Raw genomic sequence first — 72089 nt, 5'->3', positions numbered from 1 at the left:
GTATTACATGTGCTGATCGGTGTATTACATGTGCTGATCGGTGTATTACACGCCATGTGCTGATCGGTGTATTACAAGAGCTGATCGGGGTATTACATGTGCTGATCGGTGTATTACACGCCATGTGCTGATCGGTGTATTACACGCCATGTGCTGATCGGTGTATTACATGTGCTGATCGGTGTATTACATGTGCTGATCTGTGTATTACATGTGCTGATCGGTGTATTACATGTGCTGATCGGTGTATTACATGTGCTGATCGGTGTATTACATGTGCTGATCGGTGTATTACATGTGCTGATCGGTGTATTACACGCCATGTGCTGATCGGTGTATTACATGTGCTGATCGGTGTATTACATGTGCTGATCGGTGTATTACATGTGCTGATCGGTGTATTACATGTGCTGATCGGTGTATTACATGTGCTGATCGGTGTATTACACGTCATGTGCTGATCGGTGTATTACATGTGCTGATCGGTGTATTACACGCCATGTGCTGATCGGTGTATTACATGTGCTGATCGGTGTATTACATGTGCTGATCGGTGTATTACATGTGCTGATCGGTGTATTACATGTGCTGATCAGTGTATTACATGTCATGTGCTGATCGGTGTATTACATGTGCTGATCGGTGTATTACATGTCATGTGCTGATCGGTGTATTACACGTCATGTGCTGATCGGTGTATTACATGTGCTGATCAGTGTATTACATGTGCTGATCGGTGTATTACACGTCATGTGCTGATCGGTGTATTACATGTGCTGATCGGTGTATTACACGTGCTGATCGGTTATTACATGTGCTGATCGGTGTATTACATGTGCTGATCAGTGTATTACATGTGCTGATCGGTGTATTACACGCCATGTGCTGATCGGTGTATTACATGTGCTGATCGGTGTATTACACGTCATGTGCTGATCGGTGTATTACATGTGCTGATCGGTGTATTACATGTGCTGATCGGTGTATTACATGTGCTGATCGGTGTATTACATGTGCTGATCGGTGTATTACATGTGCTGATCGGTGTATTACATGTGCTGATCGGTGTATTACATGTGCTGATCGGTGTATTACATGTGCTGATCGGTGTATTACATGTGCTGATCGGTGTATTACATGTGCTGATCGGTGTATTACACGTCATGTGCTGATCGGTGTATTACATGTGCTGATCGGTGTATTACATGTGCTGATCGGTGTATTACATGTGCTGATCGGTGTATTACATGTGCTGATCGGTGTATTACATGTGCTGATCGGTGTATTACATGTGCTGATCGGTGTATTACATGTGCTGATCGGTGTATTACATGTGCTGATCGGTGTATTACATGTGCTGATCGGTGTATTACATGTGCTGATCGGTGTTTTACACGTCATGTGCTGATCGGTGTATTACATGTGCTGATCGGTGTATTACACGTCATGTACTGATCGGTGTATTACACGTGCTGATCGGTGTATTACACGCCATGTGCTGATCGGTGTATTACACGCCATGTGCTGATCGGTGTATTACATGTGCTGATCGGTGTATTACATGTGCTGATCGGTGTATTACATGTGCTGATCGGTGTATTACATGTGCTGATCGGTGTATTACATGTGCTGATCGGTGTATTACATGTGCTGATCGGTGTATTACATGTGCTGATCGGTGTATTACATGTGCTGGTATATACTGGGGGTATATACTCTGTTACACCGGGTATAGTCTGGGCTGGGGGTATATACTCTGTTACACCGGGTATAGTCTGGACTGGGGGTATATACTCTGTTACACTGGGGTATAGTCTGGGCTGGGGGTATATACTCTGTTACACCGGGTATAGTCTGGGCTGGGGGTATATACACCGGGTATAGTCTGGGCTGGGGGTATATACTCTGTTACACCGGGTATAGTCTGGGCTGGGGGTATATACTCTGTTACACCCGGTATAGTCTGGGCTGGGGGTATATACACTGGGTATAGTCTGGGCTGGGGGTATATACTCTGTTACACCGGGTATAGTCTGGGCTGGGGGTATATACTCTGTTACACCGGGTATAGTCTGGGCTGGGGGTATATACTGTGTTACACCGGGTATAGTCTGGGCTGGGGGTATATACATCGGGTATAGTCTGGGCTGGGGGTATATACACCAGGTATAGTCTGGGCTGGTGGTATATACTCTGTTACACCGGGTATAGTCTGGGCTGGGGGTATATACACCGGGTATAGTCTGGGCTGGGGGTATATACTCTGTTACACCGGGTATAGTCTGGGCTGGGGGTATATACTCTGTTACACCGGGTATAGTCTGGGTGGGGGTATATACTCTGTTACACCGGGTATAGTCTGGGCTGGGGGTATATACTCTGTTACACCGGGTATAGTCTGGGCTGGGGGTATATACTCTGTTACACCGGGTATAGTCTGGGCTGGGGGTATATACACCGGGTATAGTCTGGGCTGGGGGTATATACTCTGTTACACCGGTTATAGTCTGGGCTGGGGGTATATACACTTTTACACCGGGTTTAGTCTGGGTGGGGGTATATACATCGGGTATAGTCTTGGCTGGGGGTATATACTCTGTTACACCGGGTTTAGTCTGGGCTGGGGGTATATACTCTGTTACACCGGGTATAGTCTGGGTGGGGGTATATACACCGGGTATAGTCTGGGCTGGGGGTATATACTCTGTTACACCGGGTATAGTCTGGGCTGGGGGTATATACACCGGGTATAGTCTGGGCTGGGGGTATATACACCGGGTATAGTCTGGGCTGGGGGTATATACACTGGGTATAGTCTGGGCTGGGGGTATATACTCTGTTACACCAGGTATAGTCTGGGCTGGGGGTATATACACCGGGTATAGTCTGGGCTGGGCTGGGGGTATATACTCTGTTACACCGGGTATAGTCTGGGCTGGGGGTATATACTCTGTTACACCGGGTATAGTCTGGGCTGGGGGTATATACACCGGGTATAGTCTGGGCTGGGGGTATATACACCGGGTATAGTCTGGGCTGGGGGTATATACTCTGTTACACCGGGTATAGTCTGGGCTGGGGGTATATACACCGGGTATAGTCTGGGCTGGGGGTATATACACCAGGTATAGTCTGGGCTGGGGGTATATACTCTGTTACACCGGGTATAGTCTGGGCTGGGGGTATATACACTGGGTATAGTCTGGGCTGGGGGTATATACTCTGTTACACTGGGTATAGTCTGGGCTGGGGGTATATACTCTGTTACACTGGGTATAGTCTGGGCTGGGGGTATATACTCTGTTACACCGGGTATAGTCTGGGCTGGGGGTATATACTCTGTTACACCGGGTATAGTCTGGGTGGGGGTATATACTCTGTTACACCGGGTATAGTCTGGGCTGGGGGTATATACTCTGTTACACCGGGTATAGTCTGGACTGGGGGTATATACTCTGTTACACCGGGTATAGTCTGGACTGGGGGTATATACTCTGTTACACCGGGTATAGTCTGGGCTGGGGGTATATACTCTGTTACACCGGGTATAGTCTGGGCTGGGGGTATATACACCGAGTATAGTCTGGGCTGGGGGAATATACTCTGTTACAGCGGGTATAGTCTGGGCTGGGGGTATATACTCTGTTACCCCGGGTATAGTCTGGGCTGGGGGTATATACTGTTACACCGGGTATAGTCTGGGCTGGGGGTATATACTGTTACTCCGGGTATAGTCTGGGCTGGGGGTATATACTGTTACTCCGGGTATAGTCTGGGCTGGGGGTATATACTGTTACACCGGGTATAGTCTGGGCTGGGGGTATATACTCTGTTACACCGGGTATAGTCTGGGCTGGGGGTATATACACTGGGTATAGTCTGGGCTGGGGATATATACTCTGTTACACCAGGTATAGTCTGGGCTGGGGGTATATACACCGGGTATAGTCTGGGCTGGGGGTATATACACCGGGTATAGTCTGGGCTAGGGGTATATACACCGGGTATAGTCTGGGCTGGGGGTATATACTCTGTTACACCGGGTAAAGTCTGGGCTGGGGGTATATACACCGGGTATAGTCTGGGCTGGGGGTATATACATCGGGTATTGTCTGGGCTGGGGGTATATACTCTGTTACACCGGGTATAGTCTGGGCTGGGGGTATATACTCTGTTACACCGGGTATAGTCTGGGCTGGGGGTATATACACCGGGTATAGTCTGGGCTGGGGGTATATACACCGGGTATAGTCTGGGCTGGGGGTATATACTCTGTTACACCGGGTATAGTCTGGGCTGGGGGTATATACTCTGTTACACCGGGTATAGTCTGGGCTGGGGGTATATACTCTGTTACACCGGGTATAGTCTGGGCTGGGGGTATATACACCAGGTATAGTCTGGGCTGGGGGTATATACACTGTTACACCGGGTATAGTCTGGGCTGGGGGTATATACACCGGGTATATAGTCTGGGCTGGGGGTATATACACTGGGTATAGTCTGGGCTGGGGGTATATACACCGGGTATAGTCTGGGCTGGGGGTATATACTCTGTTACACCAGGTATAGTCTGGGCTGGGGGTATATACTCTGTTACACCGGGTATAGTCTGGGCGGGGGGTATATACTCTGTTACACCGGGTATAGTCTGGGCTGGGGGTATATACTCTGTTACACCAGGTATAGTCCGGGCTGGGGGTATATACTCTGTTACACCGGGTATAGTCTGGGCTGGGGGTATATACTCTGTTACACCGGGTATAGTCTGGGCTGGGGGTATATACACCGGGTATAGTCTGGGGGTATATACTGTGGCCTGTTACACCAGGACACTGCAGCCCCAGAATACAGGAAAATCCGGTGGGTTTATGGGGGTCCGGGGGGCTTCCCTGTTCCTGTCCCTTAGTGTGATTGTGCGGCACAGTTTACAGACAGGGGTCCTTAGGTGTCCTCAGGGGTCCTCAGGTGTCCTCAGGGGTCCTCACATGGTCCTCAGGTGTACTCAGGGGTTCTCAGGTGTCCTTAGGGGTCCTCAGGGGTCCTCAGGTGTCCTCAGGGGTCCTCAGGGGTCCTCAGGTGTCCTCAGGTGTACTCAGGGGTTCTCAGGTGTACTCAGGGGTCCTCAGGTGTCCTCAGGTGTCCTCAGGTGTCCTCACATGGTCCTCGGGTGTCAGGTGTCCTCAGGGGTTCTCAGGTGTCCTCAGGTGTCCTCAGGGGTCCTCAGGGGTCCTCAGGTGTCCTCAGGGGTCCTCAGGTGTACTCAGGTGTACTCAGGTGTCCTCACATGGTCCTCGGGTGTCAGGTGTCCTCAGGGGTTCTCAGGTGTCCTCAGGTGTCCTCAGGGGTTCTCAGGTGTCCTCAGGGGTCCTCAGGGGTCCTCAGGTGTACTCAGGTGTACTCAGGTGTCCTCAGGGGTCCTCAGGTGTCCTCAGGTGTCCTCAGGTGTCCTCAGGTGTCCTCAGGGGTCCTCAGGTGTCTTTAGGGGTCCTCAGGTGTCCTCAGGGGTTCTCAGGGGTCCTCAGGGGTCCTCAGGTGTCCTCAGGGGTTCTCAGGGGTCCTCAGGGGTCCTCAGGTGTCCTCAGGTGTCCTCAGGGGTCCTCACATGTTCCTCAGGTGTCCTCAGGGGTCCTTAGGTGTACTCAGGGGTCCTCAGGTGTCCTCAGGTGTCCTCAGGTGTCCTCATGGGTCCTCAGGGGTTCTCAGGTGTCCTCAGATGTCCTCAGGGGTTCTCAGGTGTCCTCAGGGGTCCTCAGGTGTACTCAGGTGTCCTTAGGGGTTCTCTGGTGTCCTCAGGTGTACTCAGGGGTCCTCAGGGGTTCTCAGGTGTCCTCAGGTGTACTCAGGGGTCGTCAGGGGTCCTCAGGGGCTCTCAGGGGTCCTCAGGGGTCCTCACATGGTCCTCAGGGGTCATCAGGTGTCCTCAGGGGTTCTCAGGTGTCCTCAGGGGTCGTCAGGGGTCCTCAGGGGTTCTCAGGGGTCCTCAGGGGTCCTCAGGTGTCCTCAGGTGTCCTCAGGGGTCCTCAGGTGTTCTCAGGTGTCCTCAGGGGTCCTCAGGTGTCCTCAGGGGTTCTCAGGTGTCCTCAGGGGTCCTCAGGTGTCCTCAGGGGTCCTCAGGGGTTCTCAGGTGTCCTCAGGTGTCCTCAGGTGTACTCAGGGGTCCTCAGGTGTCCTCAGGGGTTCTCAGGTGTCCTCAGGTGTCCTCAGGGGTTCTCAGGTGTCCTCAGGTGTCCTCAGGGGTTCTCAGGTGTCCTCAGGTGTCCTCAGGGGTCCTCAGGTGTCCTCAGGGGTCCTCAGGTGTCCTCAGGTGTCCTCAGGGGTCCTCAGGGGTTCTCAGGTGTCCTCAGGTGTCCTCAGGGGTCCTCAGGTGTCCTCAGGTGTCCTCAGGGGTCCTCAGGTGTCCTCAGGGGTCCTCAGGGGTCCTCAGGGGTCCTCAGGTGTCCTTAGGTGTCCTTAGGGGTCCTCAGGTGTCCTCAGGTGTCCTCAGGGGTCCTTAGGGGTCCTTAGGTGTCCTCAGGGGTCCTCAGGGGTCCTCAGGGGTCCTCAGGGGTCCTCAGGTGTCCTCAGGTGTACTCAGGGGTCCTCAGGTGTCCTCAGGGGTCCTCAGGGGTCCTCAGGTGTCCTCAGGTGTACTCAGGTGTCCTCAGGGGTTCTCAGGTGTCCTCAGGTGTCCTCAGGGGTCCTTAGGGGTCCTTAGGTGTCCTCAGGTGTCCTCAGGGGTCCTCAGGTGTCCTCAGGGGTTCTCAGGTGTCCTCAGGTGTCCTCAGGGGTCCTCAGGTGTCCTCAGGTGTCCTCAGGGGTCCTCAGGGGTCCTCAGGTGTCCTCAGGGGTCCTCAGGGGTTCTTAGGGGTCCTCAGGGTCCTCAGGTGTCCTCAGGTGTCCTCAGGGGTCCTCAGGGGTCCTCAGGTGTCCTCAGGGGTCCTCAGGGGTTCTTAGGGGTCCTCAGGGGTCCTCAGGTGTCCTTAGGTGTCCTTAGGGGTCCTCAGGTGTCCTCAGGTGTCCTCAGGTGTCCTCAGGGGTCCTTAGGGGTCCTTAGGTGTCCTCAGGTGTCCTCAGGGGTCCTCAGGTGTCCTCAGGGGTCCTCAGGGGTCCTCAGGGGTCCTCCGGTGTCCTCAGGGGTTCTCAGGTGTCCTCAGGTGTCCTCAGGTGTCCTCAGGGGTCCTCAGGTGTACTCAGGGGTCCTCAGGGGTCCTCAGGTGTCCTCAGGGGTCCTCAGGGGTCCTCAGGTGTCCTCAGGGGTCCTCAGGTGTCCTCAGGTGTACTCAGGGGTCCTCAGGGGTCCTCAGGTGTCCTCAGGGGTCCTCAGGTGTCCTCCGGGGTCCTCAGGTGTCCTCAGGTGTCCTCAGGGGTTCTCAGGTGTCCTCAGGTGTCCTCAGGGGTCCTCAGGTGTTCTCAGGTGTCCTCAGGTGTCCTCAGGTGTCCTCAGGGGTCCTCAGGTGTTCTCAGGTGTCCTCAGGGGTCCTCAGGTGTACTCAGGTGTCCTTAGGTGTCCTCAGGTGTCCTCAGGTGTACTCAGGTGTCCTCAGGGGTCCTCAGGTGTCCTCAGGTGTCCTCAGGTGTCCTCAGGGGTCCTCAGGTGTCCTCAGGTGTCCTCAGGTGTCCTCAGGGGTCCTCAGGTGTACTCAGGTGTCCTCAGGTGTCCTCAGGTGTACTCAGGTGTCCTCAGGGGTCCTTAGGTGTCCTCAGGTGTTCTCAGGTGTCCTCAGGGGTCCTCAGGGGTCCTCAGGTGTCCTCAGGTGTCCTCAGGTGTCCTCAGGGGTCCTCAGGGGTCCTTAGGTGTCCTCAGGTGTCCTCAGGGGTCCTCAGGTGTCCTCAGGGGTCCTCAGGTGTCCTCAGGGGTCCTCAGGTGTCCTCAGGTGTCCTCAGGTGTCCTCAGGGGTCCTCAGGTGTTCTCAGGTGTCCTCAGGGGTCCTCAGGTGTACTCAGGTGTCCTTAGGTGTCCTCAGGTGTCCTCAGGTGTCCTCAGGTGTACTCAGGTGTCCTCAGGGGTCCTTAGGTGTCCTCAGGTGTTCTCAGGTGTCCTCAGGGGTCCTCAGGTGTCCTTAGGGGTACTCAGGTGTCCTCAGGGGTCCTCAGGTGTCCTCAGGTGTCCTCAGGTGTCCTCAGGTGTACTCAGGGGTCCTCAGGGGTCCTCAGGGGTCCTCAGGTGTCCTCAGGGGTCCTCACACAGTCACTGCCCCCGTCGTCCGCTGCCGGTGCTGCCCCTGAGATTAGGACGCTGCTTTGGCCCAGGAGCTTACACTCTATACACATTGTACGTTGTATATGCGGCTGATCTCGGCCGTTGCTGTGTGTTGCAGTTGCTATGGCCGTGAAGGTTGGTGTGAACACTCCCAGTGTCCAGGTGACGAGAGGTGGAAGCGTCCTGCTCCCCTGCTCATTCCGAACAACGGCCGCCATCAACCGCCTCAACATTATCTGGACGGTGTCCCCCCTGCTGCGGCCAAACCAACCCCTGCAGGTAAGACCACCCCAGGTGGGGGGAGATGGGAGGGGGAGGGGGCAGCGAGGTGAGATGGGAGGGGGAGGGGGCAGCTAGGTGAGATGGGAGGGGGAGGGGGCAGCGAGGTGAGATGGGGGAGGGGGCAGCGAGGTGAGATGGGAGGGGGAGGGGGCAGCGAGTTGAGATGGGAGGGGGAGGGGGCAGCGAGGTGAGATAGGGGAGGGGGCAGCGAGGTGAGATGGGAGGGGGAGGGGGCAGCGAGGTGAGATGGGAGGGGGGAGGGGGCAGCGAGGTGAGATGGGAGGGGGAGGGGGCAGCGAGGGGAGATGGGGGGAGGGGGAGGGGGGCAGCGAGGTGAGATGGGAGGGGGAGGGGGCAGCGAGGTGAGATGGGGGAGGGGTCAGCGAGGTGAGATGGGTGGGGGAGGGGGCAGCGAGGTGAGATGGGTGGGGGAGGGGGCAGCGAGGTGAGATAGGGGAGGGGGGAAGACGAGGTGAGATGGGAGGGGGGGGGGCAGCGAGGTGAGATGGGAGGGGGGAGGGGGCAGCGAGGTGAGATGGGAGGGGGGGGGGGGCAGCGAGGTGAGATGGGGGAGGGGGAGGGGGCAGCGAGTGTGAGATGGGAGGGGCAGCGAGGTGAGATGGGAGGGGGAGGGGGCAGCGAGGTGAGATAAGGGGAGGGGGCAGCGAGGTGAGATGGGGGGAGGGAGGCAGCGAGGTGAGATGGGAGGGGTGGGGGAGGGGGCAGCGAGGTGAGATGGGAGGGGGCGAGGGGGCAGCGAGGTGAGATTGGGGGAGGGGGCAGCGAGGTGAGATGGGGAGGGGGTAGGGGGCTGAGGCGAGGTGAGATGGGGGGAAGGGGGCAGCGAGGTGAGATAGGGGGAAGGGGGCAGCGAGGTGAGATGGGGGAGGGGGGATGGGGGCAGCGAGGTGAGATGGTGGGGGAGGGGGCAGACGAGGTGAGATGGGAGGGTGGGGGAGGGGGCAGCGAGGTGAGAAGTGGGGAGGGTGGGAGGAGGGGGCAGCGAGGTGAGATGGGAGGGGGAGGGGGCAGGAGGTGAGATGGGGGACGGGTCAGCGGAGCTGTGAGATGGGTGGAGGGGGGAGAGTGGGGCAGCGAGGTGAGATGGGGGAGGGGGGGGGGAGGAGGTGAGCTGGGGTGGGATGGGGCAGGCGAGGTGAGATGGGGAGGGGGAGGGGGGCAGCGAGGTGAGATGGGAGGGGAAGGGGGCGCGAGGTGAGATGGGACGGGGGAAGGGTGGCAGCGAGGTGAGATGGGGAGGGGGACGGGGGCAGCGTAGGTGGAGATGGGAGGGGGCAGCGAGGTGAGATAGGGGAGGGGGCAGGCGGTGAGATGGGGGAGGGGCAGCGAGGTGAGATGGGAGGGTGGGGGAGGGGGCAGCGAGGTGAGATGGGAGGGGAGGGGGCAGCGAGGTGAGATGGGGGGTGGGCAGCGAGGTGAGATGGGGGAGGGGGGAGGGGGCAGCGAGGTGAGATGGGGGAGGGGGCAGCGAGGTGAGATGGGGAGGAGGGGCAGCGAGGTGAGATGGGGAGGGGAGGGGGCAGCGAGGTGAGATGGGGGAGGGGGCCAGCGAGGTGAGATGGGAGGGTGGGGGGAGGGGGCAGCGAGGTGAGATGGGGGAGGGGGAGGGGGCAGCGAGGTGAGATGGGGAGGGGGGAGGGGGCAGCGAGGGTGAGCGGGAGGGTGGGGGAGGGGGCAGCGAGGTGAGATGGGGGAGGGGGGGAGGGGGCAGCGAGGTGAGATGGGGGAGGGGGGAGGGGGGCAGCGAGGTGAGATGGGGGAGGGGTCAGCGAGGTGAGATGGAGGGGGGAGTGGTCAGCGAGGTGAGATGGGAGAGAGGGGAGGGGTCAGCGAGGTGAGATGGGGGAGGGGTCAGCGAGGTGAGATGGGAGGGGGAGGGGGCAGCGAGGTGAGATGGGAGGGAGGGGGAGGGGGTCAGCGAGGTGAGATGGGGGAGGGGTCAGCGAGGTGAGATGGGAGGGGGAGGGTCAGCGAGGTGAGATGGGAGGGAGGGGGGAGGGGTCAGCGAGGTGAGAGGGGGGGGGGAGGGGGCAGCGAGGTGAGATGGGAGGGAGGGGGAGGGGTCAGCGAGGTGAGATGGGGGAGGGGTCAGCGAGGTGAGATGGGGGAGGGGGAGGGGGCAGCGAGGTGAGATGGGAGGGGGAGGGGGCAGCGAGGTGAGATGGGGGAGGGGTCAGCGAGGTGAGATGGGGGAGGGGTCAGCGAGGTGAGATGGGGAGGGGGAGGGGGCAGCGAGGTGAGATGGGAGGGAGGGGGAGGGGTCAGCGAGGTGAGATGGGGGAGGGGGAGGGGGCAGCGAGGTGAGATGGGAGGGGGAGGGGGGCAGCGAGGTGAGATGGGAGGGTGGGGGGGATGGGAGGGGGGGGGGCAGCGAGGTGAGATGGGAGGGGGAGGGGGCAGCGAGGTGAGATGGGAGGGTGGGGGAGATGGGAGGGGGAGGGGGCAGCGAGGTGAGATGGGAGGGTGGGGGAGGGGTCAGCGAGGTGAGATGGGACGCTGGCCTGTATATATATATAATTAGAGGTATAAACAATAAGATCAGGCAGATAATGGGTCTCCCCTCCCCCCAGGTCATCTCCTATGAACAGGGTCAGATTGTGGAAAGTCTTAGTGAGTATCTGGGAAGAGTAACATTTGCCAATCAGCCGAGCCAAGACGCCAGCATTGTGCTCAACCACAGCCGAGAGTCAGACACCGGGACCTATCAATGCACCGTCACCAACCCCTCCAGATGGGGCACTCCCAATATTGGCACTCCTCGGACTGACTGTACTCGGTAAGTAACATTGGTAAATGTGCGTGATCCTCGAAGAGTACCCCGATAACACCCTCATCCTAGCTGTAGGGAGGAGGAGGAGGAGACGTCACCCTGATAACACCCTCATCATAGCTGTAGGGAGGAGGAGGAGGAGGCCTCACCCTGATAACACCCTCATCATAGCTGTAGAGAGGAGGAGGAGGAGACGTCACCCTGATAACACCCTCATCATAGCTGTAGGGAGGAGGAGGAGGAGGCGTCACCCTGATAACACCCTCATCATAGCTGTAGGGAGGAGGAGGAGGAGGCCTCACCCTGATAACACCCTCATCATAGCTGTAGGGAGGAGGAGGAGAAGACGTCACCCTGATAACACCCTCATCCTAGCTGTAGGGAGGAGGAGGAGACGTCACCCTGATAACACCCTCATCATAGCTGTAGAGAGGAGGAGGAGGAAACGTCACCCTGATAACACCCTCATCATAGCTGTAGAGAGGAGGAGGAGGAGACGTCACCCTGATAACACCCTCATCCTACCTGTAGAGAGGAGGAGGAGGAGGCGTCACCCCGATAACACCCTCATCCTAGCTGTAGAGAGGAGGAGGAGGAGACGTCACCCCGATAACACCCTCATCATAGCTGTAGAGAGGAGGAGACGTCACCCTGATAACACCCTCATCCTAGCTGTAGGGAGGAGGAGGAGGAGACCTCACCCTGATAACATCCTCATCATAGCTGTAGAGAGGAGGAGGAGGAGACGTCACCCCGATAACACCCTCATCATAGCTGTAGGGAGGAGGAGGAGGAGGCGTCACCCTGATAACACCCTCATCCTAGCTGTAGAGAGGAGGAGGAGGAGACGTCACCCTGATAACACCCTCATCATAGCTGTAGGGAGGAGGAGGAGGAGGCGTCACCCTGATAACACCCTCATCCTAGCTGTAGAGAGGAGGAGGAGGAGACGTCACCCCGATAACACCCTCATCATAGCTGTAGAGAGGAGGAGGAGGAGACGTCACCTGATAACACCCTCTCCTAGCTGTAGAGAGGAGGAGGAGGAGGCGTCCCACATAAACCATCAGCATAGCTGTAGAGAGGAGGCGGAGGAGGTACGTTCCACCGATAACACCCTCATCATAGCTGTAGAGGGAGGAGGAGGAGACGTCACCCGATAACACTCCTCATCATAGCTGTAGAGAGAGGAGGAGAGACGTCACCCGATAACACCCTCATCATAGCTGTAGAGAGGAGGAGAGGAGACGTCACCCGATAACACCCTCATCATAGCTGTAGAGAGAGGAGGAGGAGGAGACGTCACCCGATAACACCCTCATCATAGCTGTAGAGAGGAGGAGGAGGAGACGTCACCCTGATAAACACCCTCATCATAGCTGTAGAGAGGAGGAGGAGGAGACGTCACCCTGATAACACCCTCAATCATAGCTGTAGGAGAGTAGGAGGAGGAGACGTCACCCTGATAACACCACTCATCATAGCTGTAGAGAGGAGGAGGAGAGACGTCACCTGATAACACCATCATCATAGCTGTAGGAGAGGAGGAGGAGACGTCACCCTGATAACCACCCTCATCATAGCTGTAGAGAGGAGGAGGAGGACGTCACCCTGATAACACCCTCATCATAGCTGTAGAGAGGAGGAGGAGGAGACGTCACCCCTGATAACACCCTCATCCTAGCTGTAGGAGGAGGAGGAGGAGACGTCACCCCGATAACACCCTCATCATAGCTGTAGAGAGGAGGAGGAGGAGACCTCACCCCTGATAACACCCTCATCATAGCTGTTAGAGAGGAGGAGGAGGAGGCGTCACCCGATAACACCCTATCTCACTAGCTGTAGGGAGGAGGAGGGAGGAGGCGTCACCACGATAACACCCTCATCATAGCGTCGGAGGAGGAGGAGGAGGCGTCACCCCGATAACACCCTCATCATCGCTTAGGGAGGAGGAGGAGGAGGCGTACCCGATAACACCCTCATCATAGCTGTAGAGAGGAGGAGGAGGAGGCGTCACCCGATAACACCCTCATCATAGCTGTAGGGAGGAGGAGGAGGAGGCGTCACCCTGATAACACCCTCATCCTAGCTGTGGAGGAGGGAGGAGGAGGAGACGTCACCCGATAACACCCTCATCCTAGCTGTAGGGAGGAGGAGGAGAAGACCTCACCCCGATAACACCCTCATCCTAGCTGTAGGGAGGAGGAGGAGGAGACGTCACCCGATAACACCCTCATCATAGCTGTTAGAGAGGGGGAGGAGGAGATGTCACCCCGATAACACCCTCATCATAGCTGTAGAGAGGAGGAGGAGGAGACGTCACCCTGATAACACCCTCATCATAGCTGTAGAGAGGAGGAGGAGACGTCACCCTGATAACACCCTCATCATAGCTGTAGAGAGGAGGAGGAGACGTCACCCTGATAACACCCTCATCATAGCTGTAGAGAGGAGGAGGAGGAGACCTCACCCTGATAACCACCCTCATCATAGCTGTAGGGAGGAGGAGGAGGAGGCGTCACCCTGATAACACCCTCATCATAGCTGTAGAGAGGAGGAGGAGGAGACCTCACCCTTATAACACCCTCATCATAGCTGTAGAGAGGAGGAGGAGGAGATGTCCACCCGATAACACCCTCATCATAGCTGTAGGAGGAGGAGGAGGAGACCTCACCCTGATACACCCTCATCATAGCTGTAGGGAGGAGGAGGAGACCTCACCCTGATAACACCCTCATCATAGCTGTAGGGAGGAGGAGGAGGAGACGTCACCCTGATAACACCCTCATCATAGCTGTAGAGAGGAGGAGGAGACCTCACCCTGATAACACCCTCATCATAGCTGTAGAGAGGAGGAGGAGGAGGCGTCACCCCGATAACACCCTCATCATAGCTGTAGGGAGGAGGAGGAGGAGGCGTCACCCCGATAACACCCTCATCATAGCTGTAGGGAGGAGGAGGAGGAGGCGTCACCCCGATAACACCCTCATCATAGCTGTAGGGAGGAGGAGGAGGAGGCGTCACCCCGATAACACCCTCATCATAGCTGTAGAGAGGAGGAGGAGGAGGCGTCACCCCGATAACACCCTCATCATAGCTGTAGGGAGGAGGAGGAGGAGGCGTCACCCTGATAACACCCTCATCCTAGCTGTAGGGAGGAGGAGGAGGAGACGTCACCCCGATAACACCCTCATCCTAGCTGTAGGGAGGAGGAGGAGAAGACCTCACCCCGATAACACCCTCATCCTAGTTGTAGGGAGGAGGAGGAGGAGACGTCACCCCGATAACACCCTCATCATAGCTGTAGAGAGGGGGAGGAGGAGACGTCACCCTGATAACACCCTCATCATAGCTGTAGAGAGGAGGAGGAGGAGACGTCACCCTGATAACACCCTCATCATAGCTGTAGAGAGGAGGAGACGTCACCCTGATAACACCCTCATCATAGCTGTAGAGAGGAGGAGGAGGAGGAGTCACCCCGATAACACCCTCATCATAGCTGTAGAGAGGAGGAGGAGACGTCACCCTGATAACACCCTCATCATAGCTGTAGAGAGGAGGAGGAGGAGACCTCACCCTGATAACACCCTCATCATAGCTGTAGAGAGGAGGAGGAGACGTCACCCTGATAACACCCTCATCCTAGCTGTAGAGAGGAGGAGGAGGAGACCTCACCCTGATAACACCCTCATCATAGCTGTAGAGAGGAGGAGACGTCACCCTGATAACACCCTCATCCTAGCTGTAGGGAGGAGGAGGAGGAGGCGTCACCCTGATAACACCCTCATCATAGCTGTAGAGAGGAGGAGGAGGAGACGTCACCCCGATAACACCCTCATCATAGCTGTAGAGAGGAGGAGGAGGAGACGTCACCCTGATAACACCCTCATCATAGCTGTAGAGAGGAGGAGGAGGAGACCTCACCCTGATAACACCCTCATCATAGCTGTAGGGAGGAGGAGGAGGAGGCGTCACCCTGATAACACCCTCATCATAGCTGTAGAGAGGAGGAGGAGGAGGCGTCACCCTGATAACACCCTCATCATAGCTGTAGAGAGGAGGAGGAGGAGACCTCACCCTGATAACACCCTCATCATAGCTGTAGGGAGGAGGAGGAGGAGACGTCACCCTGATAACACCCTCATCATAGCTGTAGAGAGGAGGAGGAGGAGACCTCACCCTGATAACACCCTCATCATAGCTGTAGAGAGGAGGAGGAGGAGGCGTCACCCTGATAACACCCTCATCATAGCTGTAGAGAGGAGGAGGAGGAGGCGTCACCCTGATAACACCCTCATCATAGCTGTAGAGAGGAGGAGGAGGAGACCTCACCCTGATAACACCCTCATCATAGCTGTAGAGAGGAGGAGGAGGAGACCTCACCCTGATAACACCCTCATCATAGCTGTAGAGAGGAGGAGACGTCACCCTGATAACACCCTCATCATAGCTGTAGAGAGGAGGAGGAGGAGACGTCACCCTGATAACACCCTCATCATAGCTGTAGAGAGGAGGAGACGTCACCCTGATAACACCCTCATCATAGCTGTAGGGAGGAGGAGGAGGAGGCGTCACCCTGATAACACCCTCATCATAGCTGTAGAGAGGAGGAGGAGGAGACCTCACCCTGATAACACCCTCATCATAGCTGTAGGGAGGAGGAGGAGGAGGCGTCACCCTGATAACACCCTCATCATAGCTGTAGAGAGGAGGAGGAGGAGACCTCACCCTGATAACACCCTCATCATAGCTGTAGAGAGGAGGAGGAGGAGACCTCACCCTGATAACACCCTCATCATAGCTGTAGAGAGGAGGAGGAGGAGACGTCACCCTGATAACACCCTCATCATAGCTGTAGAGAGGAGGAGGAGGAGACGTCACCCTGATAACACCCTCATCATAGCTGTAGAGAGGAGGAGGAGGAGACGTCACCCTGATAACACCCTCATCATAGTTGTAGAGAGGAGGAGACGTCACCCTGATAACACCCTCATCATAGCTGTAGAGAGGAGGAGGAGGAGGCGTCACCCTGATAACACCCTCATCATAGCTGTAGAGAGGAGGAGGAGGAGACGTCACCCTGATAACACCCTCATCATAGCTGTAGAGAGGAGGAGGAGGAGACGTCACCCTGATAACATCCTCATCATAGCTGTAGAGAGGAGGAGGAGACGTCACCCTGATAACACCCTCATCATAGCTGTAGAGAGGAGGAGGAGGAGACCTCACCCTGATAACACCCTCATCATAGCTGTAGAGAGGAGGAGGAGGAGACGTCACCCCGATAACACCCTCATCCTAGCTGTAGGGAGGAGGAGGAGGAGACCTCACCCTGATAACACCCTCATCATAGCTGTAGAGAGGAGGAGGAGGAGACCTCACCCTGATAACACCCTCATCATAGCTGTAGAGAGGAGGAGGAGGAGGAGCCTCACCCTGATAACACCCTCCATCATAGCTGTAGAGAGGAGGAGGAGGAGACGTCACCCTGATAACATCCTCATCATAGCTGTAGAGAGGAGGAGGAGGAGACTGTCACCCTGATAACATCCTCATCATAGCTGTAGGGAGGAGGAGGAGGAGGCGTCACCCTGATAACACCCTCATCATAGCTGTAGAGAGGAGGAGGAGGAGCCGTCACCCTGATAACACCCTCATCATAGCTGTAGAGAGGAGGAGGAGGAGGAGACCTCACCCTGATAACACCCTCATCATAGCTGTAGAGAGGAGGAGGAGGAGACGTCACCCTGATAACACCTCTCATCATAGCTGTAGAGGAGGAGGAGGATGTAGACGTCACCCCGATAACACCCTCATCATAGCTGTAGAGAGGAGGAGGAGGAGACGTCACCCTGATAACACCCTCATCATAGCTGTAGAGAGGAGGAGGAGACCTCACCCTGATAACACCCTCATCATAGCTGTAGAGAGGAGGAGGAGACCGTCACCTGATAACACCCTCATCATAGCTGTAGAGAGGAGGAGGAGGAGACCTCACCCTGATAACACCCTCATCATAGCTGTAGGGAGGAGGAGGAGGAGGCGTCACCCTGATAACACCCTCATCATAGCTGTAGAGAGGAGGAGGAGGAGACCTCACCCTTATAACACCCTCATCATAGCTGTAGAGAGGAGGAGGAGGAGATGTCACCCCGATAACACCCTCATCATAGCTGTAGAGAGGAGGAGGAGGAGACGTCACCCTGATAACACCCTCATCATAGCTGTAGAGAGGAGGAGGAGGAGACGTCACCCCGATAACACCCTCATCATAGCTGTAGAGAGGAGGAGGAGGAGACGTCACCCTGATAACACCCTCATCATAGCTGTAGGGAGGAGGAGGAGGAGGAGACCTCACCCTGATAACACCCTCATCATAGCTGTAGAGAGGAGGAGGAGGAGATGTCACCCCGATAACACCCTCATCATAGCTGTAGAGAGGAGGAGGAGGAGGCGTCACCCTGATAACACCCTCATCATAGCTGTAGAGAGGAGGAGGAGGAGATGTCACCCCGATAACACCCTCATCATAGCTGTAGAGAGGAGGAGGAGGAGACGTCACCCCGATAACACCCTCATCATAGCTGTAGAGAGGAGGAGGAGGAGATGTCACCCCGATAACACCCTCATCATAGCTGTAGAGAGGAGGAGGAGACGTCACCCCTGATAACACCCTCATCATAGCTGTAGAGAGGAGGAGACGTCACCCTGATAACACCCTCATCATAGCTGTAGAGAGGAGGAGGAGGAGACGTCACCCTGATAACACCCTCATCATAGCTGTAGAGAGGAGGAGGAGGAGACGTCACCCTGATAACACCCTCATCATAGCTGTAGAGAGGAGGAGACGTCACCCTGATAACACCCTCATCATAGCTGTAGAGAGGAGGAGGAGGAGACATCACCCCGATAACACCCTCATCCTAGCTGTAGGGAGGAGGAGGAGGGAGACCTCACCCTGATAACACCCTCATCATAGCTGTAGAGAGAGGAGGAGGAGACGTCACCCCGATAACACCCTCATCATAGCTGTAGGGAGGGAGGAGGAGGAGACGTCACCCTGATAACACCCTCATCATAGCTGTAGAGAGGAGGAGGAGGAGACGTCACCCTGATAACACCCTCATCGTAGCTGTAGGAGGAGGAGGAGGAGGAGACGTCACCCCGATAACACCCTCATCGTAGCACCGTTGTATCTTGTCTCGGCAGTTCCGCCCTCTTCCCCGACATGTTTCTCTGATGGTCCTGGAGAAGAAGGCTGGCAGCGTCCGGCTGAGGTGTTGGGTAAAGGAAGGAATCCCCACTCCACGGATCAGGTGGGAGAAGATCCCTCCAGGATCGCAGCCGCTGATCAGCACTCAGGACGGTAAGAGACTGCGGCATCTTCCTCCAGAGCAGCGTGCCCTCAGCCCGGTCATACAGATGTGTAGCCGCATGTACCTGTCCTGCCCCTGGGGCTCAGATTCATCTCCCCCCTCCCCCGGTGATGAGAGCTGTGAGCGCACACTCAGCTGAGGGCCACAATGCAGATCCCATATGCCTCAGCAAGTCTACTCCACACCCCATGTCACCTATATACTGCCAGCCGTCCCTCCACACCCCATGTCACCTATATACTGCCAGCCGTCCCTCCACACCCCATGTCACCTATATACTGCCAGCCGTCTCTCCACACCCCATGTCACCTATATACTGCCAGCCGTCCCTCCACACCCCATGTCACCTATATACTGCCAGCCGTCCCTCCACACCCCATGTCACCTATATACTGCCAGCCGTCCCTCCACACCCCAAGTCACCTATATACTGCCAGCTGTCCCTCCACACCCCATGTCACCTATATACTGCCAGCCGTCTCTCCACACCCCATGTCACCTATATACTGCCAGCCGTCACTCCACACCCCATGTCACCTATATACTGCCAGCCGTCCCTCCACACCCCATGTCACCTATATACTGCCAGCCGTCCCTCCACACCCCCATGTCACCTATATACTGCCAGCCGTCTCTCCACACCCCATGTCACCTATATACTGCCAGCCGTCCTCCACACCCCATGTCACCTATATACTGCCAGCCGTCCCTCCACACCCCATGTCACCTATATACTGCCAGCCGTCTCTCCACACCCCATGTCACCTATATACTGCCAGCCGTCTCTCCACACCCCATGTCACCTATATACTGCCAGCCGTCTCTTCCACACCCCATGTCACCTATATACTGCCAGCCGTCCTCTCCACACCCCATGTCACCTATATACTGCCAGCCGTCCCTCCACACCCCATGTCACCTATATACTGCCAGCCGTCCCTCCACACCCCATGTCACCTATATACTGCCAGCCGTCTCTCCACACCCCATGTCACCTATATACTGCCAGCCGTCTCTCCACACCCCATGTCACCTATATACTGCCAGCCGTCCCTCCACACCCCATGTCACCTATATACTGCCAGCCGTCCCTCCACACCCCATGTCACCTATATACTGCCAGCCAGCAGCTGTATCTCTCCACACCCCATGTCACCTATATACTGCCAGCCAGCAGCTGTATCTCTCCACACCCCATGTCACCTATATACTGCCAGCCAGCAGCTGTATCTCTCCACACCCCATGTCACCTATATACTGCCAGCCGTCTCTCCACACCCCATGTCACCTATATACTGCCAGCCAGCAGCTGTATCTCTCCACACCCCATGTCACCTATATACTGCCAGCCAGCAGCTGTATCTCTCCACACCCCATGTCACCTATATACTGCCAGCCGTCTCTCCACACCCCATGTCACCTATATACTGCCAGCCGTCTCTCCACACCCCATGTCACCTATATACTGCCAGCCGTCTCTCCACACCCCATGTCACCTATATACTGCCCAGCGAGTACATTGTAGGATTTATAAATAATTATTCATCGTTTTATTATAATAAATAAGCATTTGGTCGCCGACCGAGCAGCAGGACTTCTGCCTCTCACAGAGCTGTCAGTGTCTCTATAAGAAGCTCCTCCCCCTCTGCCCTCATTACCTGGGTTACCTGCACCTGTGTCATCTCCTCACCTGTCCGCACATCATCACACTCCAACCTCTCCACCATGGCCAAGAGCACAGAGCCATCTAAGGACACCAGGGACAATACTGTAGACCTGCACAAGGCTGGGATGGGCTACTACAGGACAACAGGCAGCAGCTTGGTGAGAAGGCAACAACGGTTGGGACAATTATTGGAGGATGGAAGAAACACTAGATGACTGTCAGTCTTCCCCGGTCTGGGGTCACATGCAAGATCTCAGCTCATTGAGTACGGAGTGTTACAGCCGCAGCACGTACCTAGGAGAGGCCTCACTAGGTTTGATTGCATTGTCTCCATGCTTGTCCTTGTGGTCAGGAGGACGCTCCTCGTCACATCATACCACCTGAACGCCAATCTCCCTCCTGGAAAGCCCTATGTGACCAAGTACTCAGGAGAAGACTTCTCAAATGGCTCATTTGGACACTACTGGTTGCCCAGTCTATCCAAGGATGTCAAGGACTTTGTGGCCTCTTGCTCCATCTTCAGGTTACTCCATCTTCAGGTTACTCCATCTTCAGGTTGCTCCATCATCAGGTTGCTCCATCTTCAGGTTGCTCCATCTTTAGGTTACTCCATCATCAGGTTGCTCCATCTTCAGGTTGCTCCATCTTTAGGTTACTCCATCTTCAGGTTGCTCCATCTTCAGGTTGCTCCATCTTTAGGTTACTCCATCTTCAGGTTGCTCCATCTTCAGGTTGCTCCATCTTCAGGTTGCTCCATCTTCAGGTTACTCCATCCTCAGGTTGCTCCATCTTCAGGTTACTCCATCTTCAGGTTGCTCCATCTTCAGGTTACTCCATCTTCAGGTTGCTCCATCTTCAGGTTGCTCCATCTTCAGGTTACTCCATCTTCAGGTTGCTCCATCCTCAGGTTGCTCCATCTTCAGGTTACTCCATCTTCAGGTTGCTCCATCTTCAGGTTGCTCCATCTTCAGGTTGCTCCATCTTCAGGTTGCTCCATCTTTAGGTTACTCCATCCTCAGGTTGCTCCATCTCCAGGTTGCTCCATCTTTAGGTTACTCCATCTTCAGGTTGCTCCATCTTCAGGTTGCTCCATCTTCAGGTTGCTCCATCTTTAGGTTACTCCATCCTCAGGTTACTCCATCCTCAGGTTGCTCCATCTTCAGGTTGCTCCATCTTTAGGTTACTCCATCTTCAGGTTGCTCCATCTTCAGGTTGCTCCATCTTCAGGTTGCTCCATCTTCAGGTTACTCCATCTTCAGGTTTCTCCATCTTCAGGTTACTCCATCCTCAGGTTGCTCCATCTTCAGGTTGCTCCATCTTTAGGTTACTCCATCCTCAGGTTGCTCCATCTTCAGGTTGCTCCATCTTTAGGTTACTCCATCCTCAGGTTGCTCCATCTTCAGGTTGCTCCATCTTTAGGTTACTCCATCTTCAGGTTGCTCCATCTTCAGGTTGCTCCATCTTTAGGTTACTCCATCTTCAGGTTGCTCCATCTTCAGGTTGCTCCATCTTCAGGTTGCTCCATCTTCAGGTTGCTCCATCCTCAGGTTGCTCCATCTTCAGGTTACTCCATCTTCAGGTTGCTCCATCTTCAGGTTGCTCCATCTTCAGGTTGCTCCATCTTCAGGTTGCTCCATCTTCAGGTTACTCCATCTTCAGGTTGCTCCATCCTCAGGTTGCTCCATCTTCAGGTTACTCCATCTTCAGGTTGCTCCATCTTCAGGTTGCTCCATCTTCAGGTTGCTCCATCTTTAGGTTACTCCATCCTCAGGTTGCTCCATCTTCAGGTTTCTCCATCTTTAGGTTACTCCATCTTCAGGTTACTCCATCTTCAGGTTGCTCCATCTTCAGGTTGCTCCATCTTTAGGTTACTCCATCCTCAGGTTACTCCATCCTCAGGTTGCTCCATCTTCAGGTTGCTCCATCTTTAGGTTACTCCATCTTCAGGTTGCTCCATCTTCAGGTTGCTCCATCTTCAGGTTGCTCCATCTTCAGGTTACTCAATCTTTAGGTTGCTCCATCTTCAGGTTACTCCATCTTCAGGTTGCTCCATCTTCAGGTTGCTTCATCTTCAGGTTGCTCCATCCTCAGGTTACTCCATCTTCAGGTTGCTCCATCTTCAGGTTGCTCCATCTTCAGGTTCCTCCATCTTCAGGTTGCTCCATCTTCAGGTTACTCCATCTTCAGGTTGCTCCATCTTCAGGTTGCTCCATCTTCAGGTTGCTCCATCTTCAGGTTACTCCATCTTCAGGTTGCTCCATCTTTAGGTTACTCCATCTTCAGTTTTCTCCATCTTCAGGTTACTCCATCCTCAGGTTGCTCCATCTTCAGGTTGCTCCATCTTTAGGTTACTCCATCTTCAGGTTGCTCCATCTTCAGGTTGCTCCATCTTCAGGTTACTCCATCTTCAGGTTGCTCCATCTTCAGGTTGCTCCATCTTCAGGTTACTCCATCTTCAGGTTGCTCCATCTTCAGGTTGCTCCATCTTCCGGTTGCTCCATCTTCAGGTTGCTCCATCTTCAGGTTGCTCCATCTTCAGGTTGCTCCATCCTCAGGTTGCTCCATCTTCAGGTTGCTCCATCTTCAGGTTGCTCCATCTTCAGGTTGCTCCATCTTCAGGTTGCTCCATCCTCAGGTTGCTCCATCCTCAGGTTACTCCATCTTCAGGTTACTCCATCTTCAGGTTGCTCCATCTTCAGGTTGCTCCATCTTCAGGTTGCTCCATCTTCAGGTTCCCCCCATCTTCAGGTTACTCCATCCTCAGGTTGCTCCATCTTCAGGTTGCTCCATCTTCAGGTTGCTCCATCTTCAGGTTGCTTCATCTTTAGGTTACTCCATCTTCAGGTTGCTCCATCTTCAGGTTACTCCATCCTCAGGTTGCTCCATCCTCAGGTTGCTCCATCCTCAGGTTACTCCATCTTCAGGTTACTCCATCTTCAGGTTGCTCCATCTTCAGGTTGCTCCATCTTCAGGTTGCTCCATCTTCAGGTTCCCCCATCTTCAGGTTACTCCATCCTCAGGTTGCTCCATCTTCAGGTTGCTCCATCTTCAGGTTGCTCCATCTTCAGGTTGCTCCATCTTTAGGTTACTCCATCTTCAGGTTGCTCCATCTTCAGGTTACTCCATCCTCAGGTTGCTCCATCCTCAGGTTGCTCCATCTTCAGATTGCTCCATCTTCAGGTTACTCCATCTTCAGGTTGCTCCATCTTTAGGTTACTCCATCTTCAGGTTGCTCCATCTTTAGGTTACTCCATCTTCAGGTTACTCCATCTTCAGGTTACTCCATCTTCAGGTTACTCCATCTTCAGGTTGCTCCATCTTCAGGTTACTCCATCTTCAGGTTGCTCCATCTTTAGGTTACTCCATCTTCAGGTTGCTCCATCTTTAGTTTACTCCATCTTCAGGTTACTCCATCTTCAGGTTACTCCATCTTCAGGTTACTCCATCTTCAGGTTGCTCCATCTTCAGGTTGCTCCATCTTCAGGTTACTCCATCTTCAGGTTGCTCCATCTTCAGGTTACTCCATCCCACTTCTCATGGCCCTTGGGCACGTCTTGGACTCTCTCCTTCTGGCTGGTTACGTTCTGGTTCTCCACCATGTTGTTGGCCTTCTGCTCCTTGCCTGGCCTGCTTTTGCTCCAGCCCATTTCCCGGTCTCTTCCTATGGTTTCAGGAGACCTCCATTTTGTTTGCTCTCTGTTCCCAGCTGCAGGTGGGCTGAGACCGGGCAAGTAGAGAGTCGGCCGAGTCCTGGGAGATTATCCCCTTGGCAGGGTTCTCCTATAACCATCTGGCGGGCCACCATCTCCCCCTTGTGCCTCCCAATCACTGCTGCACGCCCGCTGACATGGAGACCTGCTCCGACCTTTCGACCTGCGGGGGATGAGCAAACCTTTCCAAAGGTCGTAATAAGGAGGAACCTTGTAATAACGGCCGAATAATTGCAGCTATAATAGTGGGAGTCTGATAGCTCTAGGGGTCGCAGCCATCACCATGGCGACCGGGCCCCTAGCTACAGGAGCGCCCCCTCGCCACTACACTGACACTACAGACTGCAGTGGGGGGTCCGCAATCCTCCCCATCACCTGTCTCCTGCTTCACTGCTGTCCGAGGGGGAGAGAGCAAGGGCCGGCACCAGGAGGAAGAGGAGGCTGACAGCATGACCGAGGAGACACCTGACCCCTGCAGCAGCCGCCACCGCAAATAGGGCTCTGCCCCCGCCCCGACCCCGGCCTGCACCCCGCTGCTGAGGTAATCCTACTGCTCATGGAGGAGGGGTCAGAGGTCACAGACTGTCCCAACCTCAGGGGAAGCAGCGCAGGGTCCAGCATGTGGGTGAGGATTTAACCCCTTCACCTCCCCTTCTAATCACTTGTTTGCTGCAGTAAGTAAATGTCCCTGTATAGGGAGACCACAGTACAGTATGTGCCCTGTATAGGGAGACCACAGTACAGTATCTGCCCTGTATAGGGAGACCACAGTACAGTATCTGCCCTGTATAGGGAGACCACAGTACAGTATGTGCCCTGTATAGGGAGACCACAGTACAGTATCTGCCCTGTATAGGGAGACCACAGTACAGTATGTGCCCTGTATAGGGAGACCACAGTACAGTATGTGCCCTGTATAGGGAGACCACAGTACAGTATGTGCCCTGTATAGGGAGACCACAGTACAGTATCTGCCCTGTATAGGGAGACCACAGTACAGTATCTGCCCTGTATAGGGAGACCACAGTACAGTATCTGCCCTGTATAGGGAGACCACAGTACAGTATCTGCCCTGTATAGGGAGACCACAGTACAGTATGTGCCCTGTATAGGGAGACCACAGTACAGTATGTGCCCTGTATAGGGAGACCACAGTACAGTATCTGCCCTGTATAGGGAGACCACAGTACAGTATCTGCCCTGTATAGGGAGACCACAGTACAGTATGTGCCCTGTATAGGGAGACCACAGTACAGTATGTGCCCTGTATAGGGAGACCACAGTACAGTATGTGCCCTGTATAGGGAGACCACAGTACAGTATGTGCCCTGTATAGGGAGACCACAGTACAGTATGTGCCCTGTATAGGGAGACCACAGTACAGTATGTGCCCTGTATAGGGAGACCACAGTACAGTATGTGCCCTGTATAGGGAGACCACAGTACAGTATCTGCCCTGTATAGGGAGACCACAGTACAGTATGTGCCCTGTATAGGGAGACCACAGTACAGTATCTGCCCTGTATAGGGAGACCACAGTACAGTATCTGCCCTGTATAGGGAGACCACAGTACAGTATGTGCCCTGTATAGGGAGACCACAGTACAGTATGTGCCCTGTATAGGGAGACCACAGTACAGTATCTGCCCTGTATAGGGAGACCACAGTACAGTATGTGCCCTGTATAGGGAGACCACAGTACAGTATGTGCCCTGTATAGGGAGACCACAGTACAGTATCTGCCCTGTATAGGGAGACCACAGTACAGTATCTGCCCTGTATAGGGAGACCACAGTACAGTATGTGCCCTGTATAGGGAGACCACAGTACAGTATGTGCCCTGTATAGGGAGACCACAGTACAGTATCTGCCCTGTATAGGGAGACCACAGTACAGTATCTGCCCTGTATAGGGAGACCACAGTACAGTATCTGCCCTGTATAGGGAGACCACAGTACAGTATCTGCCCTGTATAGGGAGACCACAGTACAGTATCTGCCCTGTATTAGGGCTGTTCCATACATAGTAACCTGACCACATTAGAACCATTCCCGCCCCTATCAGTTTATGTTGCTGGGCTCAGAATTGTAGCATGTGAATAAGAGAAGAAGCAGAGCTGAATATGGGGAGAAGACCATGCTGCAGCACGTCTGCTTCCCGCTCACTGTCTGCATACTCACTCAGGCTCCATAGACTTCCATTATAAGCCTGAGGCCCCTTCACACGTCCGTGTCAGGAAATCCTGATCAGGAGGCCTCAAATGTCATCAGGAAAGTATCAGGAAACCATCAGGAAAGTATCAGGAAACCATCAGGAAACCATCAGGAAAGTATCAGGAAACCATCAGGAAAGTATCAGGAAACCATCAGGAAAGCATCAGGAAACCATCAGGAAACCATCAGGAAAGTATCAGGAAACCATCAGGAAAGTATTAGGAAAGTATCAGGAAACCATCAGGAAAGTATCAGGAAACCATCAGGAAAGTATCAGGAAACCATCAGGAAAGCATCAGGAAACCATCAGGAAAGTATTAGGAAAGTATCAGGAAACCATCAGGAAAGTATCAGGAAACCATCAGGAAAGTATCAGGAAACCATCAGGAAACCATCAGGAAAGTATCAGGAAACTATCAGTAAAGTATCAGGAAAGTATCAGGAAACCATCAGGAAAGTATCAGGAAAGTATCAGGAAACCATCAGGAAAAGCCTTCAGGATTTCCTGATGGAGAAGAAAAAAAGAGTGATTTCAATATGATCTAGTATGCCAACATACATCACAAGTACCCACATCGCCCCTCGTGTACCCTGCCCCTGCCTCCTCCTCATCTACCCCGCCACTGCCTCCTCCTCATCTACCCTGCCCCTGCCTCCTCCTCATCTACCCCGCCACTGCCTCCTCCTCATCTACCCTGCCCCTGCCTCCTCCTCATCTACCCTGCCCCTGCCTGGCTGCCTCCCACTCATCTACCCTGCCCCTGCCTCCTCCTCATCTACCCCGCCACTGCCTCCTCCTCATCTACCCCGCCACTGCCTCCTCCTCATCTACCCCGCCACTGCCTCCCCCTCATCTACCCTGCCCCTGCCTCCTCCTCATCTACCCTGCCACTGCCTCCTCCTCATCTACCCTGCCCCTGCCTCCTCCTCATCTACCCCGCCACTGCCTCCCACTCATCTACCCTGCCCCTGCCTGGCTTCCTCCCACTCATCTACCCTGCCCCTGCCTCCTCCTCATCTACCCTGCCCCTGCCTCCTCCTCATCTACCCTGCCCCTGCCTCCTCCTCATCTACCCCGCCACTGCCTCCTCCTCATCTACCCTGCCCCTGCCTCCTCCTCATCTACCCCGCCACTGCCTCCTCCTCATCTACCCTGCCCCTGCCTCCTCCTCATCTACCCTGCCCCTGCCTGGCTGCCTCCACTCATCTACCCCTGCCCCCTGCCTCCTCCTCATCTACCCTGCCACTGCCTCCTCCTCATCTACCCTGCCCCTGCCCTCCTCCTCATTACCCTGCCCCCTGCCTCCTCCTCATCTACCTGCCCCTGCCTGGCTGCCTCCCCACTCATCTACCCTGCACCGCCTCCCTCCTCATCTACCCCGCCACTGCCTCCTCCTCATCTACCCTGCCCCTGCCTCCTCCTCATCTACCCCGCCACTGCCTCCTCCTCATCTACCCCGCCCCTGCCTCCTCCTCATCTACCCTGCCCCTGCCTCCTCCTCATCTACCCTGCCCCTGCCTCCTCCTCATCTACCCCGCCACTGCCTCCTCCTCATCTACCCCGCCACTGCCTCCTCCTCATCTACCCTGCCCCTGCCTCCTCCTCATCTACCCTGCCCTGCCTCCTCCCTCATCTAACCCGCCACTGCCTCCTCCTCATCTACCCCGCACTAGCCTCCTCCTCATCTACCCTGCCCCTGCCTCCTCCTCATCTACCCTGCCCCTGCCTGGCTGCCTCCCACTCATCTACCCTGCCCCTGCCTCCTCCTCATCTACCCCGCCCCTGCCTCCTCCTCATCTACCCTGCCCCTGCCTCCTCCTCATCTACCCCGCCCCTGCCTCCTCCTCATCTACCCCGCCCCTGCCTCCTCCTCATCTACCCTGCCCCTGCCTCCTCCTCATCTACCCTGCCCCTGCCTCCTCCTCATCTACCCCGCCACTGCCTCCTCCTCATCTACCCTGCCCCTGCCTCCTCCTCATCTACCCTGCCCCTGCCTCCTCCTCATCTACCCCGCCACTGCCTCCTCTCATCTACCCTGCCCCTGCCTCCTCCTCATCTACCCTGCCCCTGCCTCCTCCTCATCTACCCCGCCACTGCCTCCTCCTCATCTACCCTGCCCCTGCCTCCTCCTCATCTACCCTGCCCCTGCCTCCTCCTCATCTACCCCGCCACTGCCTCCCACTCATCTACCCTGCCCCTGCCTCCTCCTCATCTACCCTGCCCCTGCCTCCTCCTCATCTACCCTGCCCCTGCCTCCTCCTCATCTACCCTGCCCCTGCCTCCTCCTCATCTACCCCGCCACTGCCTCCCCCTCATCTACCCTGCCCCCTCCTCATCTACCCTGCCCCTGCCTCCTCCTCATCTACCCTGCCCCTGCCTCCTCCTCATCTACCCCGCCACTGCCTCCTCCTCATCTACCCTGCCCCTGCCTCCTCCTCATCTACCCTGCCCCTGCCTGGCTGCCTCCCACTCATCTACCCTGCCCCTGCCTCCTCCTCATCTACCCCGCCACTGCCTCCTCCTCATCTACCCTGCCCCTGCCTCCTCCTCATCTACCCCGCCCCTGCCTCCTCCTCATCTACCCTGCCCCTGCCTCCTCCTCATCTACCCCGCCCCTGCCTCCTCCTCATCTACCCCGCCCCTGCCTCCTCCTCATCTACCCTGCCACTGCCTCCCACTCATCTACCCTGCCCCTGCCTCCTCCTCATCTACCCTGCCCCTGCCTCCTCCTCATCTACCCTGCCCCTGCCTCCTCCTCATCTACCCTGCCCCTGCCTCCTCCTCATCTACCCCGCCACTGCCTCCCCCTCATCTACCCTGCCCCCTCCTCATCTACCCTGCCCCTGCCTCCTCCTCATCTACCCTGCCCCTGCCTCCTCCTCATCTACCCTGCCCCTGCCTCCTCCTCATCTACCCTGCCCCTGCCTCCCCCTCATCTACCCCGCCACTGCCCCCCCCTCGTCTACCTTGCCACCCGGGTACGGCGGGGGGCGCTCTCCCAGGCCATCCGGAGGTGCGGACGCTTTCCTGATGAGCATCAGGAAAGCGTCCGGAGCTCCGGCGCTCCAATAGACTTCTATGGGGGCGTCCGTTCCGGGTTTCTGGATGAAAATAGGACAGGACCTAAAATATCCTGACCTATTTTCCAGAACGGACACCCTTCCTGAAAAATCCGGAAGGGTGTCCGTGTCTAATGTAATCTTATGGGTCCGGAAATCTGTCTGGATTTCCTGATAAGAAATCTGGGTGGATTTTCCGGACGTGTGAAGGGGGCCCGACTACTAAGTGAGAGCGGAGAATGGACGTGCTGCAGCTGCGGTCTTCTCCCAATCAGTACAGGTCTGAGGTCTGAGACCCGGACCAAAACTTTTGACGTCTCTTTGTGATGTCTCTATGACATGTCCAAAGTTATTTTATGGTGACGTTGAAACTTTAAAACAGTGTTTGCATCTTAAATGGTGTAGGCATCTTGTGAATAATATTGGATCTGGGCACTATACTCAGCAGGTATTGTATAGTGGCCTCCAGTAGAGTGTTCAGTTATGGCTGTCAACACTGAAGAATGGGTGTAAGTTTTTGCTCCGGGTGCAGGATAGGCTAGCTATATCTCCGGTCTGTGTGTGTGTGGGGGGGGGGCGGGCTGTGTGCGTGTTTGTGCTGTGTGTGTGTGCTGTATGTGTGTGTGCTGTATGTGTGTGTGTCTATGTGCTGTACTACAACCTCATCATGGCCTGCTGGCAGTTCATGATGGGAGTTGTGGTTTTTCAGCTGGAGAGTTAAAGATTGGTTGGTACCCAATGATTAGGAAATGACACAGTACAGTCCATTAATTATAGGGGACTGTGGTACAGTACATGAGGTGGAGGCAGGGACAGTTCATTAAGACACGGTGGCACATTACAGGGAGTCGCCTTAGATTTCATTTTTTTTGTTCTCTGACTGATGGGATGGGGGGCCCATCAGCCTTTAGCTACGCCCCTGTGATAGGGCATAGTAGTTTCATTTAGTTGCAGTTGCTATTACAATGAAAAAAGTAGAAAAAAATCAAAGTGCAAAAATAGTGAAAAAAAAATTGCCGGCAAATCGGCAAAAATGCCGACTCCTCTAATGGTTAATAATTAATAAAACACATTTTCGTTGTAATAAAGTCACTTTCGTTGTTCAATAATTTAATTAAAACAAATTCATCATTTTGCAATTAAATATACTGTTATACTGTATATATATAAATAAATAAATGTGTATTTATATATATATTTATTTTATTTACAGTATATTTAATTGCAAAAAGTATAAATTCGGTTTAATTAATTAATTAAATAAATAATTAAAAAAAAAAAAAAAAAACCCACATAGGGTCCCCCCTATTTTTATAACCAGCCGGGTTAAAAACCAAGCGACAGCAGCCTGGTAACACCAGGGTGGGAAGAGCCATTGGTTTAGGCCCTCCCCAGCCTAAATCTTACCAGCCTGCTGCCGCCCGGTCCAGGAGACCACTGGCACCCGGCTCTTCCCAGTACCCCTGGTGGCATTGGGTACTGGGGTAATAATAGGGGGTTAGTGTTAGCCATTTTATACCGGCTAACACTAGGCCCCAACTTAGTAATGGATTCCGTCTATTAGACGGCTTCCACTACTAAGTCTATAAAGTAAAGAAATAAAGACAAGACACAAGTTAAAAAAAAAAGTTTTTATTCAAATAAAAACACCCCCACACCCCTCATTGACCATTTTATAAAAAAAAAAAAAAAACAAAAACGCTGGTCATCGACGTAGTCCACGGAATCCGACGTAATCCACAGGATACCGATATCTGAAAAACAAAAAGGGAGAAACACACAAACAGGAGCACAACACCCATCATTGTGAGCGGTGTTGTGCTCCTTACAGTATGCAGCATCTTTACAGATCGCTGCTTACAGTCTGGCTCCCAAGGGGTTAAGGGAGGATGTATTGCATCCCCCTTAACCCCCGGGGGGCCAGACTGATGTCAGACTGCACCCATCCCAGCAAGGAAGGGGTTAAGTGACCCCCCTTCCTTGCTGGGAGGGGTGCAGTGCTGGGGAGGGGGTGGGGAGAGCTCTATACTCACCCCGATGTGTCCTCTTCGCTGGTCCGCAGCACAATGAAGTCACTGTGCTGCGGACCGGCTCATTATATGTGCGCTCAGCCGAACAGCCAATCAGCTGAGCGCACATATAATTCTAAATGTTTCTTCTAATAATGCTATTGTGATAACCAGGGCCGTTTTAATACATTGGTGGGCCCAGTGCACAGCCCTCAAGAGTGGGCCCCCCTTCCCTTTCGGCACATTGTATAATGTACTGAATTTGCCCCCACACTGTATCAGGAGCCCCAACACATACAGTAGTTAGGTCCCTTGTACCCCTGTACAGTAGTTACACCCCTCTGTACCCCTACATAGTTACACCCCTCTGTGCCTCCATAGTTTTAAGGTGTCCCTGTAGTATATAGACCCTCATGTGCTCCTCCAGTTATATACAGCCCTCCTGTGCGCTCCCCTATTAGTATATAGCCCCCCTGTGCACTCTCCCCAGTAGTATATAGCCCCCCTGTGCTCTCCCACAATAGTATATAGCCCCCCTGTGCTCTCCCCCAATAGTATATAGCCCCCCTGTGCTCTCCCACAATAGTATATAGCCCCCCTGTGCTCTCCCACAATAGTATATAGCCCCCCTGTGCTCTCCCACAATAGTATATAGCCCCCCTCTGCTCTCCCCCAATAGTATATAGCCCCCCTGTGCTCTCCCCCAATAGTATATAGCCCCCCTGTGCTCTCCCCCAATAGTATATAGCCCCCCTGTGCTCTCCCCCAATAGTATATAGCCCCCTGTGCTCTCCCACAATAGTATATAGCCCCCCTGTGCTCTCCCCCAATAGTATATAGCCCCCCTGTGCTCCCCCTCAATAGTATATAGCCCCCCTGTGCTCTCCCCAATAGTAAATAGCCCCCCTGTGCTCTCCATAATATATAGCCCCCTGTGCTCTCCCCCATAGTATATAGACCCCTGTACTCCCCAATAGTATATAGCTCCCCTGTGCTCCCCCATAGTATATAGCCCCCTGTGCTCCCCAGTAGTATATAGACCCCTGTGCTCCCCAATAGTATATAGCTCCCCTGTGCTCCCCCATAGTATATAGCCCCCTCTGCTCCCCAGTAGTATATAGACCCCTGTGCTCCCCAGTAGTATATAGTCCCCTGTGCTCCCCCATAGTATATAGCTCCCCTGTGCACCCCCATAGTATATAGACCCCTGTGCTCCCCAGTAGTATATAGCCCCCTGTGCTCCCCCATAGTATATAGCTCCCCTGTGCTCCCCCATAGTATATAGCCCCCTGTGCTCCCCCATAGTATATAGCTCCCCTGTGCTCCCCATAGTATATAGCCCCCTGTGCTCCCCAATAGTATATAGCCCCCTGTGCTCCCCAGTAGTATATAGCTCCCCTGTGCGCCCCAATAGTATATAGCCCCCTGTGCTCCCCAATAGTATATAGCCCCCGTTCTCCCCCATAGTATATAGCCCCCTGTGCTCCCCAATAGTATATAGCCCCCCTTCTCCCCCATAGTATATAGCCCCCTGTGCTCTCCCCCATAGTATGTAGCTCCCCTGTGCTCCCCCATAGTATATAGCCCCCTGTGCTCCCCAATAGTATATAGCCCCCGTTCTCCCCAATAGTATATAGCCCCCCTTCTCCCCCATAGTATATAGCCCCCTGTGCTCTCCCCCATAGTATATAGCTCCCCTGTGCTCCCCCATAGTATATAGCCCCCTGTGCTCCCCCATAGTATATAGCCCCCTGTGCTCCCCAATAGTATATAGCCCCCGTTCTCCCCAATAGTATATAGCCCCCGTTCTCCCCCATAGTATATAGCCCCCTGTTCTCCCCAATAGTATATAGCCCCCTGTGCTCCCCCATAGTATATAGCCCCCTGTGCTCCCCAATAGTATATGTGCTCCCCCTCCCATATAACATTGAAAAAAACAAACACTTACTCACCTAGGTCCACGCGTTCCTCTTCTCTTCCCTCCTGTGGCCGCACTTCCTGTGGTCACAAGAGGCTGCACTCCCCTTACCCTCGCGCCGACGCTCCAGTGACGTCGGGTGCTAGAGGGAGAGTGCGGCCTCTTGTGACCACAGGAAGTGCGGCCACAAGAGTGACTGACAGGGAGGGAGCCAATGGCTCTCTCTCTGTCAGTGTTGCTGCTGCTGCATCGCTGAAGCGCCGCAGCAGCAGCGGACGGGGGCAGCGGCGGACGGGGGGGCCCTGCAGGGGGCGCCATGGAGGGGTAAGTAGATTACCCATCCATGGCGCTCCCCCCTGACAGGCTGGTGGCCGGAGCCCTGTGCGACCGCACGCGCACCATGTGCCCTCTGGTTACAGCGGCCCTGGTGATAACATAATTAGAAGAAACATTTGATGTTTTCATTAAAGTAAAGTATTAATTATGACAGAAAACTCTGTTGCCGGCATATGAATGACCGGCTTTAACCCCTTAACGACAAAGGACGTATATTTAAGCCCTATTGTTGGTAAGGGGCTTCAGAACGCTCTGAACCGCTGCGGTCTCGGGTGCTGCGTGTAGCCCAGGACCGCGGCTATTAGCGGGCAATGTCCGATTGCCGTGCCCGCTAATAAAGTAATCAGATGCAGCTGTCAAAGTTGACAGCTGCATCTAATTACCGGATCCAGCGCTTCCCTGGTGTCTAGTGGCGGAGATCGCTCCCCCGGGACGTTGTCCCGGAGGAGTGATCTCCGTATCTATTACGTGCCGGTGACCGCTCCAAGATGCCGCTGACCCCGGCTCGGCACTCGTTTGTTATCGGCTGCAGCAGCCGAAAGCAAACCAGTGCCAATCTCATTGATCTTTGCTGTATAAGTATACAGCATAGATCTCAATGAGAGATCAGTGTGTATATACTAGAAGTCCCAAGGGCTCATGTGGGTCTCTAGGTGGAAAAATGCAAGTGCTATGTATGGCCTTATATACACAAGGAGGAAAAAACGAAAAACGCAAAAATCGAAATTGGCCCCGTCCTTAAGGGGGTAATAGTTAATATTTAATTAATAAAACACATTTTCATTGTAATAAAATCAGTTTCGTTGTTCAATAATTTAATTAAAACAAATCCATCATTGTGCAAGTAAATATACTGTAAATATATATATATGTGTATATAAATAAATGTATATTTATATATATATATTTACAGTATATTTAATTGCAAAAGTATGGATTGGGTTTAATTAAATTATTGAACAATAAAAGTAACTTTATTAGAATGAAAATGTGTTTTATTAATGAAATCTGTTGAGCATTAGAGGAGTCGGCATTATTGCAGAGGATGGCTAACCCGGTAATGCCGATTCCTGTTTCCTGCTTTCCCAGCTGCATCCAGAGGTGTTTGCATCACTTTCTAAAGATGTCTTTGATGTCTTGGATTTTATTATAGTGCTTGATAATCCCCCTATTCTTCTTCTTCTTCCAGCCATTTTTCTGCGCGTAATACAGCCCGAACCGCTTTGCACACAGACTCCATTCAAACTGCGTTTCGAAGCCCTCGGCGGTGTGTGGTGTGCTATTTTTTGTTTAGATCGGATTTGTCGTTTTTAAGAAATTTACGGTTAAAGACCCCAAATTTCCCATAGAAAATAATGGCCCATTGGAAATAATGGGCACACTAACCGCTGACAGCCAATCACAGCACATATGCAAATAGCTGAAATATAGCAGCCAATAGGAACTCTAAGGTCCTGTCAGGCAATGTATCACACCATCCACAGTCACATGTCCACTATCGGCCAATAGAAGATGTAATATATGGAAGGTCCTTAACGATTTTGTCTCCCCGACATGAGTAAGAATGTCATGGTAACCGAGCAATGGTCTTTACCATTATAAGTAGCAGAGGTCAGTCAGTAAAATAGCAGAGCTGAGGCAGCCATGTAGCAGGGACGGTACCCAAGTCGCTCTTAAAGGGATCCAGGTCGCTCTTTAAAGGACTTATTTAGCTCTTTAAGAGTGAAATTGGTCCCTTTAAGAGCGATCTGGATCCCTTTAAGAGCGACCTGGGTCTCTATGAGAGCGAAGGGACCCAAGTCGCTCTTAAAGGGATGGGACCCAAGTCGCTCTTAAAGGGATGGGACCCAAGTCGCTCTTAAAGGGATGGGACCCAAGTCGCTCTTAAAGGGATGGGACCCAAGTCGCTCTTAAAGAGACAGCACCAAGGATTAAAGTTTCGCTTAAAAGGAAGTCACTGGTAAAGGGGCGCTCTGGAGGTCACCGGTAATGGGGCGCTCTGGAGGTCACCGGTAAAGAGGCGCTCTGGAGGTCACCGGTAATGGGGCGCTCTGGAGGTCACCGGTAAAGGGGCGCTCTGGAGGTCACCGGTAATGGGGCGCTCTGGAGGTCACCGGTAATGGGGCGCTCTGGAGGTCACCGGTAATGGGGCGCTCTGGAGGTCACCGGTAATGGGGCGCTCTGGAGGTCACCGGTAATGGGGCGCTCTGGAGGTCACCGGTAATGGGGCGCTCTGGAGGTCACCGGTAATGGGGCGCTCTGGAGGTCAACCGGTAAAACGGGCGCTCTGGAGGTCACCGGTAAAGAGGCGCTCTGGAGGTCACCGGTAAACGGGCGCTCTGGAGGTCACCGGTAATGGGGGCGCTCTGGAGGTCACCGGTAATGGGGCGCTCTGGAGGTCACCGGTAAAGGGGCGCTCTGGAGGTCACCGGTAAAGGGGCGCTCTGGAGGTCACCGGTAAAGGGGCGCTCTGGAGGTCACCGGTAAAGGGGCGCTCTGGAGGTCACCGGTAAAGGGGCGCTCTGGAGGTCACCGGTAATGGGGCGCTCTGGAGGTCACCGGTAAATGGGGCGCTCTGGAGGTCACCGGTAAAGGGGCGCTCTGGAGGTCACCGGTAAAGGGGCGCTCTGGAGGTCACCGGTAAAGGGCGCTCTGGAGGTCACCGGTAAGGGGCGCTCTGGAGGTCACCGGTAATGGGGCGCTCTGGAGGGTCACCGGTAAAGGGGCGCTCTGGAGGTCACCGGTAATGGGGCGCTCTGGAGGTCACCGGTAAAGGGGCGCTCTGGAGGTCACCGGTAATGGGGCGCTCTGGAGGTCACCGGTAAAGGGGCGCTCTGGAGGTCACCGGTAAAGGGGCGCTCTGGAGGTCACCGGTAAAGGGGCGCTCTGGAGGTCACTGGTAATGGGGCGCTCTGGAGGTCACTGGTAAAGGGGCGCTCTGGAGGTCACTGGTAAAGGGGCGCTCTGGAGGTCACCGGTAAAGGGGCGCTCTGGAGGTCACCGGTAAAGGGGCGCTCTGGAGGTCACCGGTAAAGGGGCGCTCTTTCAAGCACTAAGTATTTCCCTGGAAATACAAATCTAGTTTGTTATTGTTATTTTAACCAGATTCGTTACAAACTTTCTCTAAGTTCCGTTCGGTGACTTTTTGCAAAGTTCATAAGGTCACTGGTTGGTTACGGTTGGGTTGGCTCACCCCCAGTGCCTGGTAATGTAGTCTGGCTGTCCGCCAAGTGTGTGCAAGTGACGATCCGGAGTTACAGGTCGGCCACATGGTTTCTGGGACCATTCAAGGTGCTGAAATGCATCAACATAGTCACCTACAAACTCTGTCTGCCTCCCTCCATGCGGATCCCATGCGGATTTCATGTCTCTCCCCTAAAATCTACAGGAAGCCCATCCCTACTCTTCCTCTGATGTCTACTCTGTCAAGGACATCCTAGCCATGAAGATGTTAGAGGAAGAAGATACCTTTTGGCTGTTTGGAAGGGTTTCAGTCCGGGGAGCCCGAATCCAACAACCTAGATCAGGGCCTCAGGGTACTGTTACAGCCACCGCACGTACCTAATGGTCGTCCCAGAACTTCATGGATGGACCTGGTCAGTGACCTGAAGAGAGCTGGGACCATGTAACGACCCCAATGGTAGTAGAGATGAGGGCTGGCCAGGCAGGGGTGGTGTCAGAGAGTCAGAATAGTTTAGTGTAAGTGCAGGCGATGCAGGTCAGCCAGACATAATGTGGCAGTGGTGTTTGGAATACAAGAGGTTGCAGAGCTGGATGCAGCCCCAGCGCACAGTATGGCGAGTGAGTTAGGGTTAGGGAAAGGCCGGGTCACACACAGCAGTAGCAGCAAGGTAGATGAGGGTCAGGCAGAGGCAAGGTCTGGACATAGGAGACCAGTACAGGATCAGCAATACTACTTACCACTATTGGCGAGCGCTTTACTGTCGGCCCAGGAAGTTGCTGCCAGTGCACTGCCCCGAGAGGTCAGACCAAGAACTGCAGCCATGGTGGAAGCAGTAGGAGTCACCAGCAGAGGAACCTGGAGGCAGACAGCTGAAAGGTGGAGCAGAGAACGGCAGCGGTGGGTGTCTGGGCACACTGCACCTCAGCGGATGCCAACCACCATCATGGAGTATAATCCAGCAGGGTACACAGGGTCCCCCTGCTCACACCAGCGCATGTCCAGGCCCGGGGGATGTCACCAAACAGACATGGGAGAAGGTCATGTAGTCAGAAGGCACCAAAATACAACTTTCTGGTATCAACTCCACCGAGGAAGGACAACTCCAAAAACACAGTCCCCACATGAATCATGGGGAAGGACGACACCGTACTTTGGGGGGTTTCTGCAAAGAGGAGAGGATGACTGCAGCATAAAGAAGGGAGGATGGATGGGGCCGTGTATCACCAAATACAACAACCTCCTCCCCTCAGTAAGAGCAGTGAGGACGGATGGTGGCCGAGTCTTCCAGTCTTCCAGGAGGAGACCGACAGCCGGGACAACTAAGGAGGAGACCGACAGCCGGGACAACAAAGGAGGAGACCCACAGCCGGGACAACAAAGGAGGAGACCGACAGCCGGGACAACTAAGGAGGAGACCCCCAGCCGAGACGACTAAGGAGGAGACCGACAGCCGGGACAACTAAGGAGGAGACCGACAGCCGGGACAACAAAGGAGGAGACCGACAGCCGGGACAACTAAGGAGGAGACCCCCAGCCGAGACGACTAAGGAGGAGACCGACAGCCGGGACAACTAAGGAGGAGACCGACAGCCGGGACAACTAAGGAGGAGACCGACAGCCGGGACGACTAAGGAGGAGACCGACAGCCGGGACAACTAAGGAGGAGACCCCCAGCCGGGACAACTAAGGAGGAGACCCCCAGCCGGGACAACTAAGGAGGAGACCCCCAGCCGGGACAACTAAGGAGGAGACCCCCAGCCGGGACAACTAAGGAGGAGACCGACAGCCGGGACAACTAAGGAGGAGACACACAGCCGGGACAACAAAGGAGGAGACACACAGCCAGGACAACTAAGGAGGAAACACACAGCCGGACAACTAAGGAGGAGACACACAGCCGGGACAACTAAGGAGGAGACCGAGAGCCGGGACAACTAAGGAGGAGACCCCCAGCCAGGACAACTAAGGAGGAGACCCCCACCCGGGACAACTAAGGAGGAGACCGACAGCCGGGACGACTAAGGAGGAGACCCCCAGCCGGGACGACTAAGGAGGAGACCCCCAGCCGGGACAACTAAGGAGGAGACCCCCAGCCGGGACAACTAAGGAGGAGACCCCCAGCCGGGACAACTAAGGAGGAGACCCCCAGCCGGGACAACTGAGGAGGAGACACACAGCCGGGACAACTAAGGAGGAGACCCCCAGCCAGGACAACTAAGGAGGAGACACACAGCCGGGACAACTGAGGAGGAGACCCCCAGCCGGGACAACTAAGGAGGAAACCCACAGCCGGGACAACTAAGGAGGAGACCCCCAGCCGGAAGAACTAAGAAGGAAACCCCCAGCCGGGACAACTAAGGAGGAACCCCCCAGGTGAGAAAACTAGGGAGTGGCTACGTATGAAGCATTTCATGGTCCTGGAGTGGCCTAGACCCCAGCGACAGCCCCAAAACCTGTGGAGATGTGTATGGGGGAGGGGGGGGGGGGCACAATCCTGCTGCAGGGTCTGCTAACCTGGAATAAAATGGTGACTAATTCCTTATAAATCCTCCAATGTGATTATCTGGAAGGTTCTGTCTCTTACAGGTGACATCACTGACCAGAGATACTACCCCCCTCTCCATTCTCTGGATCAGATACTTACCCCCTGGACCTCCTCTCTCTGGATTACCCACCTGGTAGCTTGCAGGCATCTTTCCATTGACTTGTATGTGTGATGCGTTCTGTGACGGACACGTGACCAGGACGGAGCTCACACCAGAGTGCTGCTTCTTCTCTTACTGTCTCTGCAGATTATTACGGCTCCATAACTCTGACAAACCTGACATCAGAAACATCTGGCCTCTACCGCTGCACGGCCACCAACCAGCTGGGATCCCAGACGTGTGCTGTGGAGCTGCACATCCGTGGAGGTCGGTATCCATGGGCGGCAGAGGAGGAGGCCTTGTGTGTCAGTACTCACTCACTTCTGTCTTACAGGCTTCATGGCAGCAATGGGGATATTCTCAGCAATCACAATCACTCTCATCATGGCCTTGGTTCTCTTAGCACTCTTCGTCTTGGTTTTGTGCCTACACCAGCAAAGCCGAGGAAAGTGGCCGGAAGAAGCGTACAGGTAAGGGATGACAGAGAGCGGTGCACAGGAACAGTCTCAGAGAGGGATGACAGAGAGCGGTGTACAGGAACAGTCTCAGAGAGGGATGACAGAGAGCAGTGTACAGGAACAGTCTCAGAGAGGGATGACAGAGAGCGGTGTACAGGAACAGTCTCAGAGAGGGATGACAGAGAGCGGTGTACAGTAACAGTCTCAGAGAGGGATGACAGAGAGCGGTGTACAGGAACAGTCTCAGAGAGGGATGACAGAAAGCGGTGTACAGGAACAGTCTCAGAGAGGGATGACAGAGAGCGGTGTACAGGAACAGTCTCAGAGCGGGATGACAGAGAGCGGTGTACAGGAACAGTCTCAGAGAGGGATGACAGAGAGCGGTGTACAGGAACAGTCTCAGAGAGGGATGACAGAGAGCGGTGCACAGTAACAGTCTCAGAGCGGGATGACAGAGAGCGGTGTACAGGAACAGTCTCAGAGAGGGATGACAGAGAGCGGTGCACAGGAACAGTCTCAGAGAGGGATGACAGAGAGCAGTGTACAGGAACAGTCTCAGAGAGGGATGACAGAGAGCGGTGTACAGGAACAGTCTCAGAGAGGGATGACAGAGAGCGGTGCACAGGAACAGTCTCAGAGAGGGATGACAGAGAGCGGTGCACAGGAACAGTCTCAGAGCGGGATGACAGAGAGCGGTGCACAGGAACAGTCTCAGAGAGGGATGACAGAGCGGTGCACAGGAACAGTCTCAGAGAGGGATGACAGAGAGCGGTGCACAGGAACAGTCTCAGAGAGGGATGACAGAGAGCGGTGCACAGTAACAGTCTCAGAGCGGGATGACAGAGAGCGGTGTACAGGAACAGTCTCAGAGAGGGATGACAGAGAGCGGTGCACAGGAACAGTCTCAGAGAGGGATGACAGAGAGCGGTGCACAGGAACAGTCTCAGAGAGGGATGACAGAGAGCAGTGTACAGGAACAGTCTCAGAGAGGGATGACAGAGAGCGGTGTACAGGAACAGTCTCAGAGAGGGATGACAGAGAGCGGTGCACAGGAACAGTCTCAGAGAGGGATGACAGAGAGCGGTGCACAGGAACAGTCTCAGAGAGGGATGACAGAGAGCGGTGCACAGGAACAGTCTCAGAGCGGGATGACAGAGAGCGGTGCGCAGTAACAGTCTCAGAGAGGGATGACAGAGAGCGGTGTACAGGAACAGTCTCAGAGAGGGATGACAGAGAGCGGTGTACAGGAACAGTCTCAGAGAGGGATGACAGAGAGCGGTGCACAGGAACAGTCTCAGAGAGGGATGACAGAGAGCGGTGCACAGGAACAGTCTCAGAGCGGGATGACAGAGAGCGGTGCACAGGAACAGTCTCAGAGAGGGATGACAGAGCGGTGCACAGGAACAGTCTCAGAGAGGGATGACAGAGAGCGGTGCACAGGAACAGTCTCAGAGAGGGATGACAGAGAGCGGTGCACAGGAACAGTCTCAGAGCGGTGTACAGGAACAGTCTCAGAGAGGGATGACAGAGAGCGGTGCACAGGAACAGTCTCAGAGAGGGATGACAGAGCGGTGCACAGGAACAGTCTCAGAGAGGGATGACAGAGAGCGGTGTACAGGAACAGTCTCAGAGAGGGATGACAGAGAGCGGTGTACAGGAACAGTCTCAGAGAGGGATGACAGAGAGCGGTGTACAGGAACAGTCTCAGAGAGGGATGACAGAGAGCGGTGTACAGGAACAGTCTCAGAGCGGGATGACAGAGAGCGGTGCACAGGAACAGTCTCAGAGAGGGATGACAGAGAGCGGTGTACAGGAACAGTCTCAGAGAGGGATGACAGAGAGCGGTGTACAGGAACAGTCTCAGAGAGGGATGACAGAGAGCGGTGTACAGGAACAGTCTCAGAGAGGGATAGATATGATGGGCGGGGCAGGAATAGATATGATGGGCGGGGCAGCGGGGGAGGAATAGATATGATGGGCGGGGCAGGAATAGATATGATAGGCGGGGCAGGAATAGATATGATGGGCGGGGCAGGAATAGATATGATGGGCGGGGCAGCAGGGGAGGAATAGATATGATGGGCGGGGCAGGAATAGATATGATGGGCGGGGCAGGAATAGATATGATAGGCGGAGGAGGAATAGATATGATGGGGGGGGCAGGAATAGATATGATGGGCGGGGCAGCGGGGGAGGAATAGATATGATGGGCGGGGCAGGAATAGATATGGGCGGGGCAGGAATAGATATGATGGGCGGGGCAGGAATAGATATGATGGGCGGGGCAGCGGGGCAGGAATAGATATGATGGGCGGGGCAGCAGGGGAGGAATAGATATGATGGGCGGGGCAGGAATAGATATGATGGGCGGGGCAGCAGGGGAGGAATAGATATGATGGGCGGGGGAGGAATAGATATGATAGGCGGGGCAGGAATAGATATGATAGGCGGGGCAGCGGGGGAGGAATAGATATGATGGGCGGGGCAGGAATAGATATGATGGGCGGGGCAGCGGGGCAGGAATAGATATGATGGGCGGGGCAGGAATAGATATGATGGGCGGGGCAGCAGGGGAGGAATAGATATGATAGGCGGAGGAGGAATAGATATGATGGGGGGGGCAGGAATAGATATAATGGGCGGGGCAGCGGGGGAGGAATAGATATGATGGGCGGGGCAGGAATAGATATGGGCGGGGCAGGAATAGATATGATGGGCGAGGCAGGAATAGATATGATGGGCGGGGCATCGGGGCAGGAATAGATATGATGGGCGGGGCAGCAGGGGAGGAATAGATATGATGGGCGGGGCAGGAATAGATATGATGGGCGGGGCAGGAATTGATATGATGGGCGGGGCAGCAGGGGAGGAATAGATATGATGGGCGGGGGAGGAATAGATATGATGGGCGGGGCAGGAATAGATATGATGGGCGGGGCAGGAATAGATATAATGGGCGGGGCAGCGGGGGAGGAATAGATATGATGGGCGGGGCAGCAGGGGAGGAATAGATATGATGGGCGGGGCAGGAATAGATATGATGGGCGGGGGAGGAATAGATATGATGGGCGGGGCAGCAATAGATATGATGGGCGGGGCAGCGGGGGAGGAATAGATATGATGGGCGGGGCAGCACTTACGCTCCAGCTGGGGGTCTTGGTGGAGGGATAGACGTTTCTCCCATCCTCCCCATAAACAGCTAGGCACTTCCTATGTTCCCTATAGGGGGGAGGAGTCATGTGAAGCCCACCTATCAGACGCCACCAGGCTATGTAACTCCCATATCTTTCCTTCCTAGTGTGGAGAATCCGTCCTCCGGGAAGCGTCATGTGACCAGCAGCCCCTGCAGTGACTGCACTCCATCCAGCAGGGGGCCTCCTCATATCCTATACCTGGATGTGTCCACCATCAACCCCCACCCCCTTATGGAAGAGTCCAACACCCCCTCCCAGGAGAGCAGTGCGGAGACTAGTCCAGCCCTGCCCTCGCCCCGCTACTCACTGCACTCCGGATACCTGGTGTGAACGCGCACTAATAACCCAGGAAAGATGCTGCACAATAAAACCTAATATACAGAGTGCTGTCTTATCTGACCCAAGGGAGGCGTCCATTATATACAGCCAGGGCAGCAACGCTGGGTAACTCCGGTCACACTGTGGAGTCTCTGCAGTAAGAGCGGTCACACTGTGGAGTCTCTGCAGTAAGAGCGGTCACACTGTGGAGTCTCTGCAGTAAGAGCGGTCACACTGTGGAGTCTCTGCAGTAAGAGCGGTCACACATGACCTGTAACCTGCTATGGCTCGGGCTATATGTTGGACCTGTAGATGACGCCACAATAAGACAGAGGCCGGGACTGTACAGCACAATTCATTCTAATAAAAACACAGTGAGGGAAAGTGCGATTGGCGCACAGAGGGGGCGGGGTCAGCACAATGACAAGTACAAAAAATGGACAAATATACATTTCTACAGCAGCAGGTGGTCGGGTGGTCGGGGCCTCCTCCCAGCATATGTACACAGCGCTATCATACAGCAGGACAGGAGAGCCGCTGCCGGCCGGGAAAGCTCGGTCTGCTGGGATGGGGATCAGCGGCCGTCGTTCTTGATGACGATTTCTACCCCATGATGTCGTAGCTGAGCTCGAAGAATCAGGTTCTTGTTCTTAATATCCTCCACCTGAGCGAGAAGCAGGAGAGGCAGTCAGCATGGCGGCCCGTCCTCTGCCCACTCCCCCCCCCCCCCCAGCATGGCGTCCCATCCTCTGCCCCCCCCCCCAGCATGGCGTCCCGTCCTCTGCCCCCCCCCTCCCAACCCAGCATGGCGGCCCGTCCTCTGCCCACTCCCCCCCCCCCAGCATGGCGTCCCGTCCTCTGCCCCCCCCCTCCCAACCCAGCATGGCGTCCCGTCCTCTGCCCCCCCCCTCCCAACCCAGCATGGCGGCCCATCCTCTGCTCCCCCCCGCAGTCAGCATGGCGTCCCGTCCTCTGCCCCTTCCCCACCCCCACCCCCACCCCTCAGCATAGCGACCCGTCCTCTGCCCCCCCCCCCCCAGCATGGCAGCCCGTCCTCTGCCCCCCCCCCCCAGCATGGCAGCCCGTCCTCAGCCCCCCCCCCCCCAGCATGGCAGCCCGTCCTCAGCCCCCCCCCCCGCAGTCAGCATGTACGCTAGTCCTCTGCAGACCCCCCACCCCCCCCAGCATGGTCGTCCGTCCTCTGCCCACTCCCCCCCCCCCCCAGCATGGCGTCCAGTCCTCTACCCCCCCCCTCCCAACCCAGCATGGCGGCCCATCCTCTGCTCCCCCCCCGCAGTCAGCATGGCGTCCCGTCCTCTGCCCCACCCCCACCCCTCAGCATGGCGACCCGTCCTCTGCCCCCCCCCCGCAGTCAGCATGTACGCTAGTCCTCTGCAGACCCCCCACCCCCCCCACCATGGTCGTCCGTCCTCTGCCCTAGACCCACCACTCACCTGCTGCCTTAACAGCTCATTGTCCATCTGCAGCTGCTCCAGATTTTGCAGCTCCTCAGACAGGCGCAGGTTACCTTGCCGCAGCTCCTGGATGTAGTCGCAGGCCTTAGAGAGGATGCCCCCCTTACTCTGGCCGAAACCACAAGATGGCAGCATCAGGGGGCAAGAACCACAAGAAGATGGCATCAGGGGGCAAGAAATCCAACAGTATATGCCCCCGTGTCCCCCGCAGTCTGCATGTCCCCCCAGACTCGACTCTCCCCTCCCCTCCCCAGACTCGACTCTCCCCTCCCCCTCCCCAGACTCGACTCTCCCCTCCCCTCCCCAGACTCGACTCTCCCCTCCCCTCCCCAGACTCGACTCTCCCCTCCCCTCCCCAGACTCGACTCTCCCCTCCCCTCCCCAGACTCGACTCTCCCCTCCCCTCCCCAGACTCGACTCTCCCCTCCCCTCCCCAGACTCGACTCTCCCCTCCCCTCCCCAGACTCGACTCTCCCCTCCCCTCCCCAGACTCGACTCTCCCCTCCCCTCCCCAGACTCGACTCTCCCCTCCCCTCCCCAGACTCGACTCTCCCCTCCCCTCCCCAGACTCGACTCTCCCCTCCCCTCCCCAGACTCGACTCTCCCCTCCCCTCCCCAGACTCGACTCTCCCCTCCCCTCCCCAGACTCGACTCTCCCCTCCCCTCCCCAGACTCGACTCTCCCCTCCCCTCCCCAGACTCGACTCTCCCCTCCCCTCCCCAGACTCGACTCTCCCCTCCCCTCCCCAGACTCGACTCTCCCCTCCCCTCCCCAGACTCGACTCTCCCCTCCCCTCCCCAGACTCGACTCTCCCCTCCCCTCCCCAGACTCGACTCTCCCCTCCCCTCCCCAGACTCGACTCTCCCCTCCCCTCCCCCAGACTCGACTCTCCCCCTCCCCTCCCCAGACTCGACTCCCCTCCCCTCCCCAGACTCGACTCTCCTCCCCTCCCCTCCCTCCCCAGACTCGACTCTCCTCCCCTCCCTCCCCAGACTCTCCTCCCCTCCCCTCCCTCCCCAGACTCTCCTCCCCTCCCCTCCCTCCCCAGACTCTCCTCCCCTCCCCTCCCTCCCCAGACTCTCCTCCCCTCCCCTCCCTCCCCAGACTCTCCTCTCCTCCCCTCCCCTCCCCTCCCTCCCCAGACTCTCCTCTCCTCCCCTCCCCTCACTCCCCAGATACTCCTCCCCTCCCCTCACTCCCCAGATACTCCTCCCCTCCCCTCACTCCCCAGATACTCCTCCCCTCCCCTCCCTCCCCAGACTCTCCTCCCCCTACCTCTGTGGGCGGGGCGCTCCTCACCTGGCCGGACTTGGTGCTCTCCATGGAGCAGTCAGGGATGATCTTGGAGAGCTGAACGATCCAGTTGTTGATCTTGTCGCGGCGCCGGCGCTCCACTGTGGAGACATAGAAGACTGGTTACAGTATAATAGATGTCGCCCCCTAGCTGCAGGGCAGAGCATTACTGCAGGGCCTGACCTTCATTGTGCTGCGCTCTCCTCTTCTCGTCTCGTGTAGTCCGGGGGCCGTCCGATTTCCTGCGGAGGAGAGAACACGTCACCCCTATATCAATACCCTGTATGTATGGCGGCACCCCCTATATCTATACCCTGTATGTATGGCGGCATGTGGTGCACCCCCTATATCTATACCCTGTATGTATGGCGGCACCCCCTATATCTATACCCTGTATGTATGGCGGGCCAGGCGGCACATGGCGGATACTCACGGCGAGTACGGGTGGGTTCGGGGGGCGATGGATCGCTGGGCTCCCCCTTGCAGAACGTCTTGAGGAGACATCATGACAAAGAACTGTCCTGTGAGGAGAAGGGTCAGAGGTCAGCGGGTGCTCCGGAGCAGAGACAAGATGGCGACTGCTCAGCTCTTACCCGCACCAGTAGCTGCCTGGCCCAGGAGGGCGTCACTGTTCTGTGTTGTTACCACTGTGGTGGCGGTGGCGCCCCCTCCCACTGACGTACTGGTGTCTGCCACCGCAGCTGTGGGGAAGTAGGTATAGTGGGTCTCTGTGGTGGCGGCATCGCTCTCCACCGCCTCCTCACTGGTGAACGCCCCTTGGATTACGGCCTGCAGGGGGCGGAGCATGGCATTACCATCGTGGTATCACCCTCATACACATCCAGAGACACAGCCAGAGGGGCGGCACTCACCTGAGTCATAGACTGTGCTGCCGGGAAGCCGCTGATAGCGCCTGTGCCCTCTGTCTGCCCGTCCAGCTGACCCTCCGCCACCTGGATGACCCTGTACATGACCTGCAGGGACAAGAGAACTGCTGGGAGGAGCTTAACCTGACCCCACCCACTGCCCAACCAGCTGACCCTCCGCCACCTGGATGACCCTGTACATGACCTGCAGGGACAAAGAGAACTGCTGCTGGGAGGAGCTTAACCTGACCCCACCCACTGCCCCCTCCCCCATGTTATATAGCATCCCCCCTCCCCCCATATATCACCTACCTGTGTGCCCCCGCTGTCTGCACGCAGTACATACTTCACTCCAGGGTCGGAGAAGGTGGCGGCTGACTGAATGCTGGCTATGGCGACGCTGGTGGGGTCCTCCCCTGTGGCCACTGCACCTTGTGGAAAGAAGAGGGGGCAAATAAGAGAAAACAAGGCAGCCCACCAGTCTCCCCCGAACCCCAACCTCACCTTCCTGAACGCGGACTGTGCCCTCCTCAATCTCTGACGCTTTCTGCTGCCTGCAAGATGGGGGAGACCATGAGAAACACCAGACAGACTAAGCCCCGCCCACCTCACCGTAAACAGCCCACCCTCAGTGTAAAGCCCCGCCCACCTCACTGTAAACAGCCCACCCTCAGTGTAAAGCCCCGCCCACCTCACTGTAAACAGCCCCGCCCACCTCACTGTAAACAGCCCACCCTCAGTGTACAGCCTCGCCCACCTCACTGTAAACAGCCCCCCCTCAGTGTACAGCCTCGCCCACCTCACTGTAAACAGCCCCCCCTCAGTGTACAGCCTCGCCCACCTCACTGTAAACAGCCCCCCCTCAGTGTACAGCCTCGCCCACCTCACTGTAAACAGCCCACCCTCAGTGTACAGCCCCTCCCACCCATCCCTCACCGCACAGGGCCCCTCCCACACCGTACAGAGCCCCTCCCACCCATCCCTCGCCGTACAGAGCCCCTCCCACCCATCCCTCGCCGTACAAAGCCCCTCCCACACATAACTCACCCTTTCATTTCTCAGCTCTGCACTCATCAGATGTCTGTATGCTGCGGAGAAAGATATAACAAAGTGTTATAGAGAGGGGGACGGCAGAGGGCGGTATAGAGAGGGGGACGGCAGAGGGCGGTATAGAGAGGGGGACGGCAGAGGGCGGTACAGAGAGGGGGACGGCAGAGGGCGGTACAGAGAGGGGGACGGCAGAGGGCGGTACAGAGAGGGGGACGGCAGAGGGCGGTACAGAGAGGGGGACGGCAGAGGGCGGTACAGAGAGGGGGACGGCAGAGGGCGGTACAGAGAGGGGGACGGCAGAGGGCGGTACAGAGAGGGGGACGGCAGAGGGCGGTACAGAGAGGGGGACGGCAGAGGGCGGTACAGAGAGGGGGACGGCAGAGGGCGGTACAGAGAGGGGGACGGCAGAGGGCGGTACAGAGAGGGGGACGGCAGAGGGCGGTACAGAGAGGGGGACGGCAGAGGGCGGTATAGAGAGGGGGACGGCAGAGGGCGGTATAGAGAGGGGGACGGCAGAGGGCGGTATAGAGAGGGGGACGGCAGAGGGCGGTATAGAGAGGGGGACGGCAGAGGGCGGTATAGAGAGGGGGACGGCAGAGGGCGGTATAGAGAGGGGGACGGCAGAGGGCGGTATAGAGAGGGGGACGGCAGAGGGCGGTATAGAGAGGGGGACGGCAGAGGGCGGTATAGAGAGGGGGACGGCAGAGGCGGTATAGAGAGGGGGGACGGCAGAGGGCGGTATAGAGAGGGGGACGGCAGAGGGCGGTATAGAGAGGGGGACGGCAGAGGGCGGTATAGAGAGGGGGACGGCAGAGGGCGGTATAGAGAGGGAGACGGCAGAGGGCGGTATAGAGAGGGAAACGGCAGAGGGCGGGAAACGGGGGGGGGGGCGGCAGAGACAGGGGGGCGGCAGAGACAGGGGGGGATATAGTATATATACAGGGGGAGGGGGATATAGTATATATACAGGGGGAGGGGGGATATAGTATATATACAGGGGGAGGGGGGATATAGTATATATACAGGGGGAGGGGGGATATAGTATATATACAGGGGGGGATACAGTATATATACAGGGGAGGGGGATATAGTATATATACAGGGGGAGGGGGGATACAGTATATATACAGGGGGAGGGGGATATAGTATATATACAGGGGGAGGGGGGATACAGTATATATACAGGGGGAGGGGGATATAGTATATATACAGGGGGAGGGGGATATAGTATATATACAGGGGGAGGGGGATATAGTATATATACAGGGGGAGGGGGGATATAGTATATATACAGGGGGAGGGGGGATATAGTATATATACAGGGGGAGGGGGGATATAGTATATATACAGGGGAGGGGGATACAGTATATATACAGGGGAGGGGGATATAGTATATATACAGGGGGAGGGGGGATATAGTATATATACAGGGGAGGGGGATATAGTATATATACAGGGGAGGGGGATACAGTATATATACAGGGGAGGGGGATACAGTATATATACAGGGGAGGGGGATATAGTATATATACAGGGGGAGGGGGGATACAGTATATATACAGGGGGAGGGGGATATAGTATATATACAGGGGGAAGGGGGATATAGTATATATACAGGGGGAGGGGGGATACAGTATATATACAGGGGGGATGGGGGGATACAGTATATATACAGGGGGAGGGGGGATACAGTATATATACAGGGGGAGGGGGGATACAGTATATATACAGGGGGAGGGGGGATACAGTATATATACAGGGGGAGGGGGGGGATACAGTATATATACAGGGGAGGGGGATACAGTATATATACAGGGGAGGGGGGATACAGTATATATACAGGGGAGGGGGGATACAATATATATAAAGGGGGAGGGGGGATACAGTATATATACAGGGGGAGGGGGGATACAGTATATATACAGGGGGAGGGGGGGATACAGTATATATACAGGGGAGGGGGGATACAGTATATATACAGGGGGAGGGGGGGATACAGTATATATACAGGGGGAGGGGGGGATACAGTATATATACAGGGGGAGGGGGGATACAGTATATATACAGGGGGAGGGGGGGATACAGTATATATACAGGGGGAGGGGGGATACAGTATATATACAGGGGAGGGGGGATACAGTATATATACAGGGGGAGGGGGATACAGTATATATACAGGGGGAGGGGGGATACAGTATATATACAGGGGGAGGGGGGGATACAGTATATATACAGGGGAGGGGGGATACAGTATATATACAGGGGGAGGGGGGGATACAGTATATATACAGGGGAGGGGGGATACAGTATATATACAGGGGGAGGGGGATACAGTATATATACAGGGGAGGGGGGATACAGTATATATACAGGGGGAGGGGGGGATACAGTATATATACAGGGGGAGGGGGGATACGTATATATACAGGGGGAGGGGGGATACAGTATATATACAGGGGAGGGGGATACAGTATATATATCAGGGGGGAGGGGGATACAGTATATATACAGGGGGAGGGGGGATACAGTATATATACAGGGGGGGAGGGGGGGATACAGTATATATACAGGGGAGGGGGGATACAGTATATATACAGGGGAGGGGGGGGATACAGTATATATACAGGGGAGGGGGATACAGTATATATACAGGGGGAGGGGGATAAGTATTATACAAGGGGGAGGGGGGGATACAGTATATATACAGAGGGAGGGGGATACAGTATATATACAAGGGGGAGGGGGGGATACAGTATATATACAGGGGGAGGGGGGGATTACAGTATATATACAGGGGGAGGGGGATACAGTATATATACAGGGGGGAGGGGGGGATACAGTATATATACAGGGGAAGGGGGATACAGTAGATATACATTGGGAGGGGGATACAGTATATATACAGGGGGAGGGGGGGATACAGTATAATATACAGGGGAGGGGGGATACAGTATATATACAGGGGAGGGGATACAGTATATATACAGGGGGAGGGGGGGATACAGTATATATACAGGGGGGGGGGGATACAGTATATATACAGGGGAGGGGGGATACAGTATATATACAGGGGGAGGGGGGGATACAGTATATATACAGGGGAGGGGGATACAGTATATATACAGGGGAGGGGGATACAGTATATATACAGGGGGAGGGGGTGGATACAGTATATATACAGGGGGGGGGATTACAGTAATATATACAGAGGGGGAGGGGGATACAGTATATATACAGGGGGAGGGGGGGATACAGTATATATACAGGGGGAGGGGGGATACAGTATATATACAGGGGGAGGGGGGGATACAGTATATATACAGGGGAGGGGGATACAGTATATATACAGGGGAGGGGGATACAGTATATATACAGGGGGAGGGGGGGATACAGTATATATACAGGGGGGGGGATACAGTATATATACAGGGGGAGGGGGATACAGTATATATACAGGGGGAGGGGGATACAGTATATATACAGGGGAGGGGGGGATATAGTATATATACAGGGGGAGGGGGGATACAGTATATATACAGGGGGGGATACAGTATATATACAGGGGGAGGGGGGGATACAGTATATATACAGGGGGGGGGGGATACAGTATATATACAGGGAGGGGGATACAGTATATACACTGTTGCCCTAGTTCTTCCGCATTGTTGGGCGTTCCATACGGAGCCGTTGATAAGCCCCGCCTACAGCGGATCACGTGACCTCCCCGTCCTCCCTGCCTTTCCCGGTACCTGGGCTTCTCAGCCAAATCTCGGGCTCCGGTTCCCGGTCAAGCTAGCCATCAAAGTTTACGCATGCGCATAGACGTGACCCGCAGCCATCTTTATTCTTGCAGGAAGTAGGCGACACTTCCGGTTTCTTCGTCATTCCGGAACGCGTAACCATGATGACGGCGAGCGGGAGATGTCCGCCATATTTACTCCGGGCAATGCCCTCATTAGCCGCCTCACAGCCAGAGGCGTGTCTCCAGTATGTGACGTCACTGACGTGTACTGACAAGGCGCAAACAGGAAGTATCATGATGTCATCGCTTTAATATCCAGGTGAGGTGATGACATAACAGTAATTACCAGGTGAGGTGATGACATAACAGTAATTACCAGGTGAGGTGATGACATAACAGTAATTACCAGGTGAGGTGACATAACAGTAATTACCAGGTGAGGTGATGACATATCAGTAATTACCAGGTGAGGTGATGACATATCAGTAATTACCAGGTGAGGTGATGACATATCAGTAATTACCAGGTGAGGTGACATATCAGTAATTACCAGGTGAGGTGATGACATAACAGTAATTACCAGGTGAGGTGATGACATAACAGTAATTACCAGGTGAGGTGATGACATAACAGTAATGACCAGGTGAGGTGACATATCAGTAATTACCAGGTGAGGTGATGACATAACAGTAATTACCAGGTGAGGTGATGACATAACAGTAATTACCAGGTGAGGTGATGACATAACAGTAATTACCAGGTGAGGTGATGACATATCAGTAATTACCAGGTGAGGTGATGACATATCAGTAATTACCAGGTGAGGTGACATATCAGTAATTACCAGGTGAGGTGACATAACAGTAATTACCAGGTGAGGTGACATAACAGTAATTACCAGGTGAGGTGATGACATAACAGTAATTACCAGGTGAGGTGATGACATATCAGTAATTACCAGGTGAGGTGATGACATATCAGTAATTACCAGGTGAGGTGACATATCAGTAATTACCAGGTGAGGTGACATAACAGTAATTACCAGGTGAGGTGACATAACAGTAATTACCAGGTGAGGTGATGACATAACAGTAATTACCAGGTGAGGTGACATAACAGTAATTACCAGGTGAGGTGACATAACAGTAATGACCAGGTGAGGTGATGACATAACAGTAATTACCAGGTGAGGTGATGACATAACAGTAATTACCAGGTGAGGTGATGACATAACAGTAATTACCAGGTGAGGTGACATAACAGTAATTACCAGGTGAGGTGACATAACAGTAATTACCAGGTGAGGTGATGACATAACAGTAATTACCAGGTGAGGTGACATAACAGTAATTACCAGGTGAGGTGATGACATAACAGTAATTACCAGGTGAGGTGACATAACAGTAATTACCAGGTGAGGTGATGACATAACAGTAATTACCAGGTGAGGTGACATAACAGTAATTACCAGGTGAGGTGATGACATAACAGTAATTACCAGGTGAGGTGATGACATAACAGTAATTACCAGGTGAGGTGACATAACAGTAATTACCAGGTGAGGTGAATGACATAACAGTAATTACCAGGTGAGGTGATGACATAACAGTAATTACCAGGTGAGGTGATGACATAACAGTAATTACCAGGTGAGGTGATGACATATCAGTAATTACCAGGTGAGGTGATGACATAACAGTAATTACCAGGTGAGGTGATGACATAACAGTAATTACCCGGTGAGGTGACATTACAGTAATTACCAGGTGAGGTGATGACATAACAGTAATTACCAGGTGAGGTGATGACATAACAGTAATTACCAGGTGAGGTGACATATCAGTAATTACCAGGTGAGGTGATGACATATCAGTAATTACCAGGTGAGGTGATGACATAACAGTAATTACCAGGTGAGGTGACATAACAGTAATTACCAGGTGAGGTGATGACATAACAGTAATTACCAGGTGAGGTGACATAACAGTAATAACCAGGTGAGGTGATGACATAAAATAATTACCAGGTGAGGTGACATAACAGTAATTACCAGGTGAGGTGATGACATAACAGTAATTACCAGGTGAGGTGATGACATATCAGTAATTACCAGGTGAGTGATGACATAACAGTAATTACCAGGTGAGGTGATGACATAACAGTAATTACCAGGTGAGGTGACATAACAGTAATTACCAGGTGAGGTGATGAAATAAAAGTAATTACCAGGTGAGGTGACATAACAGTAATTACCAGGTGAGTTGATGACATAACAGTAATTACCAGGTGAGGTGATGACATATCAGTAATACCAGGTGAGGTGATGACATAACAGTAATTACCAGGTGAGGTGATGACATAACAGTAATTACCAGGTGAGGTGATGACATATCAGTAATTACCAGGTGAGGTGATGACATATCAGTAATTACCAGGTGAGGTGATGACATAACAGTAATTACCAGGTGAGGTGATGACATAACAGTAATTACCAGGTGAGGTGATGACATAAAAGTAATTACCAGGTGAGGTGATGACATAACAGTAATTACCAGGTGAGGTGATGACATAACAGTAATTACCAGGTGAGGTGATGACATAACAGTAATTACCAGGTGAGGTTGACATAACAGTAATTACCAGGTGAGGTGATGACATAACAGTAATTACCAGGTGAGGTGTGACATAACAGTAATTCCAGGTGAGGTGATGACATAACAGTAATTACCAGGTGAGGTGATGACATATCAGTAATTACCAGAGTAAGGTGATGACATAACAGTAATTACCAGGTGAGTGATGACATAACAGTAATTACCAGGTGAGGTGATGACATAACAGTAATTACCAGGTGAGGTGAGTATAACAGTAATTACCAGGTGAGGTGATGACATAACAGTATTACCAGGTGAGGTGATGACATAACAGTAATTACCAGTGAGGTGACGATAACAGTAATTACCAGGTGAGGTGATGACATACAGTAATTACCAGTGAGGTGACATAACAGTAAATTACCAGGTGAGGTGTGACAAACAGTAATTACCAGGTGAGGTGATGACATACAGTAATTACCAGTGAGGTGATGCCATAACAGTAATTAACCAGGTGAGGTGATGACATACAGTAATTACCAGGTGAGGGTGATGACATAACAGTAATTACCAGGTGAGGTGATGACATAACAGTAATTACCAGGTGAGGTGACATAACAGTAATTACCAGGTGAGGTGATGACATATCAGTAATTACCAGGTGAGGTGACATAACAGTAATTACCAGGTGAGGTGATGACATATCAGTAATTACCAGGTGAGGTGATGACATATCAGTAATTACCAGGTGAGGTGACATATCAGTAATTACCAGGTGAGGTGACATAACAGTAATTACCAGGTGAGGTGACATAACAGTAATTACCAGGTGAGGTGATGACATAACAGTAATTACCAGGTGAGGTGACATAACAGTAATTACCAGGTGAGGTGACATAACAGTAATGACCAGGTGAGGTGATGACATAACAGTAATTACCAGGTGAGGTGATGACATATCAGTAATTACCAGGTGAGGTGATGACATAACAGTAATTACCAGGTGAGGTGATGACATAACAGTAATTACCAGGTGAGGTGATGACATATCAGTAATTACCAGGTGAGGTGATGACATAACAGTAATTACCAGGTGAGGTGATGACATAACAGTAATTACCAGGTGAGGTGATGACATAACAGTAATTACCAGGTGAGGTGATGACATAACAGTAATTACCAGGTGAGGTGATGACATAACAGTAATTACCAGGTGAGGTGACATAACAGTAATTACCAGGTGAGGTGATGACATAACAGTAATTACCAGGTGAGGTGACATAACAGTAATTACCAGGTGAGGTGACATAACAGTAATTACCAGGTGAGGTGAGATATCAGTAATTACCAGGTGAGGTGATGACATAACAGTAATTACCAGGTGAGGTGATGACATAACAGTAATTACCAGGTGAGGTGATGACATAACAGTAATTACCAGGTGAGGTGATGACATAACAGTAATTACCAGGTGAGGTGACATAACAGTAATTACCAGGTGAGGTGACATATCAGTAATTACCAGGTGAGGTGATGACATAACAGTAATTACCAGGTGAGGTGATGACATAACAGTAATTACCAGGTGAGGTGATGACATAACAGTAATTACCAGGTGAGGTGATGACATAACAGTAATTACCAGGTGAGGTGATGACATAACAGTAATTACCAGGTGAGGTGATGACATAACAGTAATTACCAGGTGAGGTGACATAACAGTAATTACCAGGTGAGGTGATGACATATCAGTAATTACCAGGTGAGGTGACATAACAGTAATTACCAGGTGAGGTGATGACATATCAGTAATTACCAGGTGAGGTGATGACATATCAGTAATTACCAGGTGAGGTGACATATCAGTAATTACCAGGTGAGGTGACATAACAGTAATTACCAGGTGAGGTGACATAACAGTAATTACCAGGTGAGGTGATGACATAACAGTAATTACCAGGTGAGGGGTGACATAAGTAATTACCAGGTGAGGTGATGACATAACAGTATTACCAGGTGAGGTGATGACATAACAGTAATTACCAGGTGAGGTGATGACATAACAGTAATTACCAGGTGAGGTGATGACATAACAGTAATTACCAGGTGAGGTGACATAACAGTAATTACCAGGTGAGGTGATGACATAACAGTAATTACCAGGTGAGGTGACATAACAGTAATTACCAGGTGAGGTGATGACATAACAGTAATTACCAGGTGAGGTGACATAACAGTAATTACCAGGTGAGGTGATGACATAACAGTAATTACCAGGTGAGGTGACATAACAGTAATTACCAGGTGAGGTGATGACATAACAGTAATTACCAGGTGAGGTGATGACATAACAGTAATTACCAGGTGAGGTGATGACATAACAGTAATTACCAGGTGAGGTGACATAACAGTAATTACCAGGTGAGGTGATGACATAACAGTAATTACCAGGTGAGGTGATGACATAACAGTAATTACCAGGTGAGGTGATGACATAACAGTAATTACCAGGTGAGGTGATGACATATCAGTAATTACCAGGTGAGGTGATGACATAACAGTAATTACCAGGTGAGGTGATGACATAACAGTAATTACCCGGTGAGGTGACATTACAGTAATTACCAGGTGAGGTGATGACATAACAGTAATTACCAGGTGAGGTGATGACATAACAGTAATTACCAGGTGAGGTGACATATCAGTAATTACCAGGTGAGGTGATGACATATCAGTAATTACCAGGTGAGGTGATGACATAACAGTAATTACCAGGTGAGGTGACATAACAGTAATTACCAGGTGAGGTGATGACATAACAGTAATTACCAGGTGAGGTGACATAACAGTAATTACCAGGTGAGGTGATGACATAAAAGTAATTACCAGGTGAGGTGACATAACAGTAATTACCAGGTGAGGTGATGACATAACAGTAATTACCAGGTGAGGTGATGACATATCAGTAATTACCAGGTGAGGTGATGACATAACAGTAATTACCAGGTGAGGTGATGACATAACAGTAATTACCAGGTGAGGTGACATAACAGTAATTACCAGGTGAGGTGATGACATAAAAGTAATTACCAGGTGAGGTGACATAACAGTAATTACCAGGTGAGGTGATGACATAACAGTAATTACCAGGTGAGGTGATGACATATCAGTAATTACCAGGTGAGGTGATGACATAACAGTAATTACCAGGTGAGGTGATGACATAACAGTAATTACCAGGTGAGGTGATGACATATCAGTAATTACCAGGTGAGGTGATGACATATCAGTAATTACCAGGTGAGGTGATGACATAACAGTAATTACCAGGTGAGGTGATGACATAACAGTAATTACCAGGTGAGGTGATGACATAACAGTAATTACCAGGTGAGGTGATGACATAACAGTAATTACCAGGTGAGGTGATGACATAACAGTAATTACCAGGTGAGGTGATGACATAACAGTAATTACCAGGTGAGGTGACATAACAGTAATTACCAGGTGAGGTGATGACATAACAGTAATTACCAGGTGAGGTGACATAACAGTAATTACCAGGTGAGGTGACATAACAGTAATTACCAGGTGAGGTGAGATATCAGTAATTACCAGGTGAGGTGATGACATAACAGTAATTACCAGGTGAGGTGATGACATAACAGTAATTACCAGGTGAGGTGATGACATAACAGTAATTACCAGGTGAGGTGATGACATAACAGTAATTACCAGGTGAGGTGACGTAACAGTAATTACCAGGTGAGGTGATGACATAACAGTAATTACCAGGTGAGGTGACATATCAGTAATTACCAGGTGAGGTGATGACATAACAGTAATTACCAGGTGAGGTGATGACATAACAGTAATTACCAGGTGAGGTGATGACATAACAGTAATTACCAGGTGAGGTGATGACATAACAGTAATTACCAGGTGAGGTGATGACATAACAGTAATTACCAGGTGAGGTGACATATCAGTAATTACCAGGTGAGGTGATGTGACATAACAGTAATTACCAGGTGAGGTGACATAACAGTAATTACCAGGTGAGGTGATGACATAACAGTAATGACCAGGTGAGGTGATGACATAACAGTAATTACCAGGTGAGGTGATGACATAACAGTAATGACCAGGTGAGGTGATGACATAACAGTAATTACCAGGTGAGGTGACATATCAGTAATTACCAGGTGAGGTGATGTGACATAACAGTAATTACCAGGTGAGGTGACATAACAGTAATTACCAGGTGAGGTGATGACATATCAGTAATTACCAGGTGAGGTGATGACATAACAGTAATTACCAGGTGAGGTGATGACATAACAGTAATTACCAGGTGAGGTGACATAACAGTAATTACCAGGTGAGGTGATGACATAACAGTAATTACCAGGTGAGGTGATGACATAACAGTAATTACCAGGTGAGGTGATGACATAACAGTAATTACCAGGTGAGGTGATGACATAACAGTAATTACCAGGTGAGGGGATGACATAACAGTAATTACCAGGTGAGGTGATGACATAACAGTAATTACCAGGTGAGGTGATGACATAACAGTAATTACCAGGTGAGGTGATGACATAACAGTAATTACCAGGTGAGGTGATGACATAACAGTAATTACCAGGTGAGGTGACATAACAGTAATTACCAGGTGAGGTGATGACATAACAGTAATTACCAGGTGAGGTGATGACATAAAAGTAATTACCAGGTGAGGTGATGACATAACAGTAATTACCAGGTGAGGTGACATAACAGTAATTACCAGGTGAGGTGATGACATAACAGTAATTACCAGGTGAGGTGACATAACAGTAATTACCAGGTGAGGTGATGACATAACAGTAATTACCAGGTGAGGTGATGACATAAAAGTAATTACCAGGTGAGGTGATGACATAACAGTAATTACCAGGTGAGGTGATGACATAACAGTAATTACCAGGTGAGGTGATGACATAACAGTAATTACCAGGTGAGGTGATGACATAACAGTAATTACCAGGTGAGGTGATGACATAACAGTAATTACCAGGTGAGGTGATGACATAACAGTAATTACCAGGTGAGGTGATGACATAACAGTAATTACCAGGTGAGGTGATGACATAACAGTAATTACCAGGTGAGGTGATGACATAAAAGTAATTACCAGGTGAGGTGATGACATAACAGTAATTACCAGGTGAGGTGACATAACAGTAATTACCAGGTGAGGTGACATAACAGTAATTACCAGGTGAGGTGACATAACAGTAATTACCAGGTGAGGTGATGACATAACAGTAATTACCAGGTGAGGTGACATAAAAGTAATTACCAGGTGAGGTGATGACATAACAGTAATTACCAGGTGAGGTGATGACATAACAGTAATTACCAGGTGAGGTGATGACATAAAAGTAATTACCAGGTGAGGTGATGACATAACAGTAATTACCAGGTGAGGTGATGACATAACAGTAATTACCAGGTGAGGTGACATAACAGTAATTACCAGGTGAGGTGACATAAAAGTAATTACCAGGTGAGGTGATGACATAACAGTAATTACCAGGTGAGGTGATGACATAACAGTAATTACCCGGTGAGGTGACATAACAGTAATTACCAGGTGAGGTGATGACATAACAGTAATTACCAGGTGAGGTGATGACATAACAGTAATTACCAGGTGAGGTGACATATCAGTAATTACCAGGTGAGGTGATGACATATCAGTAATTACCAGGTGAGGTGATGACATAACAGTAATTACCAGGTGAGGTGACATAACAGTAATTACCAGGTGAGGTGATGACATAACAGTAATTACCAGGTGAGGTGATGACATAACAGTAATTACCAGGTGAGGTGATGACATAAAAGTAATTACCAGGTGAGGTGACATAACAGTAATTACCAGGTGAGGTGATGACATAACAGTAATTACCAGGTGAGGTGATGACATATCAGTAATTACCAGGTGAGGTGATGACATAACAGTAATTACCAGGTGAGGTGATGACATAACAGTAATTACCAGGTGAGGTGATGACATAACAGTAATTACCAGGTGAGGTGACATAACAGTAATTACCAGGTGAGGTGATGACATAACAGTAATTACCAGGTGAGGTGATGACATAAAAGTAATTACCAGGTGAGGTGATGACATAACAGTAATTACCAGGTGAGGTGATGACATAACAGTAATTACTAGGTGAGGTGATGACATAACAGTAATGACCAGGTGAGGTGATGACATAACAGTAATTACCAGGTGAGGTGATGACATAACAGTAATTACCAGGTGAGGTGATGACATAAAAGTAATTACCAGGTGAGGTGATGACATAACAGTAATTACCAGGTGAGGTGATGACATAACAGTAATTACCAGGTGAGGTGATGACATAACAGTAATTACCAGGTGAGGTGATGACATAACAGTAATTACCAGGTGAGGTGATGACATAACAGTAATTACCAGGTGAGGTGATGACATAACAGTAATTACCAGGTGAGGTGATGACATAACAGTAATTACCAGGTGAGGTGATGACATAACAGTAATTACCAGGTGAGGTGATGACATAAAAGTAATTACCAGGTGAGGTGATGACATAACAGTAATTACCAGGTGAGGTGACATAACAGTAATTACCAGGTGAGGTGACATAACAGTAATTACCAGGTGAGGTGACATAACAGTAATTACCAGGTGAGGTGATGACATAACAGTAATTACCAGGTGAGGTGACATAAAAGTAATTACCAGGTGAGGTGATGACATAACAGTAATTACCAGGTGAGGTGACATAAAAGTAATTACCAGGTGAGGTGATGACATAACAGTAATTACCAGGTGAGGTGATGACATAACAGTAATTACCAGGTGAGGTGACATAACAGTAATTACCAGGTGAGGTGATGACATAACAGTAATTACCAGGTGAGGTGATGACATAACAGTAATTACCAGGTGAGGTGATGACATAAAAGTAATTACCAGGTGAGGTGATGACATAACAGTAATTACCAGGTGAGGTGATGACATAACAGTAATTACCAGGTGAGGTGACATAACAGTAATTACCAGGTGAGGTGACATAAAAGTAATTACCAGGTGAGGTGATGACATAACAGTAATTACCAGGTGAGGTGATGACATAACAGTAATTACCAGGTGAGGTGACATAACAGTAATTACCAGGTGAGGTGATGACATAACAGTAATTACCAGGTGAGGTGATGACATAAAAGTAATTACCAGGTGAGGTGATGACATAACAGTAATTACCAGGTGAGGTGACATAACAGTAATTACCAGGTGAGGTGATGACATAACAGTAATTACCAGGTGAGGTGACATAAAAGTAATTACCAGGTGAGGTGATGACATAACAGTAATTACCAGGTGAGTTGACATAACAGTAATTACCAGGTGAGGTGATGACATAACAGTAATTACCAGGTGAGGTGACATATCAGTAATTACCAGGTGAGGTGACATAACAGTAATTACCAGGTGAGGTGATGACATAACAGTAATTACCAGGTGAGGTGACATAACAGTAATTACCAGGTGAGGTGATGACATAACAGTAATTACCAGGTGAGGTGATGACATAACAGTAATTACCAGGTGAGGTGATGACATAACAGTAATTACCAGGTGAGGTGACATAACAGTAATTACCAGGTGAGGTGATGACATATCAGTAATTACCAGGTGAGGTGATGACATAACAGTAATTACCAGGTGAGGTGATGACATAACAGTAATTACCAGGTGAGGTGACATAACAGTAATTACCAGGTGAGGTGATGACATATCAGTAATTACCAGGTGAGGTGACATAACAGTAATTACCAGGTGAGGTGATGACATAACAGTAATTACCAGGTGAGGTGATGACATAACAGTAATTACCAGGTGAGGTGATGACATAACAGTAATTACCAGGTGAGGTGATGACATAACAGTAATTACCAGGTGAGGTGATGACATAACAGTAATTACCAGGTGAGGTGATGACATAACAGTAATTACCAGGTGAGGTGATGACATAACAGTAATTACCAGGTGAGGTGATGACATAACAGTAATTACCAGGTGAGGTGATGACATAACAGTAATTACCAGGTGAGGTGATGACATAACAGTAATTACCAGGTGAGGTGATGACATAACAGTAATTACCAGGTGAGGTGATGACATAACAGTAATTACCAGGTGAGGTGATGACATAAAAGTAATTACCAGGTGAGGTGATGACATAACAGTAATTACCAGGTGAGGTGACATAACAGTAATTACCAGGTGAGGTGATGACATAACAGTAATTACCAGGTGAGGTGATGACATAACAGTAATTACCAGGTGAGGTGATGACATAACAGTAATTACCAGGTGAGGTGATGACATAACAGTAATTACCAGGTGAGGTGACATAACAGTAATTACCAGGTGAGGTGACATAACAGTAATTACCAGGTGAGGTGATGACATAACAGTAATTACCAGGTGAGGTGACATAACAGTAATTACCAGGTGAGGTGATGACATAACAGTAATTACCAGGTGAGGTGACATATCAGTAATTACCAGGTGATGTGATGACATAACAGTAATTACCAGGTGAGGTGACATAACAGTAATTACCAGGTGAGGTGACATATCAGTAATTACCAGGTGAGGTGATGACATAACAGTAATTACCAGGTGAGGTGATGACATAACAGTAATTACCAGGTGAGGTGACGTAACAGTAATTACCAGGTGAGGTGACATAACAGTAATTACCAGGTGAGGTGATGACATAACAGTAATTACCAGGTGAGGTGATGACATAACAGTAATTACCAGGTGAGGTGATGACATAACAGTAATGACCAGGTGAGGTGACATATCAGTAATTACCAGGTGAGGTGATGACATAACAGTAATTACCAGGTGAGGTGATGACATAACAGTAATTACCAGGTGAGGTGATGACATAACAGTAATTACCAGGTGAGGTGACATAACAGTAATTACCAGGTGAGGTGATGACATAACAGTAATTACCAGGTGAGGTGATGACATAACAGTAATTACCAGGTGAGGTGATGACATAACAGTAATTACCAGGTGAGGTGATGACATAACAGTAATGACCAGGTGAGGTGACATATCAGTAATTACCAGGTGAGGTGATGACATAACAGTAATTACCAGGTGAGGTGATGACATAACAGTAATTACCAGGTGAGGTGACATAACAGTAATTACCAGGTGAGGTGATGACATAACAGTAATTACCAGGTGAGGTGATGACATAACAGTAATTACCAGGTGAGGTGATGACATAACAGTAATTACCAGGTGAGGTGACATATCAGTAATTACCAGGTGAGGTGATGACATAACAGTAATTACCAGGTGAGGTGATGACATAACAGTAATTACCAGGTGAGGTGATGACATAACAGTAATTACCAGGTGAGGTGATGACATAACAGTAATTACCAGGTGAGGTGATGACATAACAGTAATTACCAGGTGAGGTAATGACATAACAGTAATTACCAGGTGAGGTGATGACATAACAGTAATTACCAGGTGAGGTGATGACATAACAGTAATTACCAGGTGAGGTGATGACATAACAGTAATTACCAGGTGAGGTGACATATCAGTAATTACCAGGTGAGGTGATGACATAACAGTAATTACCAGGTGAGGTGATGACATAACAGTAATTACCAGGTGAGGTGATGACATAACAGTAATTACCAGGTTAGGTGACATAACAGTAATTACCAGGTGAGGTGATGACATAACAGTAATTACCAGGTGAGGTGATGACATAACAGTAATTACCAGGTGAGGTGATGACATAACAGTAATTACCAGGTGAGGTGATGACATAACAGACATAACAGTAATTACCAGGTGAGGTGATGACATAACAGTAATTACCAGGTGAGGTGACATAACAGTAATTACCAGGTGAGGTGATGACATAACAGTAATTACCAGGTGAGGTGATGACATAACAGTAATTACCAGGTGAGGTAATGACATAACAGTAATTACCAGGTGAGGTGATGACATAACAGTAATGACCAGGTTAGGTGACATAACAGTAATTACCAGGTGAGGTGATGACATAACAGTAATTACCAGGTGAGGTGATGACATAACAGTAATTACCAGGTGAGGTGATGACATAACAGTAATTACCAGGTGAGGTGATGACATAACAGTAATTACCAGGTGAGGTGATGACATAACAGTAATTACCAGGTGAGGTGACATAACAGTAATTACCAGGTGAGGTGATGACATAACAGTAATTACCAGGTGAGGTGATGACATAACAGTAATTACCAGGTGAGGTGATGACATAACAGTAATTACCAGGTGAGGTGATGACATAACAGTAATTACCAGGTGAGGTGACATAACAGTAATTACCAGGTGAGGTGATGACATAACAGTAATTACCAGGTGAGGTGATGACATAACAGTAATTACCAGGTGAGGTGACATAACAGTAATTACCAGGTGAGGTGATGACATATCAGTAATTACCAGGTGAGGTGATGACATAACAGTAATTACCAGGTGAGGTGATGACATAACAGTAATTACCAGGTGAGGTGACACAACAGTAATTACCAGGTGAGGTGACATAACAGTAATTACCAGGTGAGGTGACATAACAGTAATTACCAGGTGAGGTGATGACATAACAGTAATTACCAGGTGAGGTGACATAACAGTAATTACCAGGTGAGGTGATGACATAACAGTAATTACCAGATGAGGTGATGACATAACAGTAATTACCAGGTGAGGTGACATAACAGTAATTACCAGGTGAGGTGACATATCGGTAATTACCAGGTGATGTGATGACATAACAGTAATTACCAGGTGAGGTGACATAACAGTAATTACCAGGTGAGGTGACATATCAGTAATTACCAGGTGAGGTGATGACATAACAGTAATTACCAGGTGAGGTGATGACATAACAGTAATTACCAGGTGAGGTGATGACATAACAGTAATTACCAGGTGAGGTGATGACATAACAGTAATTACCAGGTGAGGTGATGACATAACAGTAATTACCAGGTGAGGTGATGACATATACAGTAATTACCAGGTGAGGTGATGACATAACAGTAATTACCAGGTGAGGTGACATAACAGTAATTACCAGGTGAGGTGATGACATAACAGTAATTACCAGGTGAGGGATGACATACAGTAATTACCAGGTGAGGTGATGACATATCAGTAAATTACCAGGTGAGGTGATGACATAACAGTAATTACCAGGTGAGGTGACATAACAGTAATTACCAGGTGAGGTGATGAACATAACAGTAATGACCAGGTGAGGTGATGACATAATCAGTAATGACCAGGTGAGGTGATGACTAAACAGTAATTACCAGGTGAGGTGATGACATAACAGTAATTACCAAGGTGAGGTGATGACATAACAGTAATTACCAGGTGAGTGATGACATAACAGTAATTACCAGGTGAGGTGACATAACAGTAATTACCAGGTGAGGTGATGACATAACAGTAATTACCAGGTGATGTGACATAACAGTAATTACCAGGTGAGGTGAGTGACATAACAGTAATTACCAGGTGAGTGATGACATAACAGTAATTACCAGGTGAGGTGACATAACAGTAATTACCAGGTGAGGTGATGACATAACAGTAATTACCAGGTGAGGTGACATAACAGTAATTACCAGGTGAGGTGATGACATAACAGTAATTACCAGTGAGGTGATGACATAACAGTAATTACCATGTGAGGTGATGACATAACAGTAATTACCAGGTGAGGTGATGACATAACAGTAATTACCAGGTGAGGTGACATATCAGTAATTACCAGGTGAGGTGATGACATATCAGTAATTACCAGGTGAGGTGATGACATAACAGTAATTACCAGGTGAGGTGACATAACAGTAATTACCAGGTGAGGTGATGACATATCGGTAATTACCAGGTGAGGTGATGACATAACAGTAATTACCAGGTGAGGTGATGACATAACAGTAATTACCAGGTGAGGTGACATAACAGTAATTACCAGGTGAGGTGACATAACAGTAATTACCAGGTGAGGTGATGACATAAGCTAAAATTATTATGTTAATTTGTTTTCCCTAAGACCCATTGGCATCACAACATATGGGGTAAATTCGCCCCTGCGAGCTCCTGGGACGAAGGAATATTTAATGAAAAAATAACAATTAAATTTTAATCCCCTCCTCCATGAGGTATAAATAGGCTCCACCTCCCCCTAGACCTCAGTCTAATTATAAAGAAACATAAAACACAGGGAGGGAGTCTTGTGATGCCAATGGGTCTCAGGGAAAACAAATTAACATAATAATTTTAGCTTCCCTTACGTCCCATTGGCATCACAACATATGGGGAATTAGCAAGCATTATCCCCAATGGGCGGGTTATTTATTACGTCCGCATTAAGAACAGATCTTGCAAAGGTTGTTCTTGACAAGAAAGAAGTATCCAGCCTGAAATATCTCACAAAGGTAGTCAAAGACGACCAGGTAGCTGCCTGGCATATGTCCTCAGGTGGCACAGCGGCACGCTCTGCCCAAGTGGAGGCCACAGCTCTAGTAGAGTGAGCCCTGGTAAATTCTGGTGGATCCAGATCAGCAGAGGAGTAACATAAGGCAATGGAGTCACAGATCCATCTGAATATTGAAGGTTTTGAAGCCTTTCTCCCCTTGTTCTTTCCTGCGAAAGGGATAAAGAAATTCTCGTCTTTACGAAAATCACCTACTCTATGTAGATAGATCTTGATAGCTCTGGATACATCCAATAAAGAAAGATCCAAGTCTTCTTCAGATGATCCAGTAGGAGAAAATACAGGCAATACTATTGGCTGGTTGATGTTGGCAAATGAAGCCACCATAGGCAGGAATCCTGGAAGGAACCTAAGGATAACTTTGTCTTGGGAAAAAATCACGTATGGAGGTGCGGAGCCAAGGGCTTGAAGTTCTCCAACTCTCTTAGCAGAGGTAAAGGCTAGTAAAAGAGAAACTTTCAATGTTAACTTGAAGTCTACTTCCTCCCAAGGCTTAAAGGAAGGAAGACACAGGCGTCTCAACACAAAGGATAAGTCCCATGGGTCTACCTGCTTTACCAGGTAAGGCCTAGTCTAGCCTTAACAAAATTCTTTACCTCCAAGATCTGAAAGAAACCTGAGTTTAGGTGTGCAGAGAGGGCTGCTATCTGCACCTTGATGGAACTAGGTTTTAATCCTTTATAGAAGCCTTCCTGTAAAAACTCCAATGACTGTGGAGTAGAAGGTTTAAGTCCATCAATACTCCTGCTTGCACACCAATCTTGAAAATCTTCCAAATCCGTGCATAAGATTTATTTGTAGTGCAACTACGAGCGTAAGAAAGAGTATACTATACCTTCTCAGAAAAACTAGAGTCCAATACGGTCCTCTCAGTCTCCGAGCTGTCAATCTGAGGCTGGAAACATTCCTCCCTGGAATATTAGATCCGGATGCAGAGGTAATCTCCAAAATTCCCCTCTGCTCATATTCATGGGCAGGGTGAACCATGACCTCTTCGGCCAGAAGGGAGTTATTATTATTACTGACGACTGATCTAGATTGATCTTCGTCAAACTCTGGGAATCATGGCTATGGGAGGAAAGATATACGCCAGCTGGTATGTCCATGGTATTGTCATTGAGTCCACTACCGTGGGATTGTCTGCCCTGTAAAGGGAACAGAAATTCCTCAGTTTGGCATTGCTTGCTGATGCCATGAGGTCTCTCTGAGGAAGCCCCCACCTCTGGGTTAACTGAATGAACACTCTCCTTGAGAGAGACCATTCCCGCGGTAATGTCAGGCCTCGACTCAATCTGCCAATATATTGTCGACACCCCTGATATGAATCGCAGAGAGTCTGGTTATTCTGGTTTCTGACCAACAGAAAAATCTTCTCTACTTCCCTGAGGAGAGGAGGGGATCTGGTACCTCCCTGTTTAGGTACGCCACACAGGTCATGTCGTTCATCCGGATTCTGACTGCTCTCTGTAAAATAGGAGGAGAAAAATGAAGAAGAGCTAGGTAAATCGCTCTGATCTCCCTCACGTTGGAGGGCAGAGCGGATTCCTGTTGACTCCAAGATCCTGCAGTCGTGATGACTGTCAGATGAGCTCCCCAACCTGTTCCTGCAGCATCTGTCGTGATGGTTATCCAGTGTGGTTCTGAAAATAAAACTCCATGTTTGACTTGTCTCCACCACATTAGAGAATGTCTTGTTTGAGTCGATAGAACATCATCGCATCCAAGTCCTTCAGTCCTCGGTTCCATACTGTTAGTGCTTCTCTCTGAAGAAATCTCATGTGCCATAAGGCCCATGGCACCGCGTCCGCAGCTGAGGCAAGGAGCCCTAGAAAGCGCATTAATGTTCTTATGGATACCTGACGAGGAGGAATTAGGAATTAAGTCTGATTTCTCTATGTTGATGAGCCAACCTAATTGTTGAAGTATGTCCTGGACATAGTTCAACTGAACTCTCAGAAGATCCTGAGTCTGAGTCATAATCAACCAATCGTCCAGGTAAGGGATAACTTTATCCCCTGTAAACGGAAGCGAACCATCATGGTGACACTACCTATGTAAAAACAAAGGGTGCGGAGGTATTCCGGATGGAAGGACTTTGAATTGTAAGTGTCTTACCTTCCCCTGGATTTGGATGGCGAAGGCTCTCCTGTGAGCCTTCAGAATCGGTACATGAAGATATGCATCCTATAGATCTATGGTAACCATAAAATCTCCCTCCTGGAGGATAGATTTTACCGATCTTATGTTCTCCATGTGGAACGTCTTCTTTACGATGCATCTGTTGAGATATCGCAAATCTATAATAAGCCTCCAATTTCCGGATGGCTTCAGCACTAGTAACACTGGGGAGTAAACTCCCTGACCGATCTCAGATAGAGGAACATCCTCTAGAGCCTCAATGGAAAGGAGGTAAAGAATTTCTGTCTCTAGGACTAAGTGTCTTTCTGGCTTAAGATTTCTTGACAGAAGAAATCTTGGAGGAGGAAGAGATGATAAATGAAGGACATAACCATTTTGAATAATATTTAACACCCAGTGATCTTTTCTTAATTCTTCCCAGGCAGGGAGAAACAAACTCAGACGTGTTCCCACTGGACAGCTTCTGCGTCAGAAGTCTGGTTTCTTGTTGGTGTCCTTATTCTGCTGCTTCCCGGAACCTCTTCTGGAATAGTTTCTTCCTCGACCTCTGTACTGGTATCTCCCTTTGCCTCGCTAAGGAGATTTTGCTCTGCGAAAGCAATCACCGCTCTTATAGGACAATGGTAGGGACTTCCCCTCCTTGTCAGACAATTCCTCCATTAATTTATCCAGCTCAGAGCCAAACAGCCTACCTGGCTGGAACTCCATATTACAGAGCTGAATTTTGGAGTTAGCATCTCCAACCCAGGGTTTTAACCATAGCGCCCTTCGGCAGCGGTCGAGAGCGTACTAATTTTTTTACGCTAACCTGGTTCCCTGAGATGCAGCATCGCAGAGGAAGTCAATGGCCATAATGACCTTTTTTAAGGAGCGAAGGACCTTGTCCCTGCTAGCTCTACCTTCCAAATTTTCCTGGACCTTGGTCAGCCATCTTCTTAGGCTTCTAGAAACCTCAAAGAAGAAATGGAGACTGCCCCTTGGGCTGCCCCTGCCGTATATGATCTCTTGAGGGCTACCTCCACCCTTCTGTCCATCGGATCCTTAGGATTGGATCCGTCCTCCGCAGGCAGCACAGTACATTTCGACAGTTTGGCTATGGCCGGGTCCACCTTTGGAGGCTCATTCCAGTTCTTACATTGTTCTTCCTTGAGAACATATAAGGTCTTAAAACCTCATGCTCAAACCCGGAGCCTTTTCCGGTTCCTTCCATTCCGCCTGTAACATGGACAATGAAGTCTTACCCACAGAGAAGGCCCTAGGCTTTTTTGAGGAGGACCAATCCTATCCTCTTCTATTTCCTCAGGGTGTATTTCAGCTTGCACAGCTTAGGAGAGCTTGTGAATTCTATCAGCTGTGAAATACCCCCTGAATAATTCTTTCTCATCTTCAGAAGTAGAAGAGGTTTCAGAAGAAGATGATGAGTTAACTTCATCAATCACAGTAAAACTGAAAATGACCATAATCCTACAGCCATAAAGTAATATACTCACAGGCTGGGAGTAGAGAGAGAAATACTCCATTTGGTCTTTAACTTAGGACACGGGCGGCGATTCTCATTAGCCGCTAAAGTCTTTTGCACATAGTCCTTGACCCATACAACTACATCCTGAACATCAGGCTCCTCATAGGTTTAGGTCTGCATGAAGGACAGCGTACTTAGGCATTATAAATATTTTTTATATCTGGAAAAAATGATCCTCCTACGGTATCCATAGCCGTCAGGTAGTGGAGTCTCACACTCGGCACATGAAGTGCTTCCTTAGAAGGTCTTTTGCCAGCAGCAGGACTGGTCTCCATTTCAGACATCTGCAGATAATCAATGGATTACAATACATATAAACCACTAGCCTGGCTAGAGTGATACCGGAAAGAGACGCTAGGTGGCAGCAACACTTACTTTTAAGTATATAGAAGAGAGATCACAGCACTTTGCACTCAGATGTTTTCTATTAGACCCGGATGAGCCACAGAAAATCCTTCCAGAGGAAGACAGCCAGACCTAGAGGTAGCAACAGCTTACCTTCTGCCTTGGACACACAGCTAATCCGGCATGCAGAGAGCGCGCGCCGCTGTCGGCCCCCGGAAGTGACTTGACGCTGATGCCGCATTGCTGAGACGCACGCAGCGCTGATGCGTTCCACAGTCGAACGCGACTGGAAGAAAAGCCAGCGGCTCCGGTGACACGCAGAGTGCGTTCCAAGACGCACTAGGTAAGAAAAACTTAAAAGCTAAGACCTGCGGAAGGATAGCAGGATATCAGGATACTACCTGTACACCGGCTCCAGCGGCATCCCAGCAATCATTACCTGGAGAGAAAACCTGAATGCAACAGGTTAACAAAGCATAAAAACGGAGGAGGGACAAAGTCCCCTAGGGCTAACAGCAACGAAGTAAGAAAAGACTGAGGTCTAGGGGGAGGTGGAGCTTATTTATACCTCATGGAGGAGGGGATTAAAATTTAATTTAATTTAATTATTTTTTCATTAAATATTCCTTCGTCCCAGGGGCTCGCAGGGGCGAATTTACCCCATATGTTGTGATGCCAATGGGACGTAAGGGAACAGTAATTACCAGGTGAGGTGATGACATAACAGTAATTACCAGGTGAGGTGATGACATAACAGTAATTACCAGGTGAGGTGATGACATATCAGTAATTACCAGGTGAGGTGATGTAATGTGACCACCTCCTGATGTGACCTCACTGTTGTGACCACCTCCTGATGTGACAATCTCCTGATGTGACCACCTCCTGATGTGACCTCAATGGGATATGACCACCTCCTGATGGTCACATCCCAATGAGGACACATCAGGAGGTGGTCACATCAGGAGGTGGTCACATCACAATGAGAGAAACAGATTGCTGAACTCAGGGAGATCAGCCAAACGATCTCCTGATGTGACCACCTCCTGATGTGACCTCATTGGGATG

General features: G+C 51.5%; 2 protein-coding genes across 7 annotated transcripts; one reads left to right on the top strand and one right to left on the bottom strand.

Annotated features, from left to right (window-relative positions):
• The first annotated feature begins 35118 nt into the window (after positions 1–35118).
• Positions 35119–43395, top strand: LOC138770952 (coxsackievirus and adenovirus receptor homolog). Its single transcript, XM_069950300.1, has 4 exons — positions 35119–35154; positions 39520–39639; positions 39707–39842; positions 43129–43395. The coding sequence occupies exons 1-4, from the start codon at positions 35127–35129 to the stop codon at positions 43352–43354; spliced, it is 510 nt and encodes a 169-aa protein (XP_069806401.1). The 5' UTR covers positions 35119–35126; the 3' UTR covers positions 43355–43395.
• Positions 43396–43681: 286 nt separating this feature from the next.
• Positions 43682–51895, bottom strand: USF1 (upstream transcription factor 1). 6 transcript variants are annotated; one of them, XM_069949200.1, is made up of 11 exons: positions 51776–51895; positions 48024–48064; positions 47481–47530; positions 47289–47407; positions 46983–47084; positions 46710–46899; positions 46544–46631; positions 46294–46352; positions 46093–46211; positions 44797–44925; positions 43682–44006 (listed from the first exon to the last, which is right to left on the bottom strand). In XM_069949200.1, exons 2-11 carry the CDS (start codon positions 48029–48031, stop codon positions 43917–43919), a joined length of 954 nt encoding a protein of 317 aa, XP_069805301.1. In that variant the 5' UTR covers positions 48032–48064; positions 51776–51895; the 3' UTR covers positions 43682–43916. The 6 variants fall into 6 exon arrangements, with proteins under 6 accessions (XP_069805301.1, XP_069805298.1, XP_069805302.1 ...); XM_069949197.1 differs by having other exon boundaries at positions 46704–46899; positions 51776–51894; XM_069949201.1 differs by having other exon boundaries at positions 46117–46211; positions 46704–46899; positions 51776–51894.
• Positions 51896–72089: the final 20194 nt, after the last annotated feature.

The sequence above is a fragment of the Dendropsophus ebraccatus genome, chromosome 13, assembly GCF_027789765.1.
Source record: "Dendropsophus ebraccatus isolate aDenEbr1 chromosome 13, aDenEbr1.pat, whole genome shotgun sequence".
Lineage (NCBI taxonomy): Eukaryota > Metazoa > Chordata > Amphibia > Anura > Hylidae > Dendropsophus > Dendropsophus ebraccatus.
Note: the sequence above shows the minus strand (reverse complement) of the source record. Positions and strands in the feature narration are given on the sequence as shown.

Excerpts from the sequence above, each read along its gene's own strand:
- LOC138770952 (XM_069950300.1), top strand. The coding sequence starts at position 35,127 with ATGGTCTTTACCATTATAAGTAGCAGAG. Across the intron at positions 35,155-39,519 it reads TACCATTATAAGTAGCAGAG|ATTATTACGGCTCCATAACT; the intron begins GTCAGTCAGTAA and ends CTGTCTCTGCAG. Across the intron at positions 39,843-43,128 it reads TGGCCGGAAGAAGCGTACAG|TGTGGAGAATCCGTCCTCCG; the intron begins GTAAGGGATGAC and ends TTTCCTTCCTAG.
- USF1 (XM_069949197.1), bottom strand. Across the intron at positions 46,212-46,293 it reads GAGAGCGCAGCACAATGAAG|TGGAGCGCCGGCGCCGCGAC; the intron begins GTCAGGCCCTGC and ends ATGTCTCCACAG. Across the intron at positions 44,926-46,092 it reads GGAGCGCCCCGCCCACAGAG|AGTAAGGGGGGCATCCTCTC; the intron begins GTAGGGGGAGGA and ends GGTTTCGGCCAG.